Raw genomic sequence first — 71,581 nt, 5'->3', positions numbered from 1 at the left:
TGATTGGGGGCCCCGAGAGGGCAAGTACTTGTCTCTTTGAGGACAGCTTAGTGTTTAGAGGCAAACATTTCCCCAGTGGGGGACTGAACTGCCTAATGCTAGATGCCAGAATGGGCTCCGGGCCAGGGACCACAGCCCTGCTGCAAGCATGGTGTCTCCCACATGATGTTTCCAGGGTAACCAGGACTCCCTTTTTTGTGGCACCTGCTGCCCTGACTCCCACCACTGCCTCAGAGGTGATCGCGTGTCCCGTGTTCTGGTTTGACCTTGAGAGTCCGTGCACCTTCCGGACAGCCGCGGACCAGGGAGCGTTCCGTGCAGGCAGGTGCTTCACCGGGTGCATTCAGGTGGTGAGCGCATCGCGTTTCACAGCGTTCCCGGTTTCGAAGTCTGCGGACCACTCTCTCCTCTCTTTGCTGGAGTGTGCTGTGGTAGAGAGGGTGAGGAATATAGGAATTCCCAAATACGGAGTTCTAACAGGTAGCGCGCACCTCTTAAGCATTCAGAGAGTCATTGTCCAGGGGAGTGGACTGGGGCCAAGAAGCCTGGTGGCACAGAGGTTTAGCATTGAGCTGCCACCTGCAAAGTCCATGGTTCAAACTCAGCAGCTGCTGCGTGGGAGACAGATGAGGCTTTCTGCTCCTGTAAAGATGTACAGACTCACAAAGTGGGCGGTTCTGCCCCGTCTTGGAGGGCGGCATGAATCAGAGCAGACCTGATGGCATGGGTATGTGCTTCGGGTATTTTGGACTGAGAACCTGGTCAACGTCACAGCTGGAACCAATATTAACTGGAGTGGGTCCATAGCCCTGAGGTACACAAATGGTTTGCACTTGCCTATGAGCCTGAAAGCTAGCCTCTGAACCCACCCAGCAGCTCCATAGAAGAAAGGCCTGGTGTTTGTGAGTAGGATCACAGCTTCTATGATTAGGGTCACAGCCAAGAACTGGCTGGAGTAATTCTTCTCTGTGACATAGGGAGGTCTCCATGTATCGAAACCTACTCAGCAGGTATCTGTACACACGTGGGAGAATTTCTTCTCCCATAAGCCTACACTTTTGCTCTTAAGGTCTCCAACGAATTGGACGAAGCCAGCCCACCTTACCAAGGGCCATCTTTTCTGAACAGCAACATGCAGGCTAGGGTCTGACTGAACCACTGAGCCCCACACTCTGGCCATGGGCCATTATATTCGGCAAACAGACCACCCGGTTCCACCCTTCTCTGTGCAATGTTCGTCCAGGAGAGTTTGAGGCCAGGAAAAGCTTCTCGTGGGTGCACTGTTATTTCTGCTTGTCCTTTGCCTGCCCACGATCATGCTGTTGGTTATGTACCAGGCAGCCTCGCTGTTAAATGCAAGGAGCCCCGTTGGCACGGTGGGGTAAGCATTAGGCTGCGGACAGCACAGTCAGTGGTTCAAACCCAGCAGGAGAAAGGTGATGCTGGCTGTTCTCATAACGCTTTCCCATCTCAGAAACCCGTAGGGGAGCCCTGTTTTGCAGGGCCACTAAGATTTGGAGTCAGCTCGATGGCAGGGGGTGTTTAATCTCCATTTGGGAGCTATGTCTTTGATGTTGTTATTAGCTGTTGTCCGGTTAGCGCCCGACTCATAGTGACCCCGTTAACTATGGGATGGGACTGTTGTGATCCAGAGATGCCACTGGCTGGTTAGAGGACGAACATCTCCAGGCCTTTCTTCCTATAGGACGGGAAGCATCACAGGCACATGTAGTGCATTGGGTGGGAATTGAACCTGGGGCTTGACAGCCCCTGCCAACAGCACCAGAGTGGACGGTGAGGATTCAACCACTGCCCCATCACTGCCCCCGGGTCTCTGATCGAATAGTGATATTTGCACCATAAACACATTTGTGAATACACAAACTACCATTTGGGAATACATGGAAAATAGCCTGCCTTCGGAGTGAGGGTGAGACGGGGCCGGTAGAGAGAAAGTCCCTGTCTGGGGAGCGGGTACTACTGAGGTCTGCTGGAGACTGGGGTTCTACGGGAGACTTAGGGGTGTACACTACAGCAAGCAGCAGCACTTAAATTGTGGAATTTCAATCACAGCCCCAGGAGAGAAGCCATTACTTGAAGGCCATGCTTTGTGGAGCGCAGATGTCGTGTTGGTGCTGAGAGCCACTTAGAACCATTCTGTGCGGGATTCCCCCAGCGATTTGTCCCACAAGCTCGGAGGTGTGTCAAATGGATGGCTTTTCCTCGATTCGCGATTTGGTTCTTAATCCCCGCTTATGCCAAATACTTCAAATTTCAGTGCAGAATTTCAGAACTTATTTCAATAAATCACAGGGGCTTAATGGGAAATCAAAATCAAATGAAATAAATGGGCTAACGGTTGAGCTGCTAGACTGAACTCTAGTCATTACAGGGCTCGGAGAAGCACAGGGCAACGTATAATGAGCTCATCTGCTTAGGGAGACGCCCCCCGCTCCCCAGCCCCGGCCTCAGCCAGAGCTTCCTGGGCATACTTCACCTGTCTCAGATGACACACGGAGAAAACCTCTGTCTGACAAATACCTACGTGAGAACAGTTCCAATCGCAAGCCCAAATCAACTTCAAACGCTCATCCTCTTGCCTTCTACAGAGAACGAGGGGCCCTCCCAATGTCGAACTCACTGCAAGTCATGACAGTTGATTTTCCAGACTTAATTCTCAAAAGTGAGTAAGATGCTGTCTTCCCACAGAGCAAATGGCACGTTGTGCTGAGAATTTCGGGGAGAGAGATCTGAGAATGAGGGGCCTGCTTTCCTGCTTGTCTTTATCTTCGGGGTCTCTAAGCCCTCCCCCGTGTCCCACTACTTGGACCTCACGGATGTGGGAAGGAAACGAGGCCAGGTCACACCGCATCTGCAGGATCGTTGTTGGGTTCGGGGCCCTTGTCTTAGCATTGCGTCTGCCAAGTGCATTCCAGCCTCCAGGGCTCAGCTGCCCAGCGCTGTGTCAGATGGTATTCTGCTGTGATCCAGAGGCATCTTGCTGGCCAATTTCCCAAAGTAGATGGCCAGGCCCTTTCCCCCTAGCCTGTCTTAGTCTGGATGCTCTGCAAAAGCCTGTGCACCAGAAGTGGCCCTGCTGGTATTTGAAACGCCAGTGGCTTACATTCCAGTCTTCCAGCAACAGAGATGCACTGCAGCACGACAGACTGACCGAGGAGTGGAGGCGGACATCTCTCCGGTGCTCATTACTTATTCCACCCGCCTTCCCCACAAGTTGTCCTGCTAGGACACTTCAGTCAACCCCCGGTGCACAACATTTCTGAAGAGGTCATAGCCTCTCGGGTCTCAGAGTTCTCTTCTTGTGTTGGCTTTTCACCTGTCCCTTTCCTTGATATGCTGAAGGGCAGGCAGGCTTGGCTGGCGGCAAAGTAAGCAGCATTTGCCGGACTAACAAGTCACCACAGATATGAATGGCTTTAAAACGCACACACACACGGTCGAATTTGTCCTAGGCATAAATATTTCTCGCTTGTTCCATGACCGAAAGTTCTCTGGCTTTTTGAATATTGTTGATGGTCTTTTCTGTCTTACGCTTTATCTTTTATTATTTTCTTTTTTCTGTTCCATTTTGGTTTGGTTTTGTATCGTTTCTGTTGGGTGTCCCCGGTTAGGAAGCACAGAAGGAATGGATGCATAGAGATATTAATGGATGCAAATTATTTATGGGGGCAGGGGTGAGGAGGGTGCGGAGAATTGGGGAGCAAACAATGAATGTGGGAGGGAGCATTAGAATTAAATGTGATTTACATATATCTAACTCTTTGCAAAAGTAATTTAACTATGGAAGTGTATGATATGTGAATATTATTTCAAGAAAATGACTAAAGAAAAATAAAAAGAAATCAAACTTGCCCACTGGTTACCACGAGTGAAGGAGGACAGGCGCTTGCTCAGGGGTCACTGAGTTCATGTTAGTGGTGGCAGCACAGTTTGGAAAAGGGCATCAAGCGTGGTTGTACAAGGCGAAGAGTATAATCAATGGCACTGAATTACACAGGGAGCAGTTGTTGGACGGGAGAAGGTATTGTTCTGTCTATTTTTGCCACAATTAAAAAATGATAATTACACCAATAACAATGAGTGCAAGGAGAAGAAAATGATCTATAATCGCTTGTGGTCATGATTGTACAACTAACTCTTCTTGATATGAATGGACTATTGAATTTTATAGCACATGATGAAGTGCCAATAAAATGGTTACACACACACATACACGTTCATTTTCTTGGTGGTGGGTCTGCAGGTCAGCTGGGGTTTAGCTGTGTCTCTCCTGAACTTGTCTGGGCTCCACTGGACTTGGCTCTAGGCTTTGGGCCAAGTTTAGGTTGGCTCCCCGAGTCTTCTGTTTTTCACTCCGTCACCTGGGGCATCCTTCTCTCCTGGAGGAGAACTGTGAAAAGGCACCAGGCTTCCCTGTTTAGAACCAGTGTGTCTCTCTGCCCACCACATCCCCCCAGGGTCGGCAGGTCTGCTGGCCAAGCCAGTGGAGTGGGGAATTGTATTCCATCCTGAGGGTGGAAGAGCCCTTGAATGTTAATGAAAATACAGCATAATCTACTATAGGTAGGAAGGGTGGGGGGGTTATATATATATATATATTTCTCCCACTGCATCATGATCAGGAGACTCTGTCCTGATTTTCCGTGCTCACGGGATGGTGGCTACAATGCACTTGCCAGAAGGACGAATAAATAAGACAAGAACTACAACCAGAAGTCTCCTGAGAAGCCAGGCTGGTGAACCGTCAGCTTTGGGCACACCATCAGGGATGACTCGCTCCTAGAAGAGGGTATCAGGTTTGGTCAGGGTGGGACTGGACTGAGGAACATTTCATTCTGAATGGCAACTAACGCTAACAACGACAACAAGGCTAGGGGCTGGAGTTCTAGGGAGAAAGATGATGGCGAGGCATGTACTAGCACGAATTATCCCTAGACTGGATTGTGCAATTACCAGAAGCCCAGCGCGTGATGGGTGTTAATGTAGTCAGTTCTCCTTTCCAAGCCTGTGAAGGTGATGTCATGCTTTAGAGCTATGCCTAATTTCTCTCTCCATTTCTGTCGTGCACTCCCATTCCAAAGAGTCTCGGACACCTAATCTTCATCCCTGCGAGGGATGTGAGGCGTGGTGGGACAGGATGGGACTCCCATCTGTCCACACTGCTGTGCTCTTTCACCTCTTCCTTCCTGCTGGCCTCCAGATGCGGAGGTGGGTAGAGCTGACCAGGCACGCTGGGTCTAGTGCTCTCTCGGCTTCCTCTTTGCGTTCTCCTTTCTGCCTGGATATGTCACCTAGAAATTTCTTCTCTGATCCTGTCTACTGCTTCCCCTCCTGCTCTCTTAAGGGGCTCTGGGGTCTGATGCTCTTAGCTTTCTAGTCTTTCAGCCCAGCTGGGGCTTCCATGAATGAGCCAGTGCTTTTCCTGGCTTGGTCCAAGGCGGAGTGGGAGTCAGACAGGAGACAGGACTATTTCAGGAACCCCACCTGATGATGTTTTCTCTGTCCTGTCAGACCCACCGTTCTCCCAGTGTCTGGGATTGTATCTAGGCTCAGGCAAGGTGACTGGACTTTGCAGTGTCTCCTCAGATATATTGTTCCTGGCATGTTATGCTCTGATTTGTTCCGCTTCACTGCAGGGGAAGGGGCTGTGTTTGAGGCGGACTGAGTTGCTTTCCAAAGCTGATGAAGTTACAAGGTGGGGAAATGAGAATTTGTTGGATTCTAAGCTGTCAGTCTGAATTCCCAGATGAGCCAGAAATCCCACTCCTAGGCATATGGAAATCTAGGTATAAGCATTGAAGTGTTAGACTGGGTTGACTAGAGAAACCAATCTAAGGACACTCACACGTAAGAAAGAGTTTTATGTCAAAGAGTAACTGTATATTAAGAAAATATCCCAGCCCAGTCCAGATCAACTCCATAAGTCCAACATTAGCCCAGATGACCCATACTAGTCCATAAATTCCTCTTCAGACTTATGTAGCCACTCACAATGGTGCCGAGTGCAGGAAGATCACAGGCCAGTGGGTGGAAAGACTTGTGGATCCAGTGGCAGTGGAAACATGTCAGCACTGGCATGGGTCTCCACATGACTCCTCCAGCTCTCTGAGTGTGACTTTTCAACAGGAAAGTGCACAGAGAGAGCGAGAGAAAGACAGACAGAGAGAGAGAGAGAGAGAGAGAGAGAGAGACTTCCAGTGATAAAGAGAGACATTTCAGAATCCTCAAGAGAAGGTCACACCTACAAAGAAGCCATCATCAGGCTGTGACCTGATTGACAGGAAGTTGACATGAGATTATGTAACTAGCACCGTCTCCAACACCAGTGGTCATTGCAATGATTCACAACAGCCAAAAGATGCAACCGGCCCATGTCCATCAGCAGATGAAAAAACAAAAAACAAAATGTGGTAATGTATCGCTCTCACTGCCATGGAGTCAAATCTGACTCATAGCAATGTATAGGTCACAATCGAATGACCTCTGTGGGTTTCTGAGCCTGTAACTCTTTACGGAAACAGAAAGCCTCTTCTTTCTCCTGTGGAGTAGCTGGGGGTTTCCAACTGTTAACCTTGAGGCACGCAGCCCAACACACCACAGTGTATTAGTCTGGGTAGATGAGAGAAACAAATTCATAAACATGCATGTGTGTATAAGAAAGAGCTTTATCTTTAAGAGCAATTAAATATTGAGAAGTCATCCCAGCCAGTCCAGATCAAGTCCATAAGTCTGATATTAGCCCATATGTCTGATACCAATCTATAAAGTCCTCTTCAGACTCACCAAACACATGCAATGATGCAGAATGCAGGAAGATCACAGGCCAGTGGGTGGAGAATCTTGTGGATCCAGTGGCATTGTAAGTATCTCAGCACTGGCAGGGGTCTCCACATGGCTTCTCCAGTTCCCAGGGCATGGGGTCTATCAGCATAGCACTATGTATCTTGTCAGTAGAGCGTCTCTCAGGGGGTAAGCAGAGAGAGAAAATGTCTCCCACCTCCAAGGAGGAAAAATACACGTTCCCAGAATTCTCAAAGAAGGCCATACCCACACAGAGGCCTCATTGGCTATGACCTGATTGACAGACTAAACTCCACTCCTTCACTCCTAATCCTCTCAAGTCCCAAATTGGCACCAGATTATGTAACTATCACAGACCACCCCTTGTCAATTTGACTCTTTCATATAACTCTTTAGCTATATACAACTTTCATACAAACAATAATGAAATAATATCTGTACTTGGCAGGATATAACTAAAATGAATATAATTTTAAAATGTGCCATGCTCATTTAAACATAAGATTATATATGTGAATAAAACAAAAACACCTATGCCTAACAATTGCAGTGAAGTAACACCTAAACTTTAATCCTATACTCCTTGAATATATTCCCCTACCTGTGAAAGTTTATAAGCCAGCCACTTCATGCCTGTATCCCCCCAATTTTGGGTATCCAATACTACCCACTTACATCAACCCAGTGCTCTGAGGAGACCATCATATTCTTTGATGTGAAGCATCTTCATTCCAGTTGGAACCTTGTGAAGTCCACATCCATAAGAAAAGGCCTATCAGGACAGGCCACCCATAAAGCCTGCAGCAATAGGCACCAGTTCACAGGCTCAAATATCTTCTCTTCATCCGGTTGGGTTCTGGTCAGCTCAGTGTGGGCTGCCTCGCTTAGCCTCACCAGGGTTCCCAATAGTTTCCTTCCCTTTAGACCATAGTCCCATCACAAACGCTCAACAACCCTAGACCCCTTGGGCCAAGTCATGAACTTCAGACCAGTCAACCCGCTCTCATCTTCTCCTCTAGTTCCTGTAAACCAGGTCCATGTGGGTCAATGGCCAGACTCAACCCATCTCTTTACTGCTACACCTCCACTCAACAAGTAGATCCAGGTGGGCACCTAGCAAACATTTCAGGCTGCCACAGGCTCCCGTTAACGTTTAGGCCTAGACAGGAATTTTCTTCATGGTTTCAGATTTTTTTTCCAGCTTCTGAAAGTGTTCCTTTTCCTCGTCACTATACCACTACACCACCAGGCATGCCTATGGGGGAGTAGTATTCAGCCGTAAGGAGAAGTAAAGTTCTGTTACATATTATGACATGAGTGAAGCCTAGGAACATTTAAATACTGCCATTGAGTCAATTCTGACTCATAGCAACCCTATAGAGAATTCCTGAGGCCATGACTCTTTACAGGAGCAGACAACACCATCTTTCTCCTTTGGAGTAGTCAGGGGATTTGAACAGCTGACCTTTTGGTTAGCAGTCCAATGCTTACCCAACCGTTCCCTCGGGGCTCCCTGGAAACATGATTCTGACCGAAATAAGCCAGGCACCGAAGACATATATTAGATAGTTCCACTTAAAAAAATCATTTTATTGGGGGCTCATACAACTCTGATCACAATCCATACATATGATGTATGGATTTTGCGTAAAGCACATTTGTACACTCGTTACCCTCATCATTCTCAAAACCATTGTTCTACACTTAAACCCCTGGCACCAGCTTCTCATTTCCCCCCTCCCTTCTCCCATCCCCCCTCACACCCTCCCTCATGAAACCTTGATAATCTATAAATTATTATTTTGTCATATCTTACACTGTCCGACATGTCCCTTCACCCACTTTTCCTCCCTCAGGGAGGTGGTTATATGTAGATCCCTATAGTTGGTTCCCCCTTTCTAACCCACTCTCCCTCCACCCTCCTGGTATAGCCACTCTCACCACTGGTCCTGAAGGGATCATCTCTCTTAGATTCCCTGTGTTTTCAGTTTCTATCTGTACCAGTGTACATTCTCTGGTCTACCCAGATTTTTAAGGTAGAATTGGGATCATGATAGTGGGGGGAGGGGGAAAACCATTTAAGAACTAGAGGAAAGTTATATGTTTCATCATTGCTACACTGCACTCTGACTGGCTTGTCTCCTCCCCGCAACCCTTTCCTAAGGGGGATGTCCAGTTGCCTACAGATGGGGTTTGGGTCCCCACTCTCCCCCATTCACAGTGATATGATTTTTTGTTCTTTCATGCCTGATAACTGATCCCTTCAGCACTTCATGATCACACAGGCTGGTGTGCTTCCATGTGGGCTTTGTTTCTTCTGAGCTATATAGCCTCTTGTTTACCTTCAAGCCTTTAAGACTCCAGACGCTATATCTTTTGATAACCAGGCTCCATCAGCTCTCTTCACCATTTTGCTTATATACCCATTTGTCTTCAGTGGTTGTATCAGGGAGGTGAGCACACAATGATATGATTTTTTGTTCTTTCATGCCTGATAAATGATCTCTTCAGCACCTTGTGATCACACAGGCTGGTGTGGTTCTTCCATGTGGGCTTTGTTGCTTCTTAACTAGATGGCCACTTGTTTACCTTCAAGTCTTTACGACCTTAGACGCTATATCTTTTGATAACCAGGCCCCATCAGCTTTCTTCATCACATTTGCTTATGCACCCGCTTTGTCTTTAGTGATCGTGTTGGGGAGGTGAGCATTATGGAATGCCAGTTTAAGAGAACAAAGTGTTCTTGCATTGAGGGAGTACTTGAGTGGGGGCCCAATTTTCTGGAAGGTTACACTTTTATGTATGTTTCTCACTGCCATTAAGTGGGTTCTGATTCTTCATACCCTTTAGAATAAGGGAGAACTGCTTTGGTGAGTCTCTGAGAACATAGCTCTTTACAGGAGTAAAAAGCCTCATCTTTCTGCTGAGAGCAGCTGGTGGTTTAGAACTGCTGACTTTGCACTTAACAGTCCAAGGAGTAACCACTTTGCCAACAGGGCTAGTAGAGGCAAGTCCTTAGAGACAAAGAGTCTCTGTGGCTGCCAGTAGTTGAAGGCCTGTAGCAGTGATTGCCTGGGGACTGTAGAATTTGTGTTGGGTATCATGAAAAGTCTTTGGGAACTGAGAGTGGAGACGCCACCCACGTTTGCCTTTGGCGATGCCATGCAGAATGCACTGGCTTGTGTGGGACCAGATCAAGCAGAATGGGGACCTTCCATGGGGTGGAGGTGATGTGTTGACACCTCTTGTTCCTAAGTCTGCAGAATCCGGTCCAGAAGGAGAAAGTCTAACACGGAGCCGTCTTCTCCCAGAACGATCCAGGATGGCCCAAAGCTGTGCTAAGTCCAGATGGAGTTCCTCGACTGCTAGGGCTTGGAGGGTTAAACACGGGCTTCGTCTGGAGCAGTGCTTCCGCAAAGTACAGCCCTCTTTCATCCCAAAGACCTGGGCTGTGTAAACAACCACTGGCCCTCTGCTCTCTGCCTGAAGTGGTGCTTCTTGCATTTCAAGAGATTGTGTTCCCTTGCGGAGCACCACGAAATAAACTGCTATGGCTTCTAACGAAAACCAGGTTCTCCCTTGTCCTCTCCCCCACACTCTGCCACCCCTGCCCCACCCCACCCCCAGATTATCTGCATGAATGGTTGATGGGGTGAGGCACTCCATCCTCTTCAATCTCTGATCACACCCCACGAGTTCCTGCTCCCTCCTCTCCCTCTCGGTTTTTCGCTAACTCGTCCCGCACTGTCCTGAAGTGCCCGACATTATTCTTACAAGACTGTCACCAAGGACCAGGGGTGGGGGCAGTGGAGGGGCAGGAAACTGCTCAAATGTAGTCTTCCCCCTTAATTCTGCACAACTCTAGCTACACATTTGGAAAGAAATTGGTATTTTTAAGTTAGTCCCTGGTGTCTGTTTGCAAGCAATTTAACCATTTGGAATTTTGTGAAATGGGAATAATAATACCAGCAATTTTATGGGGATTTTGTGAGGCTTAAACCCTGTGTGGAAAGAGCTCTGTAAAGAGATTGACACAAAATAAGGGCTTTGATAAATCAGTGCCATTTGTAGTCGAAAGTACAGCAGGGAGACCATTAAATTGCACCTAGGATTAAATACTGAACTGACACACCTCATCAAATCTATTTGTTATATGGATGAAGAACCAAAATTAAGATGAATAGATACCCAGGTCAGTGTTCTTTATGTTACAGCACAGGTTTATATGTTTATATACATAAAAAAACCTAGTTTGGGGACAAACGTCCTAATCATAATAATAGTTACAATTGATGGTAAGTATAGTATATGTCTATCTCTTCACATAAGAGACCTGGTACTTTGGGCCAACTGCACTGTTTGGCTAACTGCAAGGAAGTTGGTTCAAATCCATTAATCACTCCTGGAGAGAAAGGTGAGGTTGTCCACTCTTGTAAAGATCAATAACTTCAGAAACACTCGGTAGAGCCCCTGTGGGTTGGGATTGCTAATTGAATTGATGGCAATGGACCTTTAAAAAAACAACTTTAAATGAACATATTTTTAAATCATTTTATTAGGGGCTCATACAACTCTTATCACAATCCATACATACATCAAATGTGTAAAGCACATTTGAACTTTCATTGCCCTCATCATTCTCAAAACATTTGCTCTCCACCTAAGCCCCTGGCATCAGTTCGTCACTTTTCTCCTCCCCCCTACTGCTCCCCACACACCCCTCCTTCATGAACCCTTGATAATTTATAAATTATTATTATTTTGTCATGCCTTACACTGTCTGGCATCTTACTTCCCCCACTTTTCTGTTGTCCTTCCCCCAGGGAGGAAGTCACATGCAGATCCTTAAAATAGGTTCCCCCTTTCCAACTCACTCTCCCTCTACCCTCCCACTATTGCCACTCACACCACTGGTCCTGATGGGGATTATCTGCCCTGGATTCCGTGTGTTTCCAATTCCCATCTGTACCAGTGTATATCCTCTGGTCTAGCCAGACTTGCAAGGTAGGATTCGGATAATGATAGGGGGTGGAGGTGGGGGTGGGAGGAAGAACTTAGGAATGAGAGGAAAGTTATATTTTTCATCATTGCTACATTGCACCCTGACTCATTCGTCTCCTCCCAAGACCCCTCTGTAAGGGGATCTCCAGTGGCCTACAAATGGGCTTTGGGTCTCCAAAGCACTCCCCTCCTCATTCACTATGGTAAGATATTTTTGTTCTGATGATGCCTGATCCTTGATCCCTTCAACACCTTGTGATCACACAGGCTGATCCATGTGGGCTTTATTGCTTCTGAGCTAGATGGCCACTTGTTTACCTTCAAGCCTTTAAGACCCCACATGCTATATCTTTTGATAGCTGGGCACCATCAGTTTTCTTCCCCACATTTGCTTATGCACCCATTTGTCTTCAGTGGTTGTATCAGGGAGGTGAGCACACAATGATATGTTTTTTTGTTCTTTGATGCCTGATAACTGATCCCTTCGGCACCTTGTGATCACACAGGCTGGTGTGCTTCTTCCATGTGGACTTTGTTACTTCTGAGCCAGATGGCCGCTTGTTTACCTTCAAGCCTTTAAGACCCCAGGCACTATATCTTTTGATAGCCAGGCACCATCAGCTTTCTTCACATTTGATTGTTCACCCTCTGTCTTCAATGGTTAACGTAGCAGAAGGACATTGGGCCTCCACTCAAGTACTCCCTCAATGCAAGAATATTTTCTTCTATTAAATTGGCATTCTATGATGCTCACCTTCCCGGCACATATTAATTTTTACCGCGATTGTATGAAATAACTTAAAACCCAATTCACTGCCATTGAGTTGATTCTGACTCCTTCTGACCTTGCAGAACAGAGTAGAACTGCCTCTGTGGGTTTCTGAGACTATAAGTCTTTACAGGAGCAAAAAACCACACCTTTCTCCTTTGGAGTGGTTGGTGGGTTTGAACTGCTGATCTTGTGATTAGCAGTCCAATTCCTAACTCACGACAAGGAAATAGTTGTTAGTCTGCACTGTTCAGACCACAAAATTGAGTCACAGGAAGATTAAGTAACTTGTCCGTTCAGATAAGTCAGATTTCAAAGCTCCTAAAACTAAAATTCACGCAGCTAATAAGCAATAGAAAGATGAATAGCCTAAGTACAGTAGTAACTGGAAAAGTGAAAAATGTTCAATAAACACTGTGACATTTAGAACCAAAGCCAGAAGCACGTGTACATGTTTGGGCCCAATGATTCCATGTGTAAGAAACTCTGTTGTAGGAAATAAGCAGAAGTGGGAGGAAAAATTCTATTTAAGGATGTCCACCATGTCTTTGCTTGTTACAAAAATCTAAAACAACCTGAATATGCCCGAATAGAGGAATGCTTAAATGAACCCTGGGGTATCCATATGATAGACTATTGTCTAGGCAGTAATAATGTCTTATGGAATTTTTTGAAGCATGGAAAATACTCACGACATATGACTGGAAGGGACAGGGAGGAGACGGACCCCAAGATTGCATGTATTGCACAATTCCATTTGCCCTAGAATATTCATCTAGAAAAGCTGTTAAATAGGCCAGCGTGTTTGTGGTGCTTCTCTGGGTTGTGAGCTTACATGCAAACATGGGTTTCTACTGACCCACTTTGACTAAACTTGGTTTCAGATGTCTTCTGAGTTTAAAATGACAGCCTCAGAAACCAAAGATTTTCCACCTTTAAGAATACCCTTTAAACACAAGGAAGAATTTGAAGAAAATTGTGAAAAGGTTCAGCCCATTTTGAGCTTGTGATACTTTAGAGAAACAAATCCACAGAAACTCATGTGTAAGAGAGAGTTTTATATAAAGGTTAAGTGCACATCAAGAAAACATCCCTACCCAGTGTTGCCAAAGCCCACAAGTCCAACATTAACACATTAACCCATATGTCTGACACCAATCCACAAAGTCCTCCTCCATCTCACAAAACAGATGCAATGATGCCGACTGCAGGAGGAAAGCTGAGTCAGTGAATGTGTAAACATCTCAGCACTGGCAGGGGTCTCCACACGGCTGCTCCGGCACCCAGGGCTGCATCAGGGTAGGTCCGTCCATGCAGCTTCTCTTTGGGGATGTCTTGCAGAAAGTGAGCCTTGACAGCCATAGCAGGGCACTGGCTAAGGAAGCTGCACCCTAGTCTGACCATCACAAAGCAAGAGACCCAAGAACTAGTAAGGCGAGGCTCATGGAGCCATTTAGCTCTCCGCCCTTCAATTAACCCCACGTGTGTTTATCGGCCAGGTTGGCACAATAAGCTAACGACCTCAGAGCTCATTGCTTGGAATAAGTGGAGGAGCTGATTGGTTTGAGGGAACAGCCTTCAGTTTGGTAAAGCATTTCTGGAATGTCCTAAGACCAGTCATGGTGCTTTCAAAGTTATGTCCACACCAACACACCAAACCCACTGTCACCCAGTTGATCCCAGCTCAGAGTGATCCGCTGGTGCAGAGGCCACCTGCTCTTCTGGGTTTTCAAGACGGTCATTCCTTGCAAGTGCCGACACCCTCATCTTTCTCCCCAAGAGGGGCTGTTGATTTTGAACCGCTGACCTTGCGCTTAACAGCCCAGCCTTGAACCCACTGAACCAGGACAGCTGCTTTGTTATGAAAAGGAGCCTTACTTATTATTCTTTTGTTTCATTTTAAAAATAAACTCTCAGTCACGTTGCGACTGCAGCAATTTGACCAGCCGTCTGGAAAGTTCCCGTATATAAAAAGTAAATATGTATCTTAAAAAAACAAAACCAAACCCAAACTTATCGAATGCTTTAATGGAAAACAAGTGTTGCAGCTTACGTAAGTAAAAAGAGGAACTATTTTTTTTTAAAGAGAGGGGGGAATGTGATTCTGAAGAATTTTTCTTGCTCTCACAGATGGACGATGAAAATTAAAGATGATTGGCGTTTACAAAGCTGGGTCTCAATACAACCGAAACTTATAAAGGCGACACGCTGGCAGTGAGCAGTTGTGAGTCCTGTGTTTCTCTTCCAGACAGACAGCTCCTTCGGCTGGCTCTTATTAATGTCAACATGTTCTGGATGGTGAAGAGAAACCTTTGTATTTCCTCCTTGTGGAGCTGCTAATCGAAAACTGAGCAAGAAGAAGATATAGCCTATAAAACCAAATGCTAGTAAATCAGAAATATTTTGACAGGTGAAACTCAATTACATTTTCCTTTCCAATGGGCATTTCCTAAAGATTGGTATACCCTCTGACCACCCTCCCCCCTGTGTGTAGCCCCTTCTGGGTTCAATAACTCTCTGTTTCTAAATAAAAATTAGAAGCTTTATTCTGACAAGTGTGAGGAATAGTGGTACAGGATATATTTAAATCAGAATAGTTTTATTGTTTATGCCATACTCATATAAGCCCTGTTCTTCGTGACTTTATGAACTTTAATGAAGTGTTAAATGTAGAATTACTAGATAAATACATTTGGCTGAACGATCAAAAACGTTAACATTGAATAGAAATCGGCAATACCGAAAAAGAAGAGTTGGCCGTGGTCAAGTTGCAGAGGGTCTAAAGGGAACTTCCCGTGCAGGAAGTAGTCTTGATCCTATTTGAATGAGTAGTGATTGGGGTCCAGAAAGCGTGTGAGCATCCCTCCATTGGTCTTTCCCCACCCATGGGGAATAAGCGTGAGGGCAATTGAAAGGTATTTGGAAACAATTAGTCCAATGAAAGGATGCAAACATCCATCTCTACAACCCTGAGACCAAAAGAACTAGATGGTGCCCCGCTACCACTAACAAGTCCTCTGAGAAGTCAGGAGGTCTTGGACAGAATGGAAGGAAAATGTGGGAAATTTTCAAAACCACAAGTCTGTGGTTATTGGTCAGATAGGAACCGCCAAGACTGGTTCTTAGACACCCTTCAGGTGTGAAACTGAACTCACCCCGTGTCTGAATAATCAACCATTACGATGAAAAGGGCAGCGCTGGCCCAAGGATTAGGAATGAAGGAGGCAATGAAAGGGGAAATTCAAGGAGAGCGTGGGATAAGTGGGAGTACCTGGAGAAGTTGAAACAAAACGTGTAGGGATGGTTGAATGTAAAACTCATGTTTACTCTCTAGACCGTCCCCTAACTTACAACAAAGCCTTATAAAAGATGAATACAATTGGAGCAATCACGCTAAAAAAAAGAAAGAAGAAGTGGGCTTGAGGGCTATGCCATGCGTGAGGCCAGTGCTACTCTGGGGATAGCCTGGAGAAATCTTCCTTCAGGGAAGTGGCTCTCCACTTCCCTCATGCCACGACCTTTTCAGACCGTTCCTCATGTGGGGGTGACCTCCTAACCATAACATTTTTGTTGCTACTTCCTAACTGTGATTTTGCTACTGTTATGAATCGGGTGACCCCTGTGAAAGGGTTGTTCGACCCCCAAAAGGGGTCGCGATCCACAGGTTGAGAACTGCTGCGATAGTGGTTTTCTTCGTCAGCTCTGAGTGCAATCCTGTTGTATAACAAATAACCCTGAAAATCTCAGTGGCTCATAGCACAAACATCTTTTCTTGTTCACAGGCCTCTGGATCGGCTGGGGCCCAGCTGTTCTTGGCTGGGCTCAGCTGCTCTTGGCTGAGCTAACGTGAGCATGACTCGAAGTTAGACGCCCAGTCTGGGCCTGCTTCATAGTGTTTATTCTGGAGCAGGTACTACCAGAGGCATGATCTTCTCAAGAGGCTGGTGGAAAACACAAGAGACCAAATAAAATCACACCCGGACGTTAAATGCTTCTGTTGCATGACATTATCCACAGCATGCCCTGTGGTCAAGCTGGACATCAGGAAACACATTCAAACTCACTGCCACTGAGTCAAGTCCAGCCCCACAGGAAAAAGGCCGATTATTCCTGGGGCTCTTCGAGGCTGTAAACCTTTATGGGAGCAGAGAGCCTTTTGTTCCTCCCTGGCTTTGAACTGCCGACCTTGTGGTTAGCAGCTCCAATCATAGCCCCATATACCACCAGGATTTTGAGACTGTAACTGTTCATCGGTGTGGAAAGTCCAGTCTAACTCCTGCTGCTGGTGGTTTCAAACTGCTGACCAGAGGGTTGGAAAACAAAAACTAAAAAGGAGGAAGACCTTCAACGAGATGGATTGACTTAGTGGCTGCCACCGTGGCTCCGACTGAGCAGTGTTGTGAGGGTGGCACTGGGGTGCTGAGATCAGAACGGTCTCAGTGGCACCTCCCAACCATCCTCCTGAGAGAGACTGCAAAGCCACATGACCAAGGGTATGCATGTTTCAATCAGGAGCAGGGGAAGAGGGAAGAATATGAATCAATAATTTCATGTGCCACAGCCGTGTGGTAGAAAATAAAAAGGAAAAAAAATTCCCAATAGGAGAAGAAGTCCTTAGAGTGCAGGCCCTGAGTGAGGACCACAGCGGTATGCAGCCGTCTTCGTGGCCCGGAATGAAAAGACAGTAAAACACAGGAGGCAGCGAGCAGGAGAGGGGCAGGCACTGTGAGCAGATCACAATGGCTGGTTGCAACAAAATACATAAACGGTTGAGTGTAAAGCTGGTGTCTGTTCGGTCAAACGGCCACTCTGGGCCCCAGCTTTAAGGTCTTGGACATGGTGGTCATCCTCATGCTGACCAGTCGATCTTCCTTGATGAGGGCAAAATGAGCAGACTCCTAGAAGAGCTTCACTCAGAAGAACCTCTTTTCTATCCAGGAGCTAACACCCTGGCAGAAACAACCAGAGGACGTGGAGTATCCACTTCCGGATCTTTCAGGAGAGAGACCTTTTGGAAGAAATCTCCAAGGCGATTTCTTGGGTTGAGACAGCTGTGCCTTGTGTCATCCAAGGGCCTGGGCAAGATGAAACTGTCAAGTCTTTTTCGGTTCTGTGTTTCTATGATGTCAGTGTTACTTTCCCTCCCCGTAAAAAAAAACCCTAGCGCCGGCCAAGTGTCGGCATAGCCCAAGTGGCAGGACCCATGACACTGAAGTTCTTCTTTGGGTTTCTCTGGGAGGAGGCTGGGGCTCGGGGGTGGTGGGGAGCGAAAGACTGAAGTTCTGCTTTCGGGACTGTGGCTCCTGATGTCTCACAAGACTTCACCCTGGAAGCCCCGAGACCAGCATCCGGCAGCATCCCGCATCCCTCTGCCCAAGAGCATCATGTGGTTACAACACACACCTGGTCAGTGTGGACTGGATTCCAGATCAAGGTCAGCGTCTGTATCATGTGATTCTACAATTCTACACAACCCACAGGACCTTCCAAAGTAAACTACTATTGTTGTTGTTGTTGGTTCCTATCAATTCTCACTCTTGGACCACCTCCTGAACAACAGAAGAACATGCCCCCCTGGTCTGTACCATCCCCATGACTGTTGTGGCCCCTTAGCTGACTTCCCGAAGAAGATCACCAGGCCTTTCCTCCTGGTCTTTCTTAGTCTGGAAGCACCACTCTAACCTGTTCAACGTCACAGCTACATGAAGCCTCCACGGATGAATGAATGGTGTTTGCACTGAGATGCACGCTGGTCATGGAACTTGGGCCTCTGGGACAGAAGGTGGCGATCTACTATTGAACCTGCATCTCCTACCCAGGGGTAAACTGAGTGGGATGAAAGCATTATTGAAACTCACTATCCTCCAGTGTCCTCAGTGTGTGATGGGGATGACATCACGCCCCAGATAGCGCTTCCGTGCAGAATAAACGAGCATGTATGCAATGGTCCCAGAACCATGTCCAGTATATAAGTCTTTAACAAACATGCAAGTGGTTCTTTTCCAACACATCAAAAAGTACTTGGCTGGTTGGAAGCAACTGGCTGATAGTTACTTTTTTTTGCCTTCTTAAATTCACTTCAGGGTTATGTCGTTACCACTAGTCTCAGGCCAGTTCTTTTTAGCACGGTGGCTCTATATTCCGTCCCGTCTACTTAGGGTGCTTTCTGTGTCGCCCAATTTTGTGCTTACCATGTCCTTCAGCATTGCCCTTCAAGGCCGAGATTTTTCTCCAGTTCTTTCAGCTCGAGAAATGGCCCAGCTTGCCCTTTCCTTTTGGGTTTCATAACTTTGGACCTCAGCATATGTCATTATAAAGCTTTGTCTTCACAAACATCCCTCTGAACTCTTGGATTTCACCATTTATTCCCATTGCGAGTATGTATCCAAGAAGGTTTCATAGTCTCTTCTGACATTCATTTTGAGCTTTCCCGTCTTCTTAATGAATGACATTTTGCTCTCTCCGTGTCCTCCATGTTTCCCACAATTCATCTGGTCTTGGGTCATTCATGTTCAATGGTCAAGCCTACTTTGCACATGGTCTCTAACTTCAGGTGGAGTATGCTCAAGGTCGTACTTTGGCTCTCAAGGTCTTCTTGTAGTCAGACTATGTGCTTCTGCTGCATTCCATCTGGCAAGGCCCACGCGTATGACCACTGTTTGTGTTGCTGGGGGGAAAAAAGTATTTGCAGTCAATCCATGATTGGAATTATGGTTTTGGTGAGGGATAGTTAGTATCCTGTGAACTTCCAGAAGAATGAAAACTCTGTCTTGGAAGAAATGCAGCCAGATGCTCATTGAAAGCAAGGAGGGTGAGATTTGGGGCATGTTTTATTTACTTTGGACAGGTTATGAGAAGGGACAAGTCCCTAAAGAAGAACATCGTGCTTGCTAACGTAGAGGATCTGCAAAGACCGGGTGACCCTCAGTAAGATGTGCTGACACGGTGGCTATGACAATGACTCTGACATAGCAGTGATTGTGAGGACCTCACAGGTGCTTTGCTAATGACCCCACCTCAGACTAAAACTGGTACACAAGGCATGATGGGACAGAGGACAATGGTTAACCGCTTAGCAGCTAATCTAAAGCTTGGCAGTTCGAACCCACCCGCTGCTCTAGCAAAGACCTGACAATCTGCTCGTATCAAGACTGCAAGCCTTAAGCCCCTGGGGATTCCCCTCTGACCACGGACCAGGCACGTGAAGAGCCCTGCTAACATGCAGAGTGCGATGGAAAGTGGATGGTTGCAGATGCAGTTAGGTGAAAATGTAACCTTCTATCATTTAATCTCCCTTAGGATCCGTTTGAATTTGTTCTTGTTTTTAATATTTTCTATGGATTTAAAAAAATCTACTTTACTTTCTCACTCTTGTTAGTTATTTTCTTTTTTCTTTTCATGGGCTGCTTTTCTGTCTATGAAATCCAGGCGAGGTAAATCTACAGAGACAGTAACTGGATCAATGACTCCCTGAGGGCCGGGCAGCGGAAGGTTGGGCGGAAATGAGAAGCTCATAACGATGAGCACAAGCTCGAAGATGCTCTCAAACGGACTGTGGGGATGCTTGCACCACTGTTCTTGATGTGATGGAACTGTCGAATGGCATGATATGCAAATTATATGCCAATAAAACTGCTGGGCGAGTTGTTTTTCAAAACTGTGAACATTATGGGAGAAGAGTTCTAAGCTGTTGTGTGGAGTCACTGTGAGTCAGCCAGTGGGCAGCACACACAGCAACATAAATGCTAGACCTGTGGTTAAGGGGCAAGTGTGTCTTCTAAGCTGTTAGCTATATTTGAAGATAAGGGCTCTGTTTAGAAAGAGCTTCCATGAGCACTAATGCCTAGTTTGTACACCAGGGGCCTCTGGTTGAAATGCAGCTAAGTTTTCAAATAACATTGCCAGTCACCTTCCAGTCACCTCAACTCCTGGTAACCCTGTGTGTGTCAGAGTAGAACCGCCCTCCAAGCAGTTTTCAGTGATTGCAGTCTTGGATGGACTTGAACCTCCAACCTTTCAGTAAGTAAGTAGTCAAGTGTATTTACTAGTCGTTCCACCTCAGGACTTTCCGCTTGGAATTTCCTCTCACCAACGGAGAAGCTTTGGTTTCCTCTGTCAGAGTACCCACAGCTACATTCAGTGGAACTTCCCCAGAAATGTTTTAGACTAAACTTGGTTTCTTGTGGGTTACACATGAGAAATCACCAGAATGTCACCGGGGCCTTCATGAAGGTGGCCAGGCTTCCTGTATGCCAGCTTCTACCCGGGCAGCTCTCTCCAGTGAACACCACTGGGAAGCCCACCTTCACCCTGACCTGCCCATAGGCCAGCAGCATCACTAGTTCTCCTGCCAGGCTCCCAAGAGTTGGGTTTCTTGCCTCTGGGATTGTTTCCTTCTGTTTTTGACCCTTTAACTTGGACTGGTAATGGCCCCAAAGCCCAAACCCACTGTAAGCTTGCCTGCTAAACAATTGCTTTACCCGTATCTAGGTATATGTTCTACTAGCCCCTGGGTGGTGCCGTGATTATGAATTGGACTGCTTGTTGTGGTCCAGTCATAGGTCAGCAGTTCAAAACCACCTGCCAGCTCCAGGGGAGAAAGAAGAAGCTTTCTCTTCCAGTAAAGAGTGACAGTGTTGGAAATATCTAGGGGGCAATTACACCCTGTCCTATATGGTCACTGTGAGTCGGCATTGACTCAATGCCAGTGCATTTGGTTTGGCTTTGGGTCGAATGTCCACATTTTGTATTTCAGAAAACAAAAGTCCCAATTCTCATTTTCTAAGCCTATTAACTTTAGATGTCATTTCTCATAGCTGCTACGAAGTTGACTCCCAACTCATGGCAGCTCCACGCCCAGTGGAACAAGACACTGCCTGGCCCTGCACCATCGTCCTGATCAGTTATATGTCAGCTCATTGTGACTCACAGACTTTCACAGGCTGCTTTTACTACAGTAGATTTCCTAACTCTCTTCCTGGTTCATCTTAGCCTGGAAGCTCTGCAGAAATCTGCTTAGCATCACAGCAACATGCAAGCCCCACTGGCAGATGGATGGTGCCTGTGCCAGGTGCAGAGCTAGGCAGTGAACCTAGCTCTCATATGAAAGGCAAGGAGGTTAGCCATGAGCCAATGCCTGCTGAACTTTCACTGTCACCGTTGTATGGTAGACTCTGAGACCGAGCAGCATGGAGCCTCCTACTCTGTTCTTCTTCAGTAATGTACTTCTCCTACTTTTCCACCTTGTTAAAGAATGTTGTTGGAATCCAGATCAGAACTGTATGATCTCTGTAGATCTCTCAGGGTGGGATTGACATTTTCACAATGTTAAGTCTTTGTATCCATGAGCCTGGTATGGTACTTCAGAAATGCAACCTCCCAGATTCAAGCGCGGTGACAAAGACAGGGGCAACTTGACCTCTAAACAGTAGCCGCTAAAGGCTCATGGCCTATCAATGCCTCAGATTGTATCCTGTGCCAACGCAGATGCTTTGACTGTCCAGCACTGGGTCACATGACCATGTCACCGGAAGCACATGAGGGCTCTTACATGAACTCAGTGTAGGGATAATGTTTCTCAAGGAGAATCCAGGAATGGTTACCCACAGAAGGGCAAATGGATATTGGGTTTTAAAACTTCGTGATGGATTTAATTTAATTATATTGTTTTAATTGATAAAAGATTAGTGTGCTATGAAAACGATTCAGAGAAGTATCATTTCTTCCTGTATTTTTCCTGCTTCGATCCCTGACATCTCTTGGGGGAAATCAGCTACATCTAAAAACTTTAAAAGACCCAACAGCCTTGTGTTAAATATACAGGTGAAAAACATTTGCCATGTCAACAACCTCCACATGTCCAGTTCAATGGCATCGTGTCCCTCATGTGCAACGATCACTGTCACCCGGTCCCCCTCCCCCACCCTGATTTTCCATCACCATTGACAGAAGCTCAGTACCACCTAACCATGCATGGACTTCTCTTTCCCTCTCCTTTCACCTGTCCCTTAGGTCTGTGGGCACTTGCCTAGTCTAGCTTGTTCATAAGAGTGGCATCATACAATATCTGTCCTTTGGTGCCTGACTCACTCAGCTTGCTTTCAAGGCTCACCCATGACATAAGAGATGTCAGACCTTCACGTCTCTGTATAGCTGGGCGACGGGCCCTTCCACTACACAGTGCTTTAGTTTGTTCGCCCTACGCTGCTTTTTGTAAAGAGAACTTTTATCGTCTTCCTTTCTTACACACACATGGAGTCGCACGTTACATATACTCCTTTGTGCTTTGCTTTTTCACGTAATGACATCTCCCTGCAATTATTCCATATGAGTTCGTCAAGATCTTCCTCACATTTTATAAACCTGTTAAGTGCCTTATCGCATGTTTACACCATATTTTTTTCAACCAGTCTCCTCTGCTTGATCAGTTTGATCACTACCAACATTTTACAATTAGAAATTATTCTGCAGTGAATAAACTTGTGCACTTGTGTTTTTGTATTGTTGATAGCATATACATACCACCCCCCCAAAAAAAAAACCCAAACCCACTGCTTTCAAGTTGATTCCAACCCTCTATAAGCAACCCTACATAGGTTTGTAAATACTTATGGGAGCAGGACCCTGTGGTTAGGAGTTCAAAGCTTAACTGAGCACGAGGTCATATATTTAAAATCAACCAAACTCACTGCCATTGAGTTGATTCAGACTCATAGTGAAGTATGAGAGTTGAACTACCTCTGTGGATTTCCAAGGCTGTCAATCTTTACAGGAACTGACAGTCTCATCCTCTACGGAGTTGCTGGTGGGTTAGAACTGCTGACCTTAAAAGGAAACAAAGGGGGGAAAAAAGGAAACAGAGGAAAGATCTAGGAAGCAAAACTATGGATAGAGGTATAAACATAGGTGTGCACTTATGTAAATATATTAACATAAAAATAGAGGTATTGGCCTGTGTACATATATTTACATGGCAATACATTGAGGAAGTGGACAGACTTTGAACCTCTGCTCAAGCCCTCCCTCAATGCAACTTTGTTCTAATAACCTGGTATTCTGTGATGCACACCCTCCCGACTTGATCACTGAAGGCAAAATGGGCGCATAAGCAAATGTGGTGGAGAAAGCTGATGGTGCCAAGCTACAAAAAAATATATAGTGTCTGGAGTCTTAAAGGCTTGAAGTTAAACAAGCAGTCATATAGCTCAGAAGCAGCAAAGCCCACCTGGAAAAAGCACACCAGCCTACCCCGACACGATCACTGAAGACATAGTGGGTGCATAAGCAAATGTGGTGAAGAAAGCTCATGGTGTCCGGCTATCAAAAGATATAGAGTCTGGGGTCCTATAGGCTGGAAGATAAACAAGGGGCCATCTAACTGAGAAACAACAAAGTCCACATGGAAGAAGCACACCAGCCTGTGAGATCATGAGGTGTCAATAGAATCAGGTAACAGGCACCAGGAGACCCAAAAGAAACAAACAAAAAGCATATTGTTGAGAACAAAGGAAGTCAGAGCAGAGACCACAAACCCATCTGTACACATTCCCTCACAGAAGGGTCATAGGAAGGGATGAGTCAACCAGGGCACAGTATAGCACCAATGTAACACACAATATGCCTTTGGTTCTTTGAGACTACCTCACCCCCCAACCCCCACTATCATGACCCCAGTCCTGCCTTTCAGTTCTGGCTAGACTGGAACATGTGCACTGGTACAGATAAGAGCTCATGACACATGGAATTCAGGTCAGATAAAGCCCTCGGGAACAGAAATGGGAGTAGTGATACCAGGAAGGTAGGGGGAAGGTGAGAAGAGGAGGGTAGGAAGGGGAACCTATTGCAATGATAGATAACCCCCACCCCCTCCTGCAGGGGGATGAACCACAGAAATGCGGGTGAAGGGAGACTGAGGTCATTGTAAGATATGAAAACAATAATAATTTATAATTTATCAAGGGGTCATGAGCATGGGAGGGGGCAGGGAGGGAAAAAAGAGGAGCTAATACCAAGAGCTCATATAGAAAGTAAATGTGTATAAAATGATTAAGGCAACATATGTACAAATATGCTAGAAACAGTTGATGTTTGGAATGTTATAAAAGCTGTAAGAGCCCCCAACAAAATGATTTTTTTTTAAACCGCTGACCTTAAGGTACTCCACTCTTCCCCCAGGGCTCCTCATTGGTAGTGTGCACTCAAGATAGATTTCTTGAAGTGGATTTGCAGGGTGGAAGGGTAAATGAATAGATAGTCTTGTTGCCAGTTGCCCTCCACAGGGTTGTATCAGCTCCCTTTCCCAGCAGCTAGGTATTGTTTTTAGTCTCATGAACAGAGTGTATTGTAAAGTTTTGATTTTTAACAAAATCAAGTTTTGGGGTTAAAACAAGTCTATTAAATGCTATTATGAAGCTTTAATTTTAATTTTCCAGTTGTGCATAAAATTGATAACTTCATATGTTAAAGAATCAATTTATTATCTCTTTTCATGAAGTCCCTGTTCATATCTTTCGTCCATTTTTTCTATAGGTTCATTGCCTTTTGCCCTTTATCTTTTCCCCTGCATTAGAGACATTGTTTTTTATGATCTATGCTGAAATAGTCTTTTTCACTTGCCTTTTCTCAAACTTTGTTGTTATTTTACTTTTTTTGTAGTTGAATTTATCCCTTCATTTTGGTAGCATCTGGGTTTTTATTTTTATTACTTTTACTGTAAATTTTAAATCATTTTATTAGGGGCTTATACACCTCTTATCACAATCCATATGTACATCAATTGTGTCAAGCACATTTGTACATATGTTGCCCTCATCATTCTCTAAACAACTGCTTTCTACTTGAGCCCTTGGTAGCAGCTTCTCATTTTCCCCCTCCTTCTCCACTGCCCCCTCCCCTGTGAACCCTTAATAATTTATAAATTATTATTATTTTGTCATATCTTACACCATCCAACGTTTCCCCACACCCACTTCTCTGTCTGTCCCCCAGGGAGGAGGTTATATGTAGACCTGTAATCTGTTCCCCCTTTCTCCCTCATCTTCCCTCCACCCTCCTGATATCACCACTCTCACCACTGGTTCATCTGTCCTGGATTCCCTGTGTTTCCAGTTCCTATCTGTGCCAGTGTACATCCTCAGATCCAGCTGGACGTAAGGTAGAATTGGGATCAAGACAATGGGTGCACAAGCAAATGTGGTGAAGAAAGCTGATGGTGCCTGGCTACCAAAAGATATAGCATCTGAAGTCTTAAACACCGGAAGATAAATAAGCCACCATCTAACTGAGAAACAATAAAACCCACATGGAAGAAGCATATCAGCCTGTCCCAACTTGATTGCTGAGGACAAAGTGGGTGCATAAACAAAAGTGGTGAAGAAAGCTGATGGTGCCCGGCTGTCAAAATATAATCTGGGGTCCTATAGGCTGGAAGAAAACAAGGGGCCATCTAACTGAGAAACAACAAAACCCACATGGAAGAAGCACACCAGCCTGTGAGATCGCAAGGCATATAAGGGATCAAGTATCAGGCATCAAAGACCAAAAAAAAAAAAAAAAAAATCATAGCATTGTGAATGAGGGGGAGTGTGGAGTGGGGACCCAGGACCCATCTGTGGGAAACTGGACATCCCCTTGCAGAAGGGCTGCAGGGAGGAGATGAGCCAGTCAGGGTGCAGTGTAGCGATGATGCAACATACCATTTTCCTCTAGTTCTTGAATGCTTCCTCCCCCCCACTTGCATCTGGGTTTTTAATCATGTTTGGAAACTTTTCCTTACCCGGGTTGTAAAGAAGTCCACTCATATTTTCTTCCAATACTTGTATAATTTCATTTTATATCTAAAGTTCTAATCTACTTTATATTTTTTCCATGTTCATAGTGTAAGAAATAGATTTAATCTTAATTTTCCCCAAATAACCAACTAGTTGTTCTTTTAGCGTGTATTCCAATAATGTTTTATGCCTCAGTGTTTTTGTGATAGCATATTTATCATAACTGATATTTCTATGAGTATTTGGGTCTATTTCTCAAGTTTTATATTTTATTTCATTTACGTTTTAAATCTTTTCAGACATAGTGCCACCCTGTTTTAATTACAGAGGCCTAGGAGTGTTTATTAATATCATGTAGGACCACTTCTCTTTTATAGAAAACTTTTTCTATAAGATAGGGCTTAATATTTGTGGACTGATGGGCTGACTGAGTGGGGAGTTGGGGCATGTGCGAGAAGAGACTCTTGATGTTCTTAAAGAGACAAATGTGTAGACGTCTTGGAAAGGGCTAGATAATCCAGATGGAGGAAATTGTTAGGCTTACTAGCAAGAAGAGTTTACTCTAAATTTCATATTTCAGTGAAATACGAATGAAGATCATCTGGAAGTAGAGGAAGAGGAGGGGATAAAAAGTAGTCATTTTGCAGAGTGGGTGAGTAAGTTAACTAGGGAATGACCCAGATGGATCTGAGAGCCCCCTTGAGGTTTGTGATCAAGTGAATATATAGAAATCAAGATCAGTCAATACAACTGTGATAGTTAAATGTTTGTGTTAGCCTGGCTGGGCTAAGAGTCTCAGTGCTTTGGCAATTAACCCCTAGTAATTCCTCTTCACTTAAAGCAGTGTGATCAACATAATAATGGAATTGGTCATGGGTAACCATTCAGCTGCAAAGAGATTGATTAAGGCGGGATACAATACCCTTTCTTATTCAGGTCACAGCTCTGATGTAAAGGAAAGGGAGTTTCCTTGGGTGTGTGGCCTGCTTCCTATATAAGTGGGCACTATGGAAAAGCTTGCTTGAATTTGGGGGGGAGCCTGGATGTCACATCTGTCTATTGACCTCTGTATTTGGGGACTTGAGCCAACGGTCTGCCATATTGCCTACAACTCCCAGGAGCCTGCCATCTGACCTGCTGACCTTGGACTCCTCCACCTTTGCAACCACTTACATGAAATTTTCCTGCTGATCATCAGCTCCTTCAGGCACACAAGTCAAGAGAAACCTCCAGCCTAACATCTGACCAAGATGGACTTGGAACCTACCTGGCCTAGTACTTGTCTGCTTCTATAACTATGTGAGCCATTTTCTTGATATAAAAACTTCTCTCTCTCTCTCTCTCTCTCTCTCTCTCTCTCTCTCTCTCTCTCTCTCTCTCTCTCTCTCTCTCTTCATACAGACACATGCACGTGCCACTGATTTTGGTTCTTTAAAGAACTTCTTTGAAGACAATTGCTATATATTGTTTTCCCAACATCACACAGTGATTTGTGTTTAGGAACTAAGCAGGCCAGGAGTTGAGCTTAAATAGAATTGGGATTTAGCCAATACCAAGCATGGCAAACAGGAAGAAGGGTTAAAGAGTGGTGGGGTATGAATGGAAGTGATTTGAATTAGGGACCCAGCATCTACCTTGAGGAAGTGGAGGAGTAAGGCAGCCAATGGGGGAGGGGTCTGGATTGTGAAAAATTGAAGGGCCAATGAAGTACAGCAAGTGAAGGGTGCAAAGACATTGTAAAGTCTTTGGCAAGAGGCAAGGAGAAGATCTGGGTGTCATCTTGGGGGTGGGTGGATGAGGTGGGATAGGGAAAAGATAGGAACAGAATTTAAAAACACCCAAAGGCCCAGTCTAGGATAGGTTGCCTCTGTGGCTGTATTGAGAATGGCAATGGCAATGAGATAGTGACCCAGGCCATAAGATCTTCATCACTAAGGAAATTATTTAGGAAATTGATAGAAGGTCACATGAGAGACTGTTATGGTTTGCTCTGGGCCCCACTTCCCCTGCCCAACTATGTTGAAGTACTACTCCTCTGGGGCCTGTGAATGTGACATTATGTTTTAAACATGTTCAATTCTGATATGCTCATACTAGAGTACACCAGAGCTTAACTGACCATGGCTGGAGTCCTTATAGAAAAGAGACCCATGTGAGTACAAAAGCAGAGATTGAAACGATGTGGTCTGACCATCACCAGAAGCTAGGAGAGAGAGATGAAAGCAATCAACTCAACTGACCATGATGCCAGACACCTAGCCTCCGGCACGGAGAAGGCCCCACATTTCTGTGCTGATAAGTCATCCAGTGTCTTCATTGTTACAGCAACCCTAGGAAACTAACCTAGACAGGCGGTGTCACAAGGAAGCCTTCCTAACCGATTGTTGTTGAGTCCATTCTGACTTGGCAACCCTACTGGACAGACCAAAACTGCCCCATAGAGGTTCCGTCTTTATAGGGACAGATTGCCAGCACTTTTCTTTAGCAGAGAGGCTCATGGTTACTACTGGAGTTCTTATCCACTGTGCCTGGAATTTCCCTCTAAGAATCTACACAATTCCACCAGTAAAAAATCCTAGCCCTCATCAACCCGAGCGGTCTCATTATACTCTTCTTCAGGCTGTTTTGGAAACCTTCTAGGGTTGGGTTGAAGAAGGAAGCTTAAGTCTACGAGGCTCATCTAAGAGACTTGTCTTTAAGTTACAGAGCCCACTGTGGCTTAAAGCACAGAGGCAGACAGAGAGCTCCAAGGGAAGGTCAAGGGAAGGTCTAAAGAGGGAGACATGAATTTGACTATAACCAAGGCAATGAGAGGCTGCTTGGCACACATGGGGGGAGCAAGCTTCAGCTCTCAAGAAGGTCATAAGGAGGTAGCCTGCTGAAACTATGGGGAGCCCCACTTACTGAAGAGAGCCAATTGTGAGTCAAGAGTGAAGCCTTTGAGCATTTTCCAAGAGCTCCTGAGAGTTAGAAACAGCCATCCCACTTCACTGAACCCTGAGGCTAGCAGTCTGGGGTAGTTTATTGTGCCAACTGGGTTGATAAACACAGAGGGATAAATGGCTTGGTGAGCCTCGCCTTTTGAGTTCTCGGGTCTCTTGTTTTCTGATGGTCAGACCAAGGTGGAGCTGCCTTAGCCAGTTCCCTGCTTCAGCTAACAAAACTCACTTCCTGCAAGACATCCCTGAGGAGAAGCCACATGAACCTACCCCAATGCAGCCCTGGGTGCTGGAGCAGCTGTGTGGAGGCCCCTGCCAGCACTGAGATGCTTACATGTTCACCAATTCGGCTTTCCTCCTGCAGTTGGCATCATTGTGTGTTATTTTTGAGATGGAGGGGGATTTGTGGATTGATGTCGGACATTTGGGTTAATCGGTTAATGTTGGACTTGTGGGCTCAGGCAGCACTGGGTTGGGATGTTTTCTTGATGTGCACTTAACCTCTATATAAAACTCTCTTATCCATGAGTTTCTGTGGATTTGTTTCTCTAAGGTACCCAGACTGACACACAGCCCAAGCTTCCTTTCCCATGCAGATTTCCAGAGTACTCTCAGGCAGCTGAAGACAGTGACCTGAAGCCTCTAAGTGCTGAGTGTCAGGGTGACCTGGGCCTGGGCCCATCTTTAGGAGGCAAACCTTCTGTGACGAGCACTGACTGACCGAATTGGTGACATGTCTTCAGTCATGCAGCTGGGGTGAACTTTTCTGGGCTTGATGGCAGGAGAGAAGCCTAGATGTGGTTAAACCAATCACCTATGAGGGAGCAGAAATAATCAACAGACCTAGGATGGGGACCAGGTGTGAGAGGACAAGTGTGTGTGTGGGTGAGCGTAGGTGGAATGTAATAGCGGCAGAAAATAGTTTATGAACAGCTAGAAGCTGCTTGCAAAAAACAGATAAACTTTAAAAAAATCATAGCTCTATGTTAATTGGAAGTGGTAACCCTCCTTTTGAGGTAGAAGAAAAGTACAAATTAGGACTGAGGTCAAGTGTCCTGTGCTCAGATCCCCTGGATTTCAGCTAGCAACAACAAGGGAGCTCAATAGCCACAGTGACACCCGTTCCTCTCTGTCTCCTAACAGAATGATGTGCCCTGGATCCTAGCACACCAGCCAAAGAAGAAGGTCTATCAGTGGAAGTGAGTCTTCAAATGTAGGAAATGTAGACATAGGATGATCATATGTGGTGGCTTCTTGGTGAGCCCTTGTAGCATAGTGGTTGCATGTGGGCCTCCCAACCACAAGGGCAGCAGTTCAAAACTTTGAAACAACTGTTACTCCTCAGGAGAAAGATGGGGTTTTCCACTCCTGTAAAGAGTTATGATTTCAGAGACCCACAGGGGCAATTCTACCCTGCCTTGTGTGGTTGCTATGAGTTGTCATTGACTTGATGGCTGAGGGTCTGGCCGTGAGTGCTCTGTTGGGTCAGGTGTATCTGGCCATCGCTTAAATGGATAGAATGTTATGATGTATCTGGAAAGGTATTATTAATCAATAGCTGTTGGTTTCTTTTCTCTTTCTGGTCCTAATAGAATATCACTTCCTTCTGTGGTATGTTAGGCCAGGGGATCTAGAGAAACAAATCCAATGACACTCATCTATGCACAAGAAAGAACTTTATATCAAGAAGTAATCCAAGTCCAGTCAAACTCAAGTCCATCAGTACAATACTGGTCCATAAGTCCCTCTTTAGACTCAACAGCAACACACAGTGATGCAGAATGCAGGAAGACCACAGGCTGCTGGGCACAGAGTCCTGAGGATCCAAGGTCAAGAGAAGCAAGGGAGGGTACCAGCAACTCCTAGGACGGCCATCAGAGTCTCAGCAAGCAGGAAGACAGAGTGGTAGAGTGAGGGGGAGGTTCCCCCAGTCCTTCTTATAGATAACCACACCCACAAGGAGACAGCCTCAGGCTATGATCTAATTGACAGGTTAGATTCCACCCCTACGCTTGACATAAAATGGCATCGTTGTCAAATACCTAAAACTAAACTCACTGCCATCAAGTCAATTCCAACTCATAGTGACCCTACAGGACAGGACAGAACTGCCCCAATGGGTTTCTGAGATTTTATCAAGAGTAGAAAGCCCTGTCTTTCTCTGAAGAAGTGAATGGTTGTTTTGAACTGCTGACTGTGGGGTTAGCAGCCCACCATGTAACCATTACACCACCAGGGCCCTGAGCCTATTAAAAAATCAGTAAGAAAGCTTTGATGATTTGGTACCTGAAGTACCCTTGCTTCACTCACAAGGGGAGATACATGGTCTGCCATCCCAGCCTCTCCTGCCTGGTGAGCTGCAACTTCTCCGCGGGAGGAGACCTTTGCTGGCCTCGCAGAACCTTCCTGCGAGCAGCGCCCCAGGGGGCTGTGTACAGGAAGGGAGGGCAGGCACACTTGGTGCTAAACAAGCACCGCCATCTCACCCATGACCCGTGGCTGGAATAGCGATGGTCATGCCTGCAGACCAGAGGAAGGGCAAGGTCGGGGAATCAATAGGTGTACTGCAATGTCTTGCAGGGACCATGGGGACGGCTCTCTCTGAGCCAGCTCCGGGAAAGAGTCTGGTCTCCCGCAGCTTCAGTTCCTCACTTCCTTGGAGATCTCCGTGTGGGAATGTATCTGCTTTCACCCCGTGTGTATCTGCTCACACCCTGTGTGGGGATGTATCTGCTCTCAACCGTGTGGTTGCTCATCTCAGTGTCTGACCTGCTAGCAAGGCACACTGTATCCCCAAAGGGGATTGCATGGACAGGGCAGGGAGAGGCATGAGGGATCCCGCCCTTATTCTGTGGGACACAATGCAATCCATTACAGCAGTAGTGAGACGTATTGATAATCTTTAGCTGTGTCTTCAGTGAAATTCTATTTATTGATTTTTTTTTGCAAAAAAGTATATTTGACCTCCATAGATTTTTGGTAACAATCAACAAAGCCCTCTGTAGCCTCCTTTCTGATTTGAAGAGGTAAATTCTGCACGTGTGCAAGTCCGAGTGAGGGCCCACGTGTGAGGCCTTCAGCGGGGGACAGGCAGCCCACACTGGGTGGTGGAAGTGCCGGTTCCTCTGGGCAGGAGCTGTTCTGCTGTGACGCTGTCCCGTAGTTGTTTGGGGCGCAGGGGGGCATTCTCAAGCCCCGTCCAGCGATTTGCACACATAAACAATGAGGCCAGATGCTGTAGGCCTTACCTGGTTGTGATGGGTGTTGTACCCCCAACGAAGACAAATATTAAGGAGTCATTTTGTAGCGCTGCCGTGGCTCCAGTTAAGCTGGCATGGGAATGGCCCAGATGGAGGAGCTGACCTTTGGCATGTGCACGTTATTTCTTGTCCCTTCGGCAGGGCGTCTCCTCTGTCAGCTGAAATCCCTCATTCGGTCTCCCCCATCTGCCCACCTGGGGTGCCCTGTCACCTCACCCTGACCCAGGTCACTGAGAGTCTTTCCTGAAGGCCCCACCCACATGTGCTGCCACCGTCTGCTGCGAGTCCTGATGTGGCCGAGAGGCTGCCTGCTGACGGCCATAGATGTGTTCGCTTGGCCTCGCATGGCATTTGGAATCAAAAGGAATTGACTGGTACCTTAATTTAGATGTTTACTTTTAAAAATTTATTATGCTTTTGGTGAAGGTTGGCCGAGCAGATGATCAGTTTGACTTTCAACAATTCATATACTTTGTGCTTCGGCTCATCCACTGTCATCCCCGCAGTGGACCATCCCTTACCCACTTGCTGTGCTTCCTGTCTCCATTCCTCTTTCTGTCCTAATCCTCAGAAAGGTGCCTTGGACAAATCCTGCTGTTTGGATTTCATTCATTCATTCATTCATTTAATTGAAATGAATCATTTTACTGGGGGTTCTTACACCTCTTATAACAACCCATACGTTTATTGTATCAAGCACATTTGTATCAAGTACATATGTTGCCATCATCGTTTCCAAAACAGTTTCTTTCTACTTAAGCCCTTTGTATCAGCGCCTCTTTTTATCCCTCCCTCCCCCACTTTATTTATTTACTTACTTCTGGCACTTTGAGTCGGTAGCTTTCATATCCATATCAGAATTCTCACCTTCTCTGGGGCAAACACCAACCACACTAGTATGTTTGGCAATTCTCTGCTTAGATGGGTTATTGCCATCAGGTCGCTTCGAGTCAGAATTGGCTTGATTGGCAGTGAATTCTCGCTGCTTGCCATGCTGTCCCTACTCCCTACGGCCTCTCTCCTCCCACAGTTCACATTTAGTGTCCTGCCACTGGCTTTGGGTACTCGTGCCTGTATTGGGACCCTCCTCGCTGGCCCCTCCCACCTCACCTGCTTCTGTCCTGACCTTGCAAAGTGCTGCCATTTCTTTCAAGGTGCTTTGATGTCAATCAAAGGCGCCAATTGGCTCAGCAAGCTCACAGGAAAAAAAAGATGAATAGTTCTGAATCAGCTAGCTCTGGCCACGATCGTGCTGCTTAAAAGGAATCACAAAGTCCCACCAGACACACAATGGAAGGAATGTACCTAGTTCAAGAGTCAGCCAGTGGGATGTGGGGAAAGGCGGCTGCTCCCCACGTCTTTCATCTTCCTCCTGGGGTGGGTGGATAAGCCTGGGAAGGCAGACCTCATGGTGATGGCAGAATTGGAAAAGATGAAGTGGAATTGAATGGTTGTTCCTTACGCTACCGACCACCAGGTCATATGCCACAAGCAAGGTCAAGAAGTGGGTGCATTTGTCTTGCCCGGGGTACAAGGACAGGTAAGTCACAAGGGACATGCGCAGTGAAGAGCTAACCTTTTCCAAATTGGGGTTTGACCTTGGGCCTTGGCTAAGATGATCGCTGGGAACCTCGTGGGCTGTCTTGCCCAGGAGTGCCTGAGTTTGCGTGGGGGATTCGGCCACAGAACAGTTGAGCAGGGTGATTGATGAGGAGGACTTTTGGTGAAGGTTGTGGTTTTAGTTCTGCCTCCGAGAGTGGCTGGAGGTTAAAGGGCAGCCACATGAGCAGTGCACAATGAAGTCCCTCTGGGCAGCACGTCTTGGGGAGCGTCCCTGGTTGGCAATACTCCATGCATATAGCTACACACCAGCCCCACAAGGAGTTCATCTGTCCAGGACTTCAGGGAGGCAGACACGTGGAAGCTCTATGCTTGGATCCCCCCTGGGCTCTGCCCTATGTATCTCCTTCCTTGGCGGAGTCCAATCTGCAGCCTTACCCTGTAATAAACCGTAACATGAGGATAACGGCTGTCAGTGTATTCTGTGAGTCCTTTTAGAGCTGTGGTTCTCAACCTGTGGGTCTCAACCCCTCTGGGGGTTGAACGACCCTGTCACAGGGGTCACCCAATTCATAGCAGTAGCAAAATGACAGTGATGAAATAGCAATGAAAATAATTTTATGGTTAGGGTCACCACAACATGGGGAACTGGATTAAAGGGCCATGGCATTAGGAAGGTTGAGAACCACTGTTATAGAGAATTATCAAACCTAGGGGCAGTTTTAGGAGCCCTTCAGACTTGCCGTGGGTGGCAGAAGTGAGGGCGGTTCTGGGTAGACTCACCGCGCGTGTAAGAGTGAGAGGTGAACATTGGACACAACATGCAGACTGCTATAAGGCCCCCCCTCAAGCACGCCTTTACTCACTTCTCCGGCTATCCAGCCAAGACCCATTGAACACTCTCTCTGTGTCCATGGCTGTTCCAGGACCTGCAACTGGCCAAAGAAAAAAAGAAAGAAAGAAAAAGGAATTGATAGTCTTAAATTCTACTTGGCAAGACAAAATATAGTCAGATGACAAATATGTGAGGGAAGTTGGCAGTTCTCTTTTTGATAGGGCGCGAAGGGACCATGGAGTATAGGGGACAAAACACTGCGCAGCTCACCGAAAAAGGTCCCACAGCAGTTCGGTGGGAGATGGACAAGGCAGTCTGCTTCCAAGAAGATGACAGCTCGGGAAACCCTCTGGGCAGTTCTACTTCACCATATAGGGTTGCTACGAGTCAGCATCACCCTGACAGCAATGGATTTGTTTTTTTTTTTTCTTTTAAAGAAAAACGTCTGGAAAGACCTTCTGCATAGACTTGAGGGAAAGCTGGGATGTGCTATGGGACAAGGAAGTTCTACAGGGAAAGACACCTGGGAACAGGGATGAGATGGTTTATTGTGCCAACCTGACTGATAAACACATGCAGGGTTAATTGAAGGGCGGAGGGATAAATGGCTCAGTGAGCCTCGCCTTTCGAGTTCTCAGGTCTCTTGCTTTCTGATGGTTGGACCAGGGTGCAGCTGCCTTAGCCAGTTTTCTGCTTCAGCTGGCAAGGCTCATTTCCTGCAAGACATCCCCAAGGAGAAGCCACATGGATCTACCTCGATGCAGTCCTGGGTGCTGGAGCAGCCATGTGGAGATCCCTGCCCGCGCTGAGATGTTTACATACTCACTGACTCAGCTTTCCTCCTGCAGTTGGCATCATTGTGTGTGTTTTGTGAGATGGAAGAGGACTTTGTGGATTGGTGTTGGACATATGGGTTAATGTTGGACTTGTGGGCTTGGGCAGCACTGGGATGGGGTGTTTTCTTGATGCGAACTTGCCCTTTATATAAAACTCTCTCTTCTACATGAGGTTCTGTGGATTTGTTTCTCTAAAATACCCAGACTAACGCAAGGGCCGGGTTCCCATGTTATGTCACCACAGCATAAGGAGTGGAGCCGATGGAAGGCATTCTTCTCTGCATCCTTGGAGGGTTGAGCTCTGGTTGGATCACAAACTCACAGAAGACTTCCTATCTGTATCAGTTCACTATGGCTATATTAGCGCTGCTTAAAACGAATCACATAATCAAACGGTGGCATCCCTCAAAACAAAACAAAGCAAAGCCACAAAACCTAAACAATAGAATTGCCACATGGCCCCAGAGGTGGAGGCATATCCACCGATGCCCATCATAGCGCTGTGCACAATCTTCTCAACAACAACAAAATAAATGAAATCTAAAGATAAAAATGCGTGTTACAGAACTTCAGTGGGGCATGGGGACTCAGGTAAGGGAAAGGCTTTTCCCTAACTTCCCTCCCCTGAATCGAGCCGGGAGATACTTTCTCTTTTGCTTTTAGGTAACTTGTTCAGAGGCTGTTTCTTCCCCTTCAGCATGCAAGCCATCTCAGCTGGCTCTCTTCTCCCTCAGAAAGGAGGCAGCCTTTCAAAGTGCCTTCAGCTTCTCAAGGCAAAAAGAGAGAGCCAGGCAAGGTGCTTTCTGCTTGGGTTGGGTTAGTAGGCGACCTGATAAAGCCTGTGACTGGAAAGTACAAGGTGACTAACATGTAGCCCCAAGGGGAAAACCTAATGGGGGAATTTTATTTTAAGACACCATTTACATATTAGTGTCTTGTGGTCCTCAAAACCCCATGGGTTAGTTAGGACCTTAGTCCTGGGAGAAGTTTGAAGGGCGGTGGGTGCAAGCCAGGGCCCTGAGGGCTTCTGGGGAGAGCCTGGGGATGGGGAGTCCAAAACGTAGAGGCCCATGAGGGTGCACTCTCCACAGGTGGTTGCTTTGAAGCTGAGAATCAGATGCTCACCACAGATACTGACACTTCAAAGGGGCTCAAAATGGTAGGTAGCCAGACAGGGACCGGGATTGTCCCTCCCCTGGCTGTACAGGTCCCATAGAGAGGGGTGGGAAGAAATCAGGCGACCATTAATCACCCATAAATACTTAACTGGGCATGCTCCACCAGTTCAGGGCCCCTCAGCTAGGTGGGTGTTACACTTGGATGCCTCAAAGAGGCCCAGGCTCCTGACCCCACCCAGGTGAGCTTTATTCAGCCAATGGGCTCAACCAATACCTTCAGTCCCGCCTTCCCAGCCTGCGGTTTAAAATACCCTGGCAGCAGGAAGGTCGGTCTCATTTCCTCTGTTCCTGGTCAGAGGCAGATGGAGGTAGGAGGTGCCCACGTGTAGCCTGGGTGGGCCCCCTCTGAGCCCCACAATGGGCCTATTGGGGCCCACAGCCTCTCTGCTCACTTACTCCCTTTGACACCCCCACCCCCAAACTCCCGGTCAGTGGCAGGTTGGAGAGGATTCTCTCCTCTTTGTTGCTCTGCTCCTCCCTCCTCTCTCCCGCGCCTCAGTTCACCACGTGTGAGTGCAGTCCCCGAGGTGGCCCATGCTCCCTTGGGGGCTCCAGCATGGCGGATGTGCAGCTAGGCATGTTTCCCTGAAACTGTGTGCCCTTTTGAGACTGTAAAACCTGAAACGTCTCTCGTCCTCCATAACAACTCAACCTGGAAAACAAACCATGCGTTGGCGTGAATTCTTTCTGGGGCGAAGCCAAAAAGCGAGGTCTTCCCCATCTGAGAACCCTCACAGATGCAGGAGAACCGTGTTGGTTCCTTTGTTGGCAGGACCCGTTACTTGGGGGTGCTGGTGGTCGCCGCCAGGTGGGCTCTGCTCAGGTCGAGCCCCCCTTACGTAGATCAGATGATGGTCTCCATTTTCGGGATCCTTGGAAAGTTCGAGTCGACTGGCCCAGGCATTGTATCGGTCCATCTCACCCTCCGCTTTCCCAAACACCAAGTCCTTCCCTGGTCCAAGGTAAGCAAGCTGAAGTCTTGCCTTCCTAACTACCAAGAATGGTTCCAGGTAGATTTCCCTGCGGTTCCTGTGAGTCCTCTGAAAGGGAGGCTCAGGAAGCCCTCCTGAAGGCAAGGGGAACCCCGCCTTCCTCTGCTGCAGGACTTTCTTGACTTTGGGTTATTCATCCTGCCAGGGGAGCAGTGGGGTAGAGAGATGGGATGGGGAAGGGGTGAACTTGCAGCTTTTGCCCCCATTGAGCTCTCCCTGCCTCCCTGTGAGCATCTTTTGCAGATCTGTGGTGAGCTCAGCATGGGGGAGGTTGCCTGAGGACAAGACGCAAAATGTTTTCGCCAGCCCTTTCCAGGGCTTTCTCTTAAAGGGCAGCCTCTCTCTCATTTCCCCTTTCTCCTCCTCTGTACTTCTCTTTCCCTGAATCCTCACCACAAACAATCTCTTTCTCCTCAGAGAAGTGCCCTCCACGCTATATGCCAAACAGCCCACTCCCACCCCCAGACCTTCACTGAGAAACAAGGGGCGTTGCCCACCAAGAAGGAAGGTCGCTTTTCAGAATAGTGTCCTGCTGCATACGTAAATGCTGGAGAACAGGCTTTTTTTGGGAACAGCTTCAATTCTGCGTAGTCAAGGTTTTAGCAGTAAATGAAGACGTCCCTTCTCCATGCCCACCTTCTGTCCCTGCCTTGTGATGGGTGAGTGAGCGACAACACCCTAGAACCTGCCTCCTTGGCTTCCCAACTGAAGGGTTCTTAAATATCCTTGGTTATTCTCAGTTCAAAAACAGTTTGTTATGGACCCCTGAAATCTGTCCTGAGGAAAACATGATAACAAAGCCCCAGTCAGTCGTGACGTTGGTAATCAGAGGCGGGGTTCAGGGTCACTGGGGACTGGCTTACTTTCTCTGTTTTGTTTCTCCCCTCAAGGTTGAGGAATGCCCGCCGTTGGCAGCCCGAAATGGTTAACCACAAGGGTTTAGAATTGTTTGGGTCTTTTATAGAGCTATAGAACCAAAAGATGTGAAAGTTACAGTTAGTGGTTTTGGAAAGACAAGAGGCTCGACTTCCTGCTGAGTTCTCTTTGCTGGTGTCAGGGAGACGAAGTCATCCCTTCCCTCTCCCTCACCTATTGAAGGAAGAGTCCCAACCTGTGGGGACAGCCCCTGCCTTTCTATGCCCACTGGCACCCTGCATACCCACGGTGAGGAACTTGCTAGTCCCAAATCTCTAGTGTGTTTGTGTTTTAACCGTAGTGTGACCTGTCATGAATTTGTGCTTGTTTTTAGGGACTGGCTTTCATCAGAGAAGTGTCCATACCTTAATATGGAAATTACTTCCAAGATGAGGAAGGATGTAGCAGGGGTGGAAATAGACTTGAGTCCTCCAGTGGGGGCTAAGAGGGGTGTGCTATGAAGTCCTAGTTTTAGGCAACTTTCAAATTCTAGCTCTGGTTCACCAGGTAACACAAATGCAAATTTTTCCAATTTCGAGAAGTGCTGAACATGATCTTACATATGCATGGCTGTGTAGGCATATGAGGGGAATCTGGGGAAGAAGCGCTGTGAACAGCAGGAGCTAGGGTGTTGCTGAGGAGAAGATTCCAGGTGGGGAGGTGAGTTTTGTTTGGGGCTCCAGGATCGGGGGCTTTCAAGGCCATGGACACTTAAGAGAAGCCCTTGGCTTTTGTGCTGTAGGAAGTTGTAACTGCATAAGGGTGAGCCAAGCATTGCTTACTTACACAGGGAGATGGCAGGGAAGTTTTCTTTGAGAACCAACAACAAATATTTCCTCTTAAAAAAAAGTTTTCTTTAAAGAGTCACTAACCACAGATGGATTCCCACATGGGTATTATATTTAACTTAAGACTATTATAGCCCGGGCCGCTTGGTGGTTACATAGTTGGCTGTTAACCAAAAGGTTGGTGGCTCAAACCCATTAGTCATTTGGTGGGAGAAGAGGGTGGTCCTCTGCTTCCAGAAAGATCTACAGCCCCAGAAGCCCCATGAAGCAGTTAGTTGTAGGAAGGAGTTCCCGAGTGTGGATCAATTTGACAGCAATGGGATTGCTTTTCGTAACAGAAGCTCATATAAAACACAGTTACAGGCTTGGGATCACCTTGGGACAATTAGTTGAAACAACTTTACAACCTTTTGGGGAAGTCCCACCCTCCACCCGGGCTCTTCAGGATCCCCCCCCCCATGATGTCCCCACTAAAGATGAATTTACAACTAAAAATTAGAAAACACAGGAGGAAAAAATCCCATAAAAGCAAACAAAATAAAAAAGCAGTAGTAAACCCCGAGAACTTTAGACAATACAATTATAAGATAGATTATAAAAGAAATGGGTTTCAAGTTATAAAAGCCTTTAAAGAAGCCATAAAAACATGACAAAATTAGACATCATCAAATACAATTAGACTGTGTTAACTAGGAAATAAAACATAACTTCTGAAATAAAGAGGCAATGAGTAGTACAATTTAAACCTTAATATGTTAAACAGGAAATAATCTACCACTGAACACATGACTAGTGAATAGGAAGATCTCAGGGATTCCTAGAGGGATCCTCAGGGATTCTGTGCAGAAACCTGCACAGAATGGTGAAGGGACAGAACATGGTAGAACTGGGATCATGATAGTTGGGGGGGAGGAAGCACTCAAGAACTAGAGGACAATTGTATGTTTCATCATTGCTACACTGCACCCTGACTGGCTCATCTCCTCCCCGCAGCCCTCCCGAAAGAGGGTGTCTAATTTCCCACAGATGGGCCCTGGGTCCCCACTCTGTACTCCCCCTCATTCACAATGCTATGATTTTTTATTTTGTCTTTGATGCCTGATACCTGATCCCTTTGATGCCTTGTGATCTCACAGGCTGGTATGCTTCTTCCATGTGTGCTTTGTTGTTTCTCAGTTAGAGGGCTCCGTGTTTATCTTCCAGCCTATAGGACCCCGGATTGTATATTTTTTGACAGCTGGTACCATCAACTGGACTGGAGGATGTACACTGGTACAGATAGGAACTGGAAACACAGGGGATCCAGGACAGATGAACCCCTCAGGACTAGTGGTGAGAATGGTGATACGGAGAAGATGGAGGGCGGGTGAGGGAGAAAAGGGGAACTGATTACAAGGATCTACATATAACCTCCTCCCTGGGGGATGGACAGTGGAGAAGTGGGTGAAGGGAGACATTGGATGGTGTAAGATATGACAAAATAATAGTAATTTATACATTCTCAAGGGTTCATGGGGGGAGGGGGAGCAGAGAGGGAGGGGAAAAATGAGGAGCTGATACCAAGGGCTCCAGTAGAAAGTAAATGTTTTGAGAATGATGATGTCAGCATATGGACAAATGTGCTTGACACGATGGATGGATGTATGGATTGTGAGAAGAGTTGTATGAACCTCTAATAAAATGCTTAAAAAAATAGAGACAGAACATGTTGAAGAGGAGCTGAATGTGGAATGGGAAGGGCCAACACACATCTATTAGGTGTTCCAGAGATAAACAATAGAAACCACGAGGGTAGGGCAATCTACCCAAAGACACCAAATGCGAGTTCTCTGGAACTAATGAAAGCCATGGCACTCAGCAGGACCATTATGAGACATCCTCTACTAGACTCAATGTGATATCACTACGATAACACCAAGCATCTTCGAAGTACGCATAGAGAAAAGATCATTTATCAACAAGGCAAAGAACGGAAAGGGGCTTTTGGAACAACCAAAGTCAGAAGAGAAAGGAGTGACAATCCAAAATGTTGAGGGGAAAAAATGGCCTTCAACTTATGACAACTCAGAAGGCAGTCAAGAATACGGGGATTAAAAAAAAGAATACAGGCAAAACAGACCTTCTCAGGCAAATGAACAAAGAAGACTTGTGGGACGACAGCTTTCCTGAAAGCATTATTCATGAATATCATTCATCAGAATGGATCACTCCCAAAGAAGCAATGAGTCCTTGATCCTGGACAACATTTGGGAACACTTGGATCAATATATTCAAAGACGAAGGGGGAAATGGAAGAAAAAGGAGGGACTAAGGTGCCAGCCAGGGCAGTATTTGAGAGGAGCAGGCCCTGAGGAGAGCGCACGCACTTTAGCCATTTGGGGAGAAGAGTGAGAACAGCCATTAACCCTAGACCTTATTAAATCAAATATACCTATTAACAATTATGCAAGGTCATCGCTAGAGAAGAAAAACAGTGTGTCTAGCTTTCAAATCAGGAAAAAGAACACCATTGAAAAAAGTAAGTTTGATGAGTAAAATAATGCAAGAAAAAAAAGCAGAGAAAAATCAGGCTAAACGTAAACCATGAGAAAAGATGCCTGAAACAAACCATAAAAGGCACACACATTAAACTCGCCCACTTAAAAGACAAATGGTTGGTCAGATTGGGTTAAGATGTTTTACCTACTTGCTGTGTCAGAGATAGACATCAAACTTTTGGTTGGAAAAGCATTTAGGAAACGCCATCAGAAAATGCCAGCACTATCTAATAGCCGCATGCTGGGCCTTTCTATTTCACATCCCACATTATAGAGAGCTGATAGAGTTGACTTTGAAGCAAACAGGAATATTAGGGAACCATTGGGAAGCTATTGTTCTCACTTGCAAGCACTTAAAATAGAGCACTGCATTAGGCAAATCTGCTGCCCAAAGACCCCTTTAGATGGTTGAGAAGCAAGGATGTTACTCTGAAGACCGAAGCCATGGTGTTTTCAGTTCCGTCATGTGCATGCACGCAAAAGTTGGACATTGAATAAGGAAGACAAAAGAAGAATCGATGCATTTGAATTACAGTGCTGCCGAAGACTATCAAAAGTGCCACAGATTGCCCAAAGAACAAATAAATCCCTCTTGCAAGAAGTTTACAGCCAGAATACTCCTTAGAGGCAAGGATCAGGAGTCAGGAGAACCGGGTCCCTGGCAAAGCAGTTAGGCGGCACTGAAGAGGAAGCCCTTACATAAATGGATATTGACAGTGACTGCAACAATGTGCTAAGGGCATAGGAGCAATTGTGATAATAGACCATTGGGATTTTGGAGTAAAGCCATGCCATCCTCTGCAGACTCCCCCTTTGAAAAACAGCTGTTGGCCTGTTACTGGGCCTTGGTGGAGACTGAACGCCTCACCATGGGCCACCAAGTCACCATGAGGCTTGAATTACCTATCATGGACTGGGTATTGTCTGACCCATGTAATCATAAAGTTGGACATGTGCAGCAACACTCCATTGTTAAATGGAAGTGGTATGTACGAGATCGGGCCAAAGCAGGACCTGAAGGAACAAGTAAGCTGCATGAAGAAGTGGCCCAAATACCCACAGTCCACTCCTGTCACATTACCTTATTTCTCCCAGTCTGCACCTATGGCCTCCTGGGGAGTTCCTTACCATAATTTACGTGAAGACCAAAAAAGTCATGCTTGGTTTACGGATGGCTCTGCACGATATGCAGGTGCCACTCGTAAGTGGACAGCAGCAGCACTACAGCCCCTTTCTGGGATCTCCCTAAAGGACAGTGGTGAAGGGAAATCTTCCCAATGGGCAGAACTTTGAGCAGTGCACCTGGCCATTCAGTTTGCCTGCAAGGAAAAATGACCAGATGTGAGACTGTATACTGCTTCATAGGCTGCGGCTAATGGCTTAGATGGATGGTCAAGTAATTGGAAAATTGGTGACAAGGAGGTGTGGGGAAGAGGTATGTGGATGGACCTCTCTGAATGGGCCAAGAAAGTAAAGTTAATTGTATCTCACGTGAATGCTCATCAAAGGGTTACCTCTGAATAGGAGGACTTTAACAATCAAGTGGATAAGATGACACGCGCTGTGGAGACTGGTCCTCCTCTTTCCTCTGCCACTCCTGTTATCACCCAATGGGCACATGAACAAAGTGGGCATGGTGGCAGGGAAGGAGGTTATGCATGGGTGCAGCAACATGGACTTCCACTCACCAAGGTTGACTTGGCCTCTGCCACTGCTGAGTGCCCCATTTGCCAGCAGCAGAAACCAACATTAAATCCAAAATATGGGACCATTCTTCGGGGAAATCAACCAGCAACTTGGTGGCAGGTTGATTACATAGGACCACTTCCATCAATGTTTTGTTCTTACTGGAATAGACACCTACTCTGTACATGGATTTGCCTTCCCTGCACGTGATGCTTCTGCCAAAACTACTATTCGTGGACTTACAGAATGCCTCATCCACCGGCATGGCATCCACATAGCATTGCTTCAGATCAAGGAACTCACTTCACAGCAAATGCAGTGCAGCAATGGGCCTATGTCCATGGAATCCACTGGTCGTATCATGTTCCTCACCATCCTGAAGCTGCCGGCTTGATAGAACAAAGGAATGGGGTTCTAAAGACACAATTACGGTGCCAACTAGGTGGCAACAACTTGCGGGGCTGGGGCAATGTTCTCAAGGAAGCTGTATATGCTCTAAACCAGCGACCAATATATGGTGCTGTGTCTCCAATAGCCAGAATTCATGGGTCTGGGAACCAAGGGGTGGAAGCTGGAGTGGCACCGTTCATTATTACTCCTGGTGATCCACTCGCAGCATTTTTGCCTCCTGTCCCAGCAACCCAATCCTGACAGAACATCTAATGACCCAGACCCCTCAGGAATGAAGGTCTACGTCACCCCACCAGGCAAAATTCCACAGCCAGCTGAGGTGCTTGCCAAGGGCAAAGGTAATACAGAATGGGTAGTAGAAGAAGGTAGTTCTATCTATCAGTTAAGACCATGTGATCAACTGCAAAAGCGAGGTTTATAATTGTCAGTGTATTTTCTTTATATGCGCTTATTGAATTTCTTTCCTTTGTTCATGCATAATATGTCAGATACAGTTAGATTCAGTGTTTCCATTTATATATATATATAAGATAGATGTTTGATGTTAAGTATAAGTGTGATTTCATTAATATCTGAAATTATATATGGCTAAAGAATTGTGTATAGGGTTTGTATTGGACAGGGTTCTCTAGAGACAAACCAGATTGCTAGTAATTATATATAAATATATTTATAAAGCTAGATATATAATTCAAGAAATGAACTGTTAAATTACATACAGATAGATAATACAAGAAATTAACAGTTAAATTATGTAGCAGTGAGACACTAGCAGTCCTTTAAGGTTTGAGAGCTGCCAGTTGCCAGTCCCCTTCTGTAGAGAGAACTGGGCTATATATATCCAGACAGAAAACAGCAAGGCCGGTCCCCAACTGTCATCAACTGTTGGTCCCCAGCTCCAGAGACGAACATTCCAATCGTGTGGGCTTAAAGGGACCTCAACTTACAGTGGGGCCAATTTGGCAAGGGGCGGATTGAGGTAATTAACATTTATTGTGCCAACATGGCCAATGAACACATGTGATATTAATTGAAGGGCGGAGAGATAAATGGCTTGGCGAACCTTGCTTTTTCTGTCTCTTGCTCTTTGATCATCGGACCAGTGTGCGGCTGCCTTGCTTGTTCTTTGCCTCAATTTGCAAGATACACTACTGTGGGACACCTAACCCATGGACTATGACGCTGTAATTTGAGGTTCCTTCAAGACCTGCTTTGCCACAACATTGGAATATACATCCGTTGAGCTGGGGACTGTTGGACTCTGTCATCTGGCTGACTGTTGGTGACCTGCCTTGCTGTTTGCTGCCTGTGCCCGGATAGCCTGAATTGCTCGACAGAGGACTACCCAACGGCCCTCAAGACTTGAAGGACTGCCAGTGTCTCACAACTGTCTCATGGGAGTGAGTTGCACTGAGCCATTTGTACTGCTTTATGATCTGATTAACTGTTTATTTCTTATGTTATCTATATATATAAATATATATAAAATTATTAGTGTTCTAGTTTTGTTTCTCTAGAGAGCCCTGTCTAACATAGGATGGCACAGGTCTGAGGAGCTCTGTTTTACACAGGGTCTCTCTGTGTCAGAATGGATTCAATGGCCCCTAACATCAACTACAACAACAACAATGCATCAAATTATATGAAGAAAAACTGACAGAATTTCACAAAGAAAAAGATAAATCCATGATCCCCTGGGAAATTTTACCGCATCTCTTTCAGTAATTGATTGTTCAAGATAACACAAACGAAGTGTAAGAACGCATGGCACCTTTTCTGAAGTGTTATGCACGAGGCCATGAGGCCAGAAAGGGGGCAAAGGTCATCCCAACCGCCTGGTGGCCCGACTGCAACTGTTGGCCAGCTGTCAGAGAAACTGCAGATAATATAGTCCACACCCTGGACAAGCCCTTTGTAAACTCAGTCACTCGCGGTGTAAGAAGCATCTGCATGGGCAGTCTTGAGAACAAACTGCTAACACTAATAAGAAGGTCTAGCAAGACAGATGACGGTTCAGAAGGAAATTCCTGTTTACTGGTAATCAACCACCAGCAGCTCCGAGGTCGAAAGACTGGGCTTTCTACTCCCGTAAACAGCTAGGGCCCCTGGAACACACAGGGGGTCAGTATGAGTCAGCATGGACTCCCTGACAGCGAGTCTGGTTTGGTTGGTAATAAACAATCAGGAAAAAAAATACAGCTCAGAAAAGAAATACATGGACATCTCAACCCAACATGTAAAAGTTCCTAGAACTATTTTTCCACCACTGTCTGGCAGTCAGGAAGCCCTAGTGGTGTAGGGGGTTACTGGTTTGACAGCTAACCTTGAGGTCAGCAGTTTGAACCCATAGCCGCTCATTGGAGAATGATGGGGGCTTTCTGCTCCCCAAAAGATTTACAGCCCTGGAAACCCAGAGGAGAACTCTACTCTGTGTGATAAGGGCTGCTATGGTTTGAAAGCTGCTACCTGGCGGTGAGGTGGGTTTTGTTTACTTTGTGTGTGTACTGTGGTGGCTCCCGCGTTGATCTGATGCCAGTGGCCCCACAGATCCGGTGGATTTCCAGACGAAAGACCGCCTAGGACGTTGTCATAGGTAGAAAAACCCCATGGCTCACAACAGAACTTTGACTGGCAGGCTCAGTTTAGCTATTACTCACTGCCCTGGAGCCAATGCTGACTCAGATTCTCTGTGGATTTCTGAGACTAACGGTTTAGGGGAGTAGAAGTTGAGCTGCTGGTGGTTTCAAACTGCTGATCATGAGCATCGCAGCCCAACACATAACCATTGCACCATCAGATCTCCTTGGTTTAGCTAGGCGCAGAGAAGATCACGTGCGCAGTAGAGGCCTGGTCCAGGTTTGGCAGGAAGCAGGGAGCGAAGGGTTAGGGACTTGGGGGTGGAGCGTCCATTAAAAAAAATCTAAGAACCAGACGAAGGTGGCGGCTGCAGGGCACGGGGAATGTGCCACATGGGACTGAACTGGTTAGTTTAAAATGGTTCGGTGTGGCTTCCACGTGCATTCGGAGCGGGGCGAGGGGCGAGAGGGGAAGAGAGAGAAAGAAAAAAAAAACTGCTTAGGGGGGGTCTTCCTTTGCCCTGGAATCTGGAGAGGTGTGATGACCTGGCTTCTTTGGTGACGCCCACAGGGGCAGGCTGGGCGCTTGGGGATGCAGCTCAACCTCTCTCAGTGGGATTTGCCTCTGCCGCCTTTGGGGTCAGGCGGGAGAGCATCTCGTAAGCAAGCGCGGATTGCAGGGCCCCAGCACCCGCCGCGCGCCGCCCGGGGACCGTGGCCGCTGCCACCGGGCGGCGGCTGCGACATTCCCGCCGGCGGCGGCGGCGGCGGGGCCAGAGGCGGGGCGCGCAGGGGCGGGGACGGGGACGCGGAGGCGGGAGCTGGAGGGCAGGCACGGGCCCGGGGCGCCCCAAAGCGGGGAGGGCGCGCCTCCAGCTTCCGCCTGGCGGGGGAATCCCCGGTCGCGGGGTTCCCGGGGCTGCGCGCGGGGAAGTCCCAGCGCCCGCGGGTACAAGAGGGCCGCGCGGCGCCAGCGCGCCCGCATTCGGCAGCCAGAGGCAGACGGCACAGCGCTCCGGCCATGTCGCGCGGCCTCCAGTTCCTGCTCCTGAGCTGCGGTAGGACCCGAGCGCCCGTCCCCCCTTTCCAGCCCCCAGCTTCCCCGGCACCCCTGGGCCCCACTGGCTCACCGAGCGCGCTCTGCTCTCTCTTGCAGCCCTCAGCCTGGCGCCCGCTGCGCGGAACATCAGGGTGGTGTGTTCGGAGGACGTGGATTTGCCGTGCACAGCCCCCTGGGACCCGCAGGTCTCCTACACAGTCTCCTGGGCCAAGGTAAGCGCCTTGGTGACCGTGAGCGTGGGTTGGGTCTCTTCCGTTAGGAACCGCGGGAGCCTGCACCTTTAGGTTGGCGACATACCTGAGCTGAGAGTAGGGAGGGCTTTCCTGAAGGAACCCAAGCCCCACACCCTCCCTTCCTATCATATTCAGGTTCAAGGCAGACTTACTTTATTCCCAAAGCAGAAAAACTAATCCCCCAACAAAGCTCATTGTCATCGTCTGATACCTGATCACAGCGACTCATGGGACAGTCGAACTGCCCCATAGGACTGTGATCCATGAGTTGCAATCAACTACATGGTAGCGTGTTTGTTTGTTTGTTGGAACAAAAGTTAGTCAGCCTGGATTTGACGGGCTTGGGGTTGAAGGCTGGGCTGTGTTGGAAAAAGCTAGGAAGCTTGCTGGGGGACTTGTTCAGCTGGGGGTGAGAAGATGTGGTCGTCTGTTACAGTCTTGCTAACCCTATGGAGCCAGTGCTACTGTGTCTTAGTGTGTGTGTGTGTCCTTATGAGTAGAATGACTCCACAGTCTCTGGAGGCGGTCTGGTTTGAACTGTGGACACCCCCTCCCCCGCCCCACTAGCAATGAGTTTATAAACCACTGCTGCGTTCCCACTGAGTTATTCCACTCCGTGTTCCTGAAAGATGTCCTGGCAGGAGCCATGGCTCTAAAGAAGCTCTCTGCCCTAATCCAAAATGGACTGGATTCGTTCAGCAGGTGGTTGGTTGTCTGTGGGCCAGCAAAAACAGCAGCAAGAGCAGATTTGTACAGGGGACTGTCCCCGGGCTCCCGGGTCTCTGTGGTGTGTGGCCTCACAGCCATCAGTGGGGGCAGGGGGCATGTGAGGGGCAGGGCTAACACTCCCTGTTTCATCTGTGGAAGTTTTCCAGCAAGCATTATTGTCCCTTTCTGGGACACCCTTGGCCTGGCCTGCTCCCTGGCAGGCCCCTCACGTAGGTGGTGCTACGGGCTCAGGCATGAGGCATGTGTGGGAGGCCCAGTATCACCATCCCTCCTGGAAGCAGTGAAGGTTGGAGTTCCTCTGAAGGCTTTTTCTAAATTCCTTTCAACTGGAATGTTCTCGGATGCTAAGAGATTGTCATTCTGATGGCATTCCAAAGCCAAGCACCTTTGACAGCAGCACCTCCCTGTTAAGCCTAAATGAATGTGATTTCCCAGCCTCCCTCAGTGGCTCTTACTGATTTGCCATCCTCGATTGGAGAACTCCCTGCCTTTATAGCTTTCCACAAAATGCATTCATCTCCCCTGCCCGCCATGAAGGATGCTAGGAGACCCTGTCTGGGCACTGGCCGCTGCACATTGCAAGGCGCCATAGTGTGTGCATGTGTATGCTCCTTCTCAGGCTGAGGTCAGTGGCTGACCCTAAAGTCGTGTGTATTCTGCAGGACGCCCAGCGTCTGCCCGTTATTAGGAAGGAGCTGAGTGAATTCAGGCGGGTGCCCCATGAGTTACGCACCGTGGAGCTGGTGCTGCCGCCCCGAGGCGCTCTACTGTGGGTGAAAACCAAAAACAGGCTGTTGCCATAACTCTTCCATGCCACCGGGGTTTCAAAATAATCCATCCAAAATTGTTCTCCGAGAGGGAGAGACAAACTGGTTTGGAAAAGACAAAGGAGTGTTTGCCATATGAAAACTGTCAGAGGCCGGAGGCAAAGGTTTACATACATTGTTTGTTTCCGTCCTCCCAAGACTTAGGAGGTCAGTACTGCTGCTAGACCTCCTCCAGACAGGGAGAGAGCGGCTAAGGAGCTCACATCCCTTGCCCACTGTTAGCTGGTTAAATGGTGGGGTTGGCATTTCATCTGGGCATCTGAACCAGATCCTAAGTTGGTGGTCTCTCTTGGGATCTCTGTTTTCTCTCTTCGTTTCCAACGTTAAAGGAAATGGACGTATCCTTGAACTAGCTGGCCAGGGAATTGGTTATCTTAAATCAGGCAGAATATATGGAAAGACCATCCTTCTAGAGAGTAATTAAAAAAAAAGGCGGGGGGAGAAAGGAAAAGAAACCCATATTAGTGCCCCCAGGAGAATAATTAAAAAGTACTCAAGAAACCAGAAGATGACATTTTGGACTCTGAAGTTCAAACGGTTGTCAAGTTAAATCTTCTTGCCCTGGACCGTCTGGAGCCAGGCAGTAAACCATAGCGGTTAACCTTTGCTTTTTCCTTGGATGTCAGTTGATGATGTAACTCTGTCATGTATGTGGTATGTGCTTGTTTACTGGACACGGTTCTCGCTTGATTCACCCTGAGAATCTATCAAAAGTCTGTTAAAAGTAAGCAAGAGAGGAGGAAAGCCAGAGGCTTCAGGCATCCTGTTTCATCTCATGGTCCATGGCATGAAACAAAACCAGTTGCCACTGAGATGGTTCCGACTTACGGCGACCCCATGTGGGTCAGAGCAGAATTGCGCCCTATGGTGTTTTTAATGGCCGGGCTTTTTTGGGGGGGGGGGCAGGGGGATGTGTCACTAGGCTTTTCTTCCAAGGCACCTCTGCGTGGCTTTGAACCTCCAGACTTTTGGTTAGCATTCAAGTGCACTAACCGGTGTGTGTCACTCAGCATGATTGACGAATCACACTAGCATTTTAAAAAGCAAACGGGGATTGGGTGGGGTGGGGGTGGGGGGGCTAGCAGGCAGTGCTGTTGCCAGTAGAGGAATCAGGTACCGTGAAAGTAAGGCTTACTGTGCCTAGCACTTCCGAACAGCTCGCAGAAGAGCCTGCAGGTATTTCTTGCTCTCCAGCCCAATAACTATGTTTTTACATCGGTTGTTTGCACAGCCACAGTGGATTGAGGGTTCTGCCAAGGGGAGCTGCGGGGCAGTGCTGAAGATGTGGCTTCTGGTCATCCCCCCACTACTTTCTTGTAAAATGCTTAGCTGAATCAGAGAGAGAGAGAGAGAGAGAGAGAGGGGTGTAGAGCGAGTGGGGAATTTCAAAGCGGAGACCATTGCGAGCCTAGTGGAGCTCAGCTCGCTCCATCTTCACCAGCGTACCCCTGTAACACCCCATTTCTGTGCGCGGCAGAGGACAAGTAAACCAGGGGCTCTCCTGGAGGGGTTCTCAGCGGCGACTAGACTGAAACACGCTCCGGCCAGCTTTCAGGAGCTCACGATGATGGTTGAACAGACTCTCAATTTCAAATTCCAGTTCCCTCTCCGTCCTCAGGCACTGTGGAGCATCCTGCCTCTGCCCATTTGGCACCGATGTGTTGTTATTTGCTGTGCAGGTGACTCGGACTTGTGGAGACCTGAGCACAGCAAGGCCAAACGCTGCCTGCTCTGCCTGGGCTGCATGGCCCTGGGTGGCTGTTCAGCCTGCTGTGGTGGTCACTGTGCTTGTCAGACCTTCTCTGGAAGTTCCTTGCTGGCCCTCTGCTTTACCAAACACAAACGAGTGGTGGGCACGGATTTCTATGTGAGCATAAAAGGACCCGTGCAAGCCATATTTTCCCCTCAAAAATCACGTAGCTTTAAAAAAATCCCCTCAGAACAAAGGCTGTCCAAATATTGTTCCTAAAAATAAAGAGGAAACGATGTCCACTCTATTCTTTGTCAAAGACACAGGGGCATGGGGATTCAAGGGGGCTTGCTACAGACATGATGGAATAGTGGGTTACAGGTAGGGCTGCTAACTGCAAGGTCAGCAGTTTGAGACCACCAGCCACTCGTTGGGAGAAAGACAAGGCTGTCTGCTCCTATGACAAGTTGCAGTCTTGGAACCGTAAGGGCAGTTTTGCTTTCACTATAGACATGCACAAAGGTCTCGGGCAGCCCCACTCCTGCTCACCCAACTGCCCTTACCTATGGACAGGTGTCCTTCTGACTGAGATCCAACAAAGTACCCCCTCTGGTCCCCTCCTAATGTACCTTTTAAGACAATAGCGGGGCTGTACTGTGGGGTACGTGACAGGCTACTGATGACAAGGTTAGTCATGCAAGCCGGAAAGATGAAGCCAGGGACTCAGTGACAGCGGGTGTGGGCTTCCCCGGGGGCGGGGGGCGGGTGGGTGGTAGGGAGTAAGATTGAGAGGAGTCCCTGGATGGTACAGATGGCTACTGTGCTTGGCTACTGATGGGATGGTTGGAGGTTTGAGCCCACCCAGAGGCACTATGGAGGAAAGCCCTGGTGGCCGGCTTGTCCCAAACCTGCCATTGAAAACCCAGAGGGAACCAAGCCCGACACACGGAGCCACCAGGGCACAGAGTCACCTGCATAACAGCTGATGGGGGTTGAGTATCGATGGAAAGGTAATTACGTTTGTCAAGGTCACCGTGTAATCAACGTTTTCTGCTTTGTGAAATGTGGCGCTTCTTGGGGCAGGTATTTTGAGAAACTAGGCCGATAGGCATGGGTTCATCCTGTTTCTCCCACAGCCTGTGATCTTTGGCTAAATTCTCCTCTATGCTGCATGCTGGGAGGAGCCACATCCCTTAATGGGAGCCCTTGTGGTCCCAGCTCAGCATCTCCATCCTCGTGGGAAAGGGCTTCTCTCAGGAGACTACATGGGATTTGGAGAGAGCACAGGGCAGGATGCTGTGCCCAGACCTGGCTGGTGTTAGCTAATAATAACAAACTCTCTGCCATCGAGCTGGTGCCAACTCATTGCGACCCTCTAGGACAGGTTGGTGAGCTGGCCCCGTGGATTTCAGACATTGTAATGCCTTATGGGAGCAGACAGCCTCGTCTTTCTCCTGTGGAGCTGCTGGTGGTTTCAAACCACCTACTTTTGGGATCGCCGCTCAACTCGAGTAATAAGCATGCCATAAGGAGGGAGCTATTTCTCACAGAGAGGCAGGGCCATTGTGTATCCAGCCTGGAGCTCTGACCGGCTAACCAAGTTGATGCAAAATGAAAGAGGATCTACAGCATTACCTCTGGATGACACTGCGGGGGTGAGAACAGAGATGTATCACAAGACAAGTGGCCTTTTAAGATGATTCCCAAGGGGAGAGGAGAAGGGGGAAGTAAGTCTGATCTCAGATTCTGGAGCAGAATTGAGAAGCATCGCTCTGGCAGATGGAAGGTCCCTGTGCAGGGTTGTTTGACTCACATTAGCAGTAAGGGAGCACCCATCAGCCTATTGTGCTGTGGTGGAGTTTGGGTGGCTGGAAACTATGCCATTGGTGTTTCAAGTACTTGCAGGGTAAGAAGATGAAGAAGACTAGGAGGAAATATGCTTGGCCATTTGCTCCTGAAAACTAGCCCATGAAAATACTATGGATCCCAACAGAATATTACCTTACATGAACCAAAAATACTCAACAACTTGATTCACTGACATCGAGAATGTTCTGACTCAGAGCGACCCTAGAGGACAGGGTAAGAACTGCACCTGAGATGGCAATTCTTTACGGGAGTAGAAAGCCCCATGGTGCTCCTCTGAGGCCATTGGTGGTTTCAAACTGCTGACCTTGTGGTTGGCAGCCCAACATGTAACCACCCTGCCACCAGGGCTCCTGCTGTTGTCTTATATAGTTAGACAATATCTAAGACACTGGGAGTTGAAGTCTCTAGGTTGGAAGACACCAGGGAATGGCTCCAAAAATGGTCTTCTGCATGCTAGGATTGTGGGAGTGGTACTGGACTGGGTGGGGTCTTATTGTGGTGTACATGAGCTCACCACTAGTTGGGGGCCAACTTGATGACAACTAACAACAACAACCATGGTAACACGTGTAAAGCTGTTAGAGACTAGGCATAAGGTTTCCCTGGAGTAACCTCCAAAGTTGAAGGCCATTCACCTCCCTTGCCCATGAAGCTGTCTTCCATGTGCGTTGCTAAAGTGTTATTGGGATGAGTTACATTTTTCGTCTTGACCATCTTGTGTAGGGAGGCCTGTGGTACCGTGACTTAGGTGTAGGACACAAGGTTGGTGGTTCAAACTCACCAGGCACTCCATAAGAGAGAGATGAGGCTGTCCCTATCTAGGGCTGAGAAACTGTATCTTGGGTCTCTGTGAGTTGGCATTGCCTGCATGGCAGGGAGGTGTGGGATGTTTTTTGCTTGTTATTATAATGAACCACCAGACAAGGAGCACTTAGCCCAGCGTACCTAGCTACACTTCCAGAATTCTAAAATGCCACCCATTTGGAGTTAGGATTAAAGACATCTTTTTAGCATAAAGTAGAAACATTTCTATATATGTGTGCATGCACTGAAATGTTGAAATATGGGTGTGAGCATGTCCACATTAAAGAAAAATCATATTGTCCCCATTGGTACCTACACCTGGATCAAGCAGTTCTCAGGGGGCCAGTCAGACGGCTGGCCGAGGAAGACATAAAGCTGAGTTTCAGAGAATCTCTTGTGTTTACACTGCCACTGTTCAGTAAGGTGTGGCAGGCTCTGGGCCTAGCAGTGCCCTCACCCCTGACCCCTAAGCTCGACAGGGAACTTGGGCACTAGAAGGCTTTGAGCAACGACATAGAAGCAGACATTCTTAGGCCTTTGTGCGGGACTCCGGACGTAACTAGCGGTGTGGAGCGGACAGACACACAGCAGACGGCCGAGCGAGGACGGTAGAGGGAGGCTACGGTCAGCTTGGGAAGACCCTTGGATGCTAAGCTGTAACGGCTTGAATTTTTTCCTTCCCACGACAAGGAGCCATCGAAGCTCTGTAAGCAAATAGAATAAGATTATGAGGAAATATGCCTCAAGACAAGCACCCTGGCCGTGGTGGATGGAATATGATCCACTGGTGCTGGAGAATGGGTCCCAAGGGGAGGCTTCATTTTTCAGCAGAATGAAGCTGCTAATCAAGTGCCCTGACATGTGAATTCATTTCTTCTTGGAGCCCAGGGTTCCCCACGTGCTTCCACAGAGAAGTGGCTATGGTGCAACGTGCCGGAGAAGGCTCAGCCAGATGAGAATGGCTGGGCCTGGGATATTCCATGAAACCGAGCAACGTTGCTGAAAATTAGCTTGCAAAGGGGTGGAGGGCAGTGGGGAGAAGTCACCTGAGGTAAGCGGGGTGGAGGGGGCGGTGGAAGATGACTGTTTTCCATTAGTAAAAGGGGGAAGTAGGTCACATGAAGACTGGATTTTCCTGCATCTGTACTTGGATATGTCACTGCAGAAAGAGGAAGTTCAGAGACGGTTTCCATGACGTAAAGGAAGGCTTTATGTAGGGCCTGATTCCCTAGAACAGGGGTCCTCAAACTTTTTAAATGGGGTCAGTTCACTGTCCCTCAGACACGTTGGAGGGCCGGACTAGAGTTTGAAAACAAAACAAACTATGAACAAATTCCTTTGTACACTACACATATCTTATTTCAAAGTAAAAACAAAACGGGGCGAAAACACCCAGCAGGCTGGATAAATGTCCTTGGCGGGCCGCATGGGGCCTGCGGGCCATAGCTTGAGGACCCCTGTCCTAGACATTCAAACCTGGAAAAGAGACTTCCTCCGATCTCAGTCTGCTTCAGGACAGAAGCAAAGGATGGGAGCTACCGTGCTGATGACTAGCATCAGTCATCCCCCCCCCCAGCTCTCCTGTGATCGCCCCACGTTTTCTACCCATAGGCCTTTGTGCAAAGCAGGGCACAAAGATCCCTTGACAGTCACAGGCATGTTTTAGGTTTTTCCTGTTCACATTGGGATGTACCGTGTGGTGGTAGTGGTGTGGGGTTTCTGACTCAGAGTGACTCCATAGGACAAGAGTGAACAGGTCCTGCGGAGTTGTTTATGCTGTGAATTTTAAGGGGGGCAGGTGGTCAGGTCTCTTGTCCCTCAGAGCTGTGGGCAGTTTCGAACCACTGACCTCTCTAAGGGCTCCTTTGCACCGTGTCACACTGGTCCAGATTTGGGAACCCAAGGCTGGTCGATCGTTCTCGACATCTTCTCGGAACACGAACTGGTGTATTGCATGCTCTTATCTTGTCCAGTTTCTCCAAAGGAGCTCAGATTCAAGCCCAGGGGTTATGTCTACGTGAGGTCTGTCACTGCGTGCTCAGTAAGCTCGTGGACGTACTTGCAGCGCCCTACATGTACACATGTCGCAACATCCTCTGCCACACCTGTGCTGAGTCATTGATGACGTCCCATCCACGCCCCTTTCAGCTGACACGCCTACCAGCATACGCACTCGTGTTGGTTGTTGCTCGTTAGTGCGGGATGATGTGTGGGACAGCACCCTCTCTTTGTTGCCAGTCACTCTTGTGCACCTCGGCCTTTTCCTTCACCCAGGTTAATTCATGCCTCCTTTTTAGTTAGTGATTTCCTCTCGCCTCTCCTCCCATCCTTGGCTTCCACCAGGAGGTTTCCTTCTGTGTTTAAACCTTTTCTTTTTTAAAAACAAAAAAAACAACATATTTCAACAGTTTTATTGGCACCTAGCTCACATAGCATATGATGCAGTAGTTAGGCGGCCTCAGGCATTAAGTGTCCTTTTGTCATTGATTCGGCGGAAGGTCCTTTGGGTTCCTCGAGGGTGTGAGGTGCTTTGCAGATTCATCGCTGTTCACCAAGGGTGCGGTGTGTGCGATCGTTTATCCACACATCTGGTATTGGGCGCATGGATTGTATCTATCTTTTTGCATTTGTGAATAATTCGGTGAGGAACATGGGCGTACCTACAGCGATTTATGTGATGACTCTGATTTCTCTAGAACACAGACCTGGTGGTAGGAATGCGGGATCACCCGGTATTCATAGTTCCAGCTTGTATGGAAGTTCTATGTAATTGTGCACAGCAGCTGCGGAATCACCGTGAGTCGAAACTGACCAGGTGGCACAAACAACATCGTTGTCTTGGCGCTTTAAACATTGGGGATGCTAGGGCTGTTCTGGAGACCCCGTGATTAGAGACTTATGCATCCCTTGATCTGAGAATGTACCTTGTCGGAGAACATTCCTAGAGAGGAGACTGGACGGATTGGACCTTAGGAACAGCTAGGTGAGGGATAGACTAGGAAGTTAGCTCCTAGATAGAACTATTTCGCTCCCGGTTTTAAAGCATTTCATTTGTAAAAACAAACAAACAAACAAAAATGTTTTTGTGTGACTTGGGTGAAAGTTTACAGAGTACTCAAGCTTCCCAGTGAACAATTCGGGAGCATTTGGTTTGGTGACATTCCTTGCAGTCCCCACACTTCCTCCACGCGTTTCCCCTTTCCGTTTGTCCTTCCAGGTGGGTTTTCTCCCATGGTTCTTAAGCGAACTCTGTGCGGTGTTGCAGGTCAGGACACAGACTCTGGGAAGACGAGTTTCACCAGAGGCGGCCCTGCTGGCTCTCAACTGGTGAAGCTGGCTCTCAACTGGTCACAGCTTTAGATGCCAAAGGCGGTGGTGCTCTGTCACCAATTTCATGATGTCACAAATCCACTCACTCCTTCGCTCAGCGAGTACTTGTTGGCTCTTTCTCCTGTGCAGAGCACGAGTGAAGGAAATCTTGGATTGTGAACAGCAGAGGAACAGCAGCTGCAGGGCTTTCGGTGTGATGGGCATGCGTGCGGGCGTTGGTCTTCGGTGATACAATTAGCACTCCCAAATGGTGGCACTTCCATTGCCACTCCCAGCTCTGGTCAGTGGAGCTTGCAATGCTGAGCGGGTTTCAGTGGACCATCCAGACGTCAGGTAGACTAGGAAGAAAGGCCTGGTGTTCACTTTCTGAAAATCAGCTCAAGAAAGTCCTATGGACCACAGCCTCCCAAGCTCCACCCAATCACGAGGCTGGTGCAGGGCTGGCCTGTGTGCTTTGCTCCCTTGTGTGTGGGGTTTGCCACGGGTAGAGGGTCTGCTTGACGGCAGCCTTCCACGGCACCACGCTTGGCACTGTTGCTTGGGGTCCGCACGCCCGCCACAAACATGTTCCCACCAGCTCTGTGCACTGCAGCCACCCGCTGGACCGAGAGGAGGCACCCGCTTGAGCGCTGCTTAGACAGCTGACCCAGGGCAGACCGAGCTATGGGAGACGTGGGCTTTGCTTCCAGCGCTGGCCGACTCCAAAGCCTGTGCCGCCACGGTGCGTCCGACGCTTCACAGCCGTAAATCCAGCTCTGTCTGTTAGACCCGGTACCTTTCAAAGTGGAAAATCGTTTTTCTAATCAAAGTACACTTAGAAAAAAGCGCGACGTTAATGCTCGCACGTCCGACCCTCATTATGACAGCCACCTCCCAGCCAAGCTATTCTGCACGTTATAAAGAGCCGTTTGTATGATGGATGGGGATTCTATTGGCATTTTAATTGAGTTGGAAACCCAGGTACATGAGTGTTAGTGCACAAGAAACGCAATCAAAGGAAGCTGCTCAGTGGGATTAGAATCCATCAGAATAATGTAGTGCCACATCCCTGCTTTTAATAAAGTTTTGCCAAATTGTTCGGTGAAACAGCTACATGCATATTATGTATACACACATTTTTCTACTTAAAAAAAACTTTCTTTTAATTAGCTCTGTATCACATTCTTAACAGAACTACCCCAAACCCCATTGTCACTGAATTGATTCTGACTCAACAGCGGCCCCACCTTTGGTTTAAATCTTTATTTTTCCCATGTGGAGCGGCCAGTGGATTTGAACTGTCGGCCTTGTGGTTAGCAGACTAACACCTAACCCACAGTGCCACCAGGGCTCCATCAGTGTGTGAAACATTGTGATTGAAGCGTGAGAACCTTTTCCTTGCTATCAGGGTGGGTCTGTTACCCTCTTGTATCCAAATATGATCGTCTAACTGGCTAACTGAAATGTGGATAAAATCATGCATACTCTTTTAAAGCACTGGCCCATCAGAAGGTTGTTAACTGAAGCATTGGTTTGATTCCAGCCATATTTCATGATTCATCTTCTTTTATCTAGTTCAATTGTTTTCACTATGGAAAATAACCCAATTTTATTCACACACCCGTACTATTAGTACTTGTGTTTGCTGTATTCATGCATCATTCAGCAAACTAGAGAGAGCTTATTTGAATGTAGGGCTTGTGAATTCCTACAGGCAAAATATGCATTTTAGAGAGACCGTGGCTATTTTAAGTGAGTTAGTCCAGTTGGGAGCTTTGGGATGAGTCCAAAGTTTGGAGACACTCTGAAATAGTATATCTCAACTTTGCCCCCTTTTAATTCTACCAGAGAGATACACTTGGAAGCCAGAAGTCGCCTTGTGGAGTGTGGATTTTTATAGCATTGCTGGGATGGATGTTTTGGGGAATTAATTTGCACCAACCATTTTGCGGTTTAATGCACTGCACTGTATTAATGTGGCGAAGTGGCAGGGAGTAGTTCCCATCAATGATGTTTGGCCGGGAATGAGTCGGAGGGCGCCTTTTGATATAGATTACTATTTCCTAGAATGAAGGCCTTTGCAGAGAGACAGTGAAACACTTTGGGATTTGGAATGGTTCGAGCCGTTCTTGCCAGAGGCTGATTTCTGAGCCAGCTCAAGTGTTCCCGAGACCCCATCAAACAAAGCCAAGTTAGGGATTGTCCACAGTGCATTTGTGCCATTTTCCTCGTAACGAAGCGGTTGCTTCTACTTCTTAATGCTGCCTTGACCACACCTAAGTCCCCAGACACAGAGCCAGAGTTCAAGGTAATGCCCCAAGCGTGTGTGTGTGTGTTTGGTCCAGGAATGCTAGCTCGGCCCCCAGTTCCGTTTTGAGCGTGTTGTATTAACAGAAACTTGTACAACTAGTTTTGATACTCTAAGCCAATCCTAGATTCTTCAGACAGAGGCAAGGGAGAAGGCCTAGAAGGAGAAGAGACCCATATCTAACCCAGAGTTGTACAGGCAGTGCCCTTGGCAGTGGAGTCTCTGGGTGTGCAAGCAGTGAAGACACTTGCCTGCCAACTGAGAGGCTGGGAGGTTGAGTCCAGACAGAAGAGCCTTGGAAGAAAGGCCTGGCGATCCGCTCTGGAACAAACGGCCAGGGAGAGCCCTGTGAAATTCCACTTGGACACAATCCATGGGCTCCTTCTGCTGAAGTGTTAGCTGCTCATTCTCATGGCCGTGGCTGTTGTTAGTTGCCTGGCTCGGCCCTGACTCTCAGCGACCTTAGGGGTCACAGAATGAAGCGTAGCCCAGCTTTGCCCCTTCCTCACCATCACCATTGCCTGAGTCCCCTGCTGTAGCCACTGGGCCAGCCCTTCTCCTGCGGGCCTCCTTTCCTTGATGAGCCTTCTTCACCAAACGCAAGGTCCTTCTCCAAGATCGGTTTCCCCCCGATAGCATGCCCAGCTAAGGGGAGCCAGAGTCTCACCATTTCCGTTTCTGGTTGTATTTCTGCAAAGGCAGGCTCCGTGTTCTCCCTCCCGACAGCCCAGGGGCATGCTGGGGGTTCCCAGCAGTCCTCTCCACGCCCCATCTCTCAGCAGGAAGCTCCCTGGACGTCTCCATGTTTCACTATCATCCGACCGATGGCGAGCTTCCTCGGGGTTCTGCATTGGTCTTCCACACCCCCCCCCACACACACACACAAGTGTGACCTTCTAATGACCTCACTCTGCCTTTGCTTTCCCATTGGAAACTCACGGGAAGCCCATGGAAATCTGACCGTGAAACAATCTGCTTTTTGTTGCTGTGGCTGCTGCCGCTGCTGCCTCGGAGTTTGCACGGGATGTATTCCCTGCAGCTAGGCAGAAGGTCACCGCAGGCAGACCTCGCCCGGCCACCCTCGCTCCCTCAGGAGACTCCATGTGACCAGGCCAGCTTGATGTAAATACGCGTCTTGCTTATATTTCTACCAGCTCCATGGGTCTTACTCTGACTGTCAGCCGGGCCTCTCAGAGCTGAGCGAGGGGCCTTGGAATAGGAGGGAGGGCAGGCCCCCAGGAGACGGGCAGCGCTTTAGAGCCCAGTGGTTGCCGCAGCCCAGCGCGGGGTCTCAGGGAGACCTCTCGCGGACAGGGGAGCTGAGTGCAGTTTGAGGTTGATTAAGAAAAGCCGAGGCCTCTGTGTGGCATTTGCAGACACAGGGACGAAATCATCAGCTCACACTTGCCTCTGCCAGTGCAGCTGCCTGACCTGGAGGATTCCGGGAGCCATCTGGAAGGTTCGAGTCCGTCCTCCAGGGAGTACTGGGAAAAGGTGGGGCCCAGGAAGGAAAAACAGCAATCTGGGACTCGAGTATTTAGGCTTGGTGAGGTTGGACCAAAAGAGCTCATCGGTGGGTACCAGAGTCAGTGGGATGCCTACAGTTTCCTCTAGTCCCAGGGTGGTGAAAGCGTGAATGGACTCGGCTGTTACTTGGCAGCTCGGCCGTCCCACTCCACCCAGAGGTGCCGCTGAAGAAAGGCCTGATGACCCACCGCTGAGCCCTCAGCTCTGCACAGTCTCGAGCACAGTTCTGACCCGACACACAGGAGGCGCTGTGAGTTGTGTTAACTGGACAGTAACCTGTTGTCTGTTTTTTTTATAAGTTTCACAGTTCATTTTTGAAAACCTAAGGGCCATAGCTCTTTGGCCTCCCAATGACATGCTCAGGGGGCCTTTCAGCCCAAGAAAGAGATCAGAAGTGAAGTCAATATTCCTGGGGGAGGGAGCCTGAGAAACCATCTGTCTCAGCCCAGTGCTGGGAGGGGATGGAGCGGGCTTTCCTGCAGGAGCCATAAATCTGCCACCAGATGTCTCTGTCGCCCAGTCTATAAACACTCCAGCCAGACCTGGGGCCCAGGGCCTCATCGCACCCAAACATAATAAACGAAGCCCAAAAGCTGAGGGGGTGTGCTCATGGGCCGACGGGGGAGAAGGAAGGCCCTGCTCTTTCTTTTCTGAGCTGCCTTGCAAAGTGCTCCCCGAATTCCCTGGCCTTTTGCCACCCTGCACTGATTCCAGAAGAGATGAAATATTGGCGTGTGCAGCCCAAGGGACTGGTAGTGAGGCAACCGTCTCTCCGCTTCCCGAAGGTGCCCAGGGGGCTCTCACGGTGCTGGGACACTTAAGGAGTGCCACCAAGTCTGGACTTCCTCCCTGTCGGTCCCCAGCCAAGCAGCGAAGGACGGCTCAGTGACGGGCAGGATGCAGGTGTTGTAGGCCCACAGAGCACCTCCCTTCAAAGAAAGTGCACAGAAAGCAGTGATTTTATGTTAGTGTGGAGGAGCCCTGGTGGCAGAGTGGTATGTATTGGGCTGCGACCCGCAAGGTCAGCAGTTCGAAACCACCAGCGGCTTCATTGGACAAAGATGGGGCTTCCTGCTCCTGCAAACATTTATAATTAGAAACTCACAGGGGGGCAGTTCTGCCCTCTCCTATAGGGTCAGTCTGAGTTGGCATGGCCGCGAGTTTGGTTTGGTTTGGTTGGGTTTGGGGTAACTGAGTTCTTGAGCCTGCTGTCTGCAATTGGTTGGCCATGGGCTGCTATCCCACAGGTTGGCAGTTTGAATCCACCAGCAGGTCCTCGGAGTAAAGCCTGGGGAGGGCTCTATAAGGAGCCCGGTGAAGAAGACCCTATGGGGGGGGGGGTCTCTGCCACTTTCTAGCAAGTGGGCTCTGTAGCGAATTGGGGATCAACTCGATAGCATTTGATTGGGTGGGAGGGGGTTTAACCATTTTTTGAAGGAAACACATTTTAATGACAAGATCACCTAGTGAATTAATTAGGCCACTAACCATAGGCAGATGGTGAATGTGATGCGTGCCTCAACTCTGCAGTACGGCATGATGACAAAGCTCTGGCCGCTGGCACCACCAAGAAACCCTACTCAAACTGACTCACTGCCAGCGAGTCGATTCCAACCCACAGCGACCTTGTAGGACAGGGTTTCCGAGACCGTAAATCCTTATAGGAGCAGGAAGCTCCATCTTTCTCCCTTGGAGCAGCTGGTGGGTTCGAACTGCTGACCCTGTGGTTAGCAGCCAGGTGTATAACCCAAACCAACCATGCTTGTTGTTTTGATAAAAATGGTACCAGACCCAGTGAGCCTGGTCTGACCTGGCTACAGTGATTTGAGCTGCAACAGGTTTGCCACATCCCACTCCATCTCCCAGGTAGGACAGCTGCTGCTGCTGCTGCTTTTTAAAAAATTGATCTTTTTTTTTTTGAGCAATTTCAGGTTTACAGAAAAATGGCACGCAAGTACAGAGTGCCATCCATGTCTTCTCCCCACTACTAACAGTTTTTCCTCTTGTTAACATCTTACGGGAGCGTTTGTTACAACTGATGAGCCCGTATTGATACATAGTTATTGAGCCGATCCCATGGTTTACTTCGGGCTTCCCTCTTTGTCTTGTACAACCCCATGGTTCTGACAAATGCATGCTCAGTGTCCGTCCTCACAGTATCACACAGAAAAATATCCCTGTCCTAAAGATGCCCCTGCCCCATCTGTTCACACCCCTCCCCCTCCCCCCTCCCCCCCCCCCCCAGCAGTCACAGATCTTTCCACTACCTCTATAGCTTTGCCTTTTCCAGGCCATTCTATCGTTGACTGGCTGCTTTCTCTGTTCGCCAATCCTCTACGTCTTTTGGAGCCTGGGTAGCTCGTGTCTTCTGACTGCTGCTGAGCGTTCCTTTGTGTGGATCCAGCCATTCCCTGGGCAAAGACATACGGTTTCTTTCTGCTTGGGGCAGTTTTAAAGAAAGGCGCTGTCAGCAATCACTTTGGATTCGTTTACTTCTACTGTGATTTGTATCTTGACGTGCTTTTCAAACCCGATGGCTCTGCCGGTGGGGCATTGGCTGTTGACCACAGAGTTGGTTGTTCAAACCCATCAGCCGCCCCGCGGGGTGCTAGCTGCAGGAAAGGGATCTTGACTGCTGGGAGTCGGCGTTCATTCAGCAGCAGTGGGTTTGGGATCACCCGATCTGACCCGTGAACTCTCAGCTGGCCCTGTTCTCAGCCGCCTTCCAGCCTCCGGTGTGCTGCATGGCCACCGGTGAGCACACAGAAACAGATGTCACGCCCAGTGGCCACACAGTTGTCCCTGACTCACGGGTGACTCCACAGGTGTCAGAGTTAGACGTGGGCTTCTTGGGGTTTCGGTGGTGAGATTTGGGGAAGTAGGTTAATGGGCCTTGGCTTCCGGGGCCCTTCTGGGTGGAATCTAACTAACCACTCTGCAGTCAGCTGGTGGGTACAGTCCATGTGGACCCAAGGACTCCTTCCAAGAGGGGGTGGCCTCCCTTAGCTGCGTCTCTGCAGCTTTTGTGTTAGTTGGCTGGCTGTCATCTTGTCCCAGCCGGGGGCCGGGCTCCCCAGATAAGCGTGTAGTCACTGAGTAGATGGATTGTGTTTGAAGAACCCAAGAGAGCATTTCCTTCAGAACAACTGGCTTCAGAGCCGAATTCAGTTATTCATAATAATCCTCTTCCGCAGCGACTCTGTCTCCTGGATGTACCGTGGGGGTGGGGGTGGGGGATACAGAGCATCTTCAGACCCGCCTGGATCTTCCCAAGATGATAAGTCCCTGCAGGGACTTCTGAGATTCTCAACTCGCCCCTCAAGAGTCGCGCACCCCAAATTCCATTGTCTTGTTGTTTTAAACGTTGTTGTTGGTAGGTACCAGCCAGGCTCTTCCCTCCCAGAGTGACCCTGTGCACAACAGAACGAGACGGGGCCTGTGCCTGCACCGTCCTCACAGGGACGCCTCTGCCTGAGCCCATCTTGCAGCCACTGTGTCCGTCCGTCTCATTGAAGACCTTCCTCTTTTTCGATGCCCCTCTAACTTTACCATGCATGATGTCCTGGTCCAGGGACCGGTCTCCAGACAACCTGTCCTAAAATCCCGCCTAGAGTACGCCAGGTGAAGTCCTAGGAATCAGGGTGGGTTCTGCGGAAACCTGGGTGCTGAGGTGTAGCGCCTGCAGCTTCTGATGCGATGTGGTTCTCTCTCCACAGCTGACGGAGGCGGGAGCACAGGCGCTGGAGGCGCCCCAGGAAGACGTGAGCATCAGTCAATGGTCCCATTCTCCGAAGGAGCAGAACCGCTCCCAAGAGGCCCCCGGCGAGAAGCTGTATTCCCTGAAGATCCGAAACACTACCTCCTGTAACTCGGGGAGGTACAGGTGCACTCTGTGGGACCCGGAAGGGCAGAGAAACCTCAGTGGCACTGTGACCCTCAGAGTGATCGGTGAGTGGCCTGCTGCACTGCCTCAGTGCATACAGAAAGCCCTCTCGTTCGGAGCCCGGTGGGCAGCTGGGGAGCACTCATTTCTGCCCAGACTGCAGAGTTCTGCAAGGACGCCGCTGGGTTCTTGTGTGGCTCTCAAAGTATGTCCCTTGTGTTTGACGCTTGTTAGCAGCTGACGCTCCAAATGGCCACTCTGGCCTCCCTGATCTTCAGGAATCCTGTTGGTGGGGTGGTTACCCGTTGGGCTGTGATCCACAAGGTCAGCAGTTTGAAACCACCAGCCGCTCCCTGGGAGAAAGACGGGGCTTTCTGCTCTCGGAAGGAGCTACAGGGTCGGAAATGCACAGGGCCAGGTTACTCTGCCCCACAGGGTCGCTAGGAGTCTGCATGTCCCTGGCTGTCAGTGAGTTTGGTTTTTGGTTTATGGACTCTGAAAAGAATCGGACCCAAGATGCTTACATTGAGAAGAATGCAGCTAGTGTTTCACTGCCCCCAGGGAGGCGGGGAGATGCCAGTGGAGTGTGGAGTGTTTCACGGTGCTGATATTACCTAGATAGTGATGTACACTGACACAGGCTGAGCTCTGCATGTATGTGTAAATATACACACTTGATACATCCTTCCACCGCCAGCCCTTCACCCTGTGTCCTTTGTCTTCGGAACACTGAGTTACATGGAGCATGAATCTGCTGGCCCTCCATCGCCCCCATGAGAGCAAGTGCCTTCTCTGTTCTGCCCTCTGCTGGTCCCCTGCACTGTGCAGACACGGGACGTGAATCTGCATGAAGGCAGCCCTGCTGTGGAGTGGGGGGTAAGGGGGGTGTTAGTGGTGGAGGGGGGTGTTGGAAAGGAAGTAGACAGAGAGTGCGGTTATTTCCTGGCCTTGTGGGAAGGCAGCAGAGCCCACAGCCTCAGTTAAGTAGGCTCTGAGTCCACGGAGATCCAGGCCAGACACTAGGTCTTGCCACTCAAATGAGACTTGGCTCTACAAGCCTTGGTGGAGCCCGAGGCCTCCATCCACGGGAGGTTACTGCTGGGACCATGGCTCGCTTGACACCTTTCAGTCTGAGTCTCAGATGCTGGTGGCAACCCATCCCCAGGCTATTGCGCACAGTCTTGAATTCAGTGTCAAGGTCGACGGTTCTTGCGACCCCTCTCATCATCTATCTGTATCCCATCTGCTCCGACCTTGCTGTCCAGCAGATTGGGGTAACCCACCCTGGTCTACATACAAGGCACAGCAGGAGGGCCTGGGCCCTTTGTGTCCACTCCGAGCAGAGCACCTTGATCCTCCTGTCCCATCTTCTACGTCCACTTCCTGCCTTGGTGGCCAGACTTCACACGTCTGGCGCTTAACGCCAGGAGGCCTCGCCTGCCCCTTCTCAGATCCTGGAGCCCTCCTGAGGACAAGACAGGATTCCAAGCAACTCTGATGCAATTGACTAGATCATGGCTGATTCAGGGATGGTGGCTCTTCTCGTGTGGACACCAAATAAAAGCCAGGACACAGGGGCATGTGGAGTGGCGGCAGCCTGGGCCTGCCGGTGGGCTCTGGCACTTGGGTCTGTGGGCCGGGTCCCTGGATGGCACCCTCAGAGCAGTCTCTGGGTGGCAGGCGGCAAGGCCCAGTTGTAGGTGCCTCGCCCCTCTGCTCACTGTCTACTCTTTCTCAGTTCTTGCTGTAGATGCTCCTTGGTGACACGGCGCCCTTGATGGTAGGAGGGTCAGGCAGGCAGGGCTCTAGAAGGTAGAACCAAAACCATGTTTACTCTCCGGGAGAAAAACCCTGTATATGACATCCTATCTTTCTGTTTTGTTTCTAAGGCTGCCCCAAGGCGCACCAAGAAGAGGGGTTTAAGAACTACAGAGCCGAGCTGGTGCTGCTGCTGGCATTGGTGGCTTTCTACTTAACACTCATCATTTTCACCTGTGTAAGTCTCCTGGCAAAGCCACCTCTGCGTTTCCCTGGGGACCCCCCTGAGTAGGTTCTGTCGCGAATAGAGGGCGCGACTGCTTTCTGAAACCCAGGCTAAGGGAAGGCGCCTGGTCTGGGGGAATCACCACTGGCAGCTCCCGGGTGTGTTTTTGCTGTGCATGAATGTAGGGAAGAGAATGCGAGGTAGTACAGGGAGATTTCAAAAGCTCCATTGTCTTCCTGCTCCACGGTCCCCCCCGGGTTTGGAAGTCCCTCGCTACGGGTGCTGGAAGTAGGAGAAAGCTGAGCCCCGTGTCCAGTCGGAGGGATGCGTTTATGACTCATAGTGTCCTGCAGGACAGAGTAGAAGTATTGCTCCCTGGGGCTTTGGAAGCTGCAGTCGTTATGGAAGCAGACCGCCAGGCTGTTCTCCTGCAGAGCAAGTGGTGGATTTGAACTGCTAACCTTTTAGTTTGCCATCAAGCGTTTACGTGCTGCACCACCCGGGCTTCTGACGCATGCAAAGGGACCCTGTTAGGCACCATAAGGCCTAGTGCACAGACAGGCCAGCTCCAGAGCAGATGCGTAGCTCCTGCAGAAGGTCCACTTGCTCTTCACATAGTAGCCAGGACACACCAGCCGTGAGTCCAGCTCCTCCACCTTCCCTGGAGAGGTTTCCTATTGGCGGTTTCCTCCCTGGTATGATTGGTACTTCCGTCGAGTAATCCCGAAGGCTGAAAATAGCCCCACTGCCCCCCAACAGACAATGGGTGTATAGAAAGTAATGGAGTACTGTGCATTAGCTCTGTCATGAAGACAAATGAAATCGTGCCACCTGCCCTGACAAGAGGGAACTTGGCCAACATTATGCTCAGTGAAACAAGCCGGTCACAAGAGGACCAGTGTTGTGTGGTTCCACCTCTAGGAAACATCTAGAACAGGCGAAGGTATAGAGACAGACACAGTTACCAGGGTCTGGGGGAGCGAGGAGAGGGCTTTTCTTAGGCAAGGGGGGTACTGTGTTTGTTTGGAGTGATGAGAAAAATTGTAACTGGATATTGGTGACGGTAGTATGACGTGGTGAATGTAATGAATGTTGCTAGGTGTGCACTTAGGCCTTACAGTTTAACCCGTAGGATGATTTGCACATGAGAAGATCATGAGAAATGCCAGGAATTAAGACTTAAAGAACGAACGGCCTTAGTTTCTTATTTGCACATGCCTAACCTGGTGACACCACGTCACCGATAGAGCCCTCAGGGAAGGGCAGGACCTGGGCTCGCTTGGTAAGCGAGTGGCTCTCCTGCTCAGAGGTTGGAGGCACCGGAGGAGCGGTGCAGGTCCAAGTGGGTCCGGCGGTGAGTGTCCTGGGAGCGCCCAGGGCGCGCTGACCTGCCAGCTCGTGGAGAGAAGGGAGTTCAACTAGAGGTGACAGGCTCATGCATTTTTCCAGTGATCCATTTCTCAACTTGAATCCCTTTTTCTCCCCCTTTCATTTTTCAGAAATTTGCACGACTCCAGAGTATTTTCCCAGATGTTTCTAAACAGGCCGTGGAGCGAGCTTTTCTCCCTGTCAACCCCCAAAATAAGTGTTTGGGGCCAGACTTGAGGCTTCCGAAGACAGAAGTGGTATGAGCAGGAGCTCTGTGGATTGATTTTCCTGACAGAGGGTTCTTTAGCTGGGTCCATCTTCCATAATGGACAGGAGGAGAATGGACCCCTCCCCTCCCCCAAAGATGGCCTCCTGCTATGAAGTTCTTCCCCCGGCTGAGACATCTGCAAGTGAGGCTTCAACACCATGACGTGACCTGGTCACATGGAGTCACCACACAAGATTCTCCAGTGCTGCTGCGTCATGGCTGCCACCTTAGATCTGTTCAGCTCCCTGGTCAAACTCGTAGACCATTTTCAGTCATATAAAAGCTATGGGGAGATCCTGTTGTGGGGAAGGGTCTTGAGAAATCCGAGTGCCCTAAACTGGCCCCCCAAGACAGACTCCTGAGGACAACTGTCCTTTTCCGTGTCTGGAAAACTTCTCCTTGAGTTTGCTGTGTTTTGTTGTATTTGCCCAGGTGTTTTCTGTCTGGGAGAAACGGACAGGCCAAGCTGTGAGACAGTGGGAAATATTTGCCAAATAATTTCCTGGTGTGAAGGCCCTGCGGTTACTAAGAAGTATTATGTGTACATAGAAATAACGGGTCAATGAACTGTTCTCCAGCGGGGCCATTTCATCTGGGAACGACATCCGTGGAGAAGCAATAAAGCAGAGGGCCGCGTTTATTTCTGTATCTGTGTCCTTGACAAAGAAGGGGTTGTGGTTTTTGTTCTCCTCTTGAAGACTGTGTCTGTAATTCGGTCCCGCTGTTAACTCGTGAAGACCCAGAACATGGAGCTTAAGAAGATGGCAGAGACTGACCACAGGAGTAGAAGCTCCTTTAGTCACCTGATGGCCCTTACATACAATCTGGGGCCCAGCCCCAGTTTTCCCACTACCTAGCGGTATGAGCTCGGATGGGTTCCCATGGTTCTGTTTTCTGTTAGTCAACCAGAAGCTTGTTGGGTGTGTTGATTGAGATAATGTCTGTGAAAATGTTTTGGAAAAGTATTAAAGCACTATCCAAATTGGAAACCCCATTGGATCATTTTTGTTGTTGTGCCTGTGATGATGTTCTGGGCATGGGAGAATGCCTTTCCTTTTTCCACGTTTTTCCACAATTCCAAACAAAGAGGTCTACAGAGAAGAATTCTCAGGGTCTTCTGTCTGAGTTCCTTAGGAGGAAGTGAGGGGGCAAGTTCACTCCTCTATTCTTGGACCCCAAAACACTCAGGGCACAGGGATCATCGGGTGGTGGGGGGCAGGGGGGCCCACAGTAAGTCGCATCGATATTTTGGAAGTTGTTGGGTTTCTCTTATCAAAACTTGCCCCCTTTCCATCTTGTGTTTCAGAAGAGATATTATCCCTTCAGTTGTGGATGTGTGTGGGGCCCCTGCTGATAGTCGAGAGCAGAGTCAATCAGTAGTACCATATGGATTTAGTGGTTGGGGCCCTTGATCAGAGCTTCCTGGGATTAGATGCATGCAGAAGACTAGGGACTATTGTCCTTGCCTATAAACTACGGAGAGAAGATTGGGGAGTGTGCTTAGAGGTCTACAAGCTAGTTTGGGAGTCTGAATCCAAGATGGAACCGTGGAGAAGAACGATCTCTGATCCCTTCCCCAGAGAGGGAAGTTATAGATGTGCAGGACCCCTTCCCAAGATGCTCCCGAGTCCAGCCTAGAGCCTAGCTGCTCTCTGTCTAGCCAGCATGTGATGTGTTTGAACACATGCTGGGCCAGAGAGGAAGGGAAAAAGGGGGTTTCTGCAGGCTCTCGACCTGGGATTCGTACGTTGTTGTTTTCACTCAGGATCCTCAAAAGGGTCTATGACCTCCCCCCTAAGACAAGGGTTGTGACTGGTTGTGACAGTCATGACAGCATCACTGGTGAGTCCACTTTGGACGCAATGGCTCTTTGCAAAGAAGAATGTACACGGAACACCTCTTTTCAAGGCTGGCGATTCCCTGTGCGGTAGAACCCGCTCCCTTTAGAAGTTCAGTACACTCATGAGAAATTGCTCAGAAAGTTCAAGTTCAATGGAGATTGTAGCTAGCTTGTCTCCAGCGTCGGCCTTGGCCAGGAGACTTGGCTCTCAAAGCCTCATTTGGCAGATGATTAAAATAGCAGGCACAATCATATCTGCTCGTTAATAGGCTTGTTAGAAGGAGCGAATGATATACAAGGAAAAGCAAGTGCTTGGCAAATAGCAAGCCCCAATTAAACGTTAGGACCAGGAAAATGAACGAGGCAGCGGAGCCAGTGACAATGGCCAAGAATTGTTGACGGGCAAAGTGACTTGGTGGTGGGGGAGCCGGTGACCCTCAGGATGAATCCACAAAGGTCAGCAGCTACCAGGGTGCAATAGGAATGAGGCGGACCACTGGGATCCAGTAACGTCAAGATAGCACCCCCAGGCCCTGGGGTGGAGGATAGGGGGTTATGATTCATGTGACGTAACAGCTAAAATAAAGGTCAGTTTCACCCAGAGGCACCGGGGAGTGGGGGGCAGAATTTGTTTGAAAGGCCTGGCAAGCTTGTCACCAACAAACCAGGCACAGTTCTATCCTGACCCCGCTGGGTCCCTGTGAATTGGAACAAACTTGAGGGCCCCTGGTGCTGTGTTGTATTTTGGTACAGGAGCGGGAATGTGTGTTGGGTGGGTGGGTGGGTGGGGCAGCAGGGAGGCAGGATTCATCAGAGAGTGAATTTCAACATGGAGCACAGAGCTCTCAACGCCTCCACGGGATGGGTGCTTTTTAAAGAAAGGGTGTGTGTGAAAGATCGGCCAGCACAGACTGTGTGTATTTGTTGCCTCAACATCCCGGGGAAGCTCCGCCTTCAGGACCTTTCTTGACCCATGAAACCAGACCTACAGCTGGAATAATTTCACCT

General features: G+C 48.3%; 1 protein-coding gene across 1 annotated transcript; it reads left to right on the top strand.

The window, feature by feature from the left end:
* The first annotated feature begins 47,705 nt into the window (after positions 1 to 47,705).
* CD83 (CD83 molecule) lies at positions 47,706 to 69,717 on the top strand. Its single transcript, XM_075532455.1, has 5 exons — positions 47,706 to 47,932; positions 48,031 to 48,146; positions 64,947 to 65,178; positions 67,003 to 67,109; positions 68,597 to 69,717. Exons 1-5 carry the CDS (start codon positions 47,896 to 47,898, stop codon positions 68,726 to 68,728), a joined length of 624 nt encoding a protein of 207 aa, XP_075388570.1. The 5' UTR covers positions 47,706 to 47,895; the 3' UTR covers positions 68,729 to 69,717.
* The last annotated feature ends 1,864 nt before the right edge of the window (positions 69,718 to 71,581 follow it).

Source organism: Tenrec ecaudatus, chromosome 1 (assembly GCF_050624435.1).
Source record: "Tenrec ecaudatus isolate mTenEca1 chromosome 1, mTenEca1.hap1, whole genome shotgun sequence".
Classification (NCBI taxonomy): Eukaryota; Metazoa; Chordata; class Mammalia; order Afrosoricida; family Tenrecidae; genus Tenrec; species Tenrec ecaudatus.
The sequence above is the reverse complement of the archived record's forward strand: the minus strand, read 5'-3'. Positions and strand labels throughout refer to the sequence as shown.

Excerpts from the sequence above, each read along its gene's own strand:
- CD83 (XM_075532455.1), top strand. The coding sequence starts at position 47,896 with ATGTCGCGCGGCCTCCAGTTCCTGCTCCTGAGCTGCG. Across the intron at positions 65,179-67,002 it reads TGTGACCCTCAGAGTGATCG|GCTGCCCCAAGGCGCACCAA; the intron begins GTGAGTGGCCTG and ends TTTGTTTCTAAG. Across the intron at positions 67,110-68,596 it reads CACTCATCATTTTCACCTGT|AAATTTGCACGACTCCAGAG; the intron begins GTAAGTCTCCTG and ends TTCATTTTTCAG.